This window comes from Trichomycterus rosablanca, unplaced genomic scaffold (assembly GCF_030014385.1).
Source record: "Trichomycterus rosablanca isolate fTriRos1 unplaced genomic scaffold, fTriRos1.hap1 scaffold_134, whole genome shotgun sequence".
Lineage (NCBI taxonomy): Eukaryota > Metazoa > Chordata > Actinopteri > Siluriformes > Trichomycteridae > Trichomycterus > Trichomycterus rosablanca.
In genome coordinates this window covers 66,219-138,307 of record NW_026946963.1, presented here as the reverse complement: position 1 = coordinate 138,307, position 72,089 = coordinate 66,219, and the positions used below count along the sequence as shown (strand labels likewise).

At 38.0% G+C, this 72,089-nt stretch overlaps 5 protein-coding genes, 3 non-coding genes and 2 pseudogenes across 10 annotated transcripts; 5 read left to right on the top strand and 5 right to left on the bottom strand.

Moving 5' to 3' along the window:
* Positions 1-9,157: 9,157 nt before the first annotated feature.
* Positions 9,158-9,266, top strand: LOC134305242 (5S ribosomal RNA; annotated as a pseudogene).
* Positions 9,267-17,654: 8,388 nt separating this feature from the next.
* On the top strand, positions 17,655-17,773 carry LOC134305241 (5S ribosomal RNA; annotated as a pseudogene).
* A 902-nt stretch (positions 17,774-18,675) lies between these two features.
* trnan-guu (transfer RNA asparagine (anticodon GUU)) lies at positions 18,676-18,749 on the top strand. Its single transcript has one exon. It is a non-coding gene; the product is annotated as a tRNA-Asn (tRNA).
* Positions 18,750-18,944: 195 nt separating this feature from the next.
* On the bottom strand, positions 18,945-19,017 carry trnak-cuu (transfer RNA lysine (anticodon CUU)). The gene has a single exon. It is a non-coding gene; the product is annotated as a tRNA-Lys (tRNA).
* A 679-nt stretch (positions 19,018-19,696) lies between these two features.
* On the top strand, positions 19,697-19,770 carry trnai-aau (transfer RNA isoleucine (anticodon AAU)). The gene has a single exon. It is a non-coding gene; the product is annotated as a tRNA-Ile (tRNA).
* A 4,899-nt stretch (positions 19,771-24,669) lies between these two features.
* On the bottom strand, positions 24,670-25,096 carry LOC134305238 (histone H3). The gene has a single exon (XM_062990117.1). The coding sequence runs from the start codon at positions 25,078-25,080 to the stop codon at positions 24,670-24,672; it is 411 nt and encodes a 136-aa protein (XP_062846187.1). The 5' UTR covers positions 25,081-25,096.
* Positions 25,097-30,560: 5,464 nt separating this feature from the next.
* On the bottom strand, positions 30,561-44,338 carry LOC134305237 (serine/threonine-protein kinase pim-2-like). Of its 3 annotated transcripts, none has more exons than XM_062990114.1 (13): positions 44,296-44,336; positions 34,274-34,613; positions 33,959-34,010; positions 33,329-33,429; positions 33,098-33,206; positions 32,859-32,934; positions 32,514-32,729; positions 32,205-32,299; positions 31,977-32,027; positions 31,400-31,772; positions 31,134-31,310; positions 30,843-30,951; positions 30,561-30,645 (listed from the first exon to the last, which is right to left on the bottom strand). In XM_062990114.1, the coding sequence occupies exons 2-13, from the start codon at positions 34,486-34,488 to the stop codon at positions 30,630-30,632; spliced, it is 1,590 nt and encodes a 529-aa protein (XP_062846184.1). In that variant the 5' UTR covers positions 34,489-34,613; positions 44,296-44,336; the 3' UTR covers positions 30,561-30,629. The 3 variants fall into 3 exon arrangements, with proteins under 3 accessions (XP_062846184.1, XP_062846185.1, XP_062846186.1); XM_062990115.1 differs by having other exon boundaries at positions 30,849-30,951; XM_062990116.1 differs by lacking the exon at positions 30,843-30,951 and having other exon boundaries at positions 44,296-44,338.
* A 13,266-nt stretch (positions 44,339-57,604) lies between these two features.
* Positions 57,605-58,041, top strand: LOC134305233 (histone H3). Its single transcript, XM_062990111.1, has one exon. The coding sequence runs from the start codon at positions 57,611-57,613 to the stop codon at positions 58,019-58,021; it is 411 nt and encodes a 136-aa protein (XP_062846181.1). The 5' UTR covers positions 57,605-57,610; the 3' UTR covers positions 58,022-58,041.
* Positions 58,042-59,657: 1,616 nt separating this feature from the next.
* Positions 59,658-60,082, bottom strand: LOC134305240 (histone H4). Its single transcript, XM_062990120.1, has one exon. The coding sequence runs from the start codon at positions 60,064-60,066 to the stop codon at positions 59,755-59,757; it is 312 nt and encodes a 103-aa protein (XP_062846190.1). The 5' UTR covers positions 60,067-60,082; the 3' UTR covers positions 59,658-59,754.
* A 10,473-nt stretch (positions 60,083-70,555) lies between these two features.
* LOC134305230 (histone H1-like) lies at positions 70,556-70,996 on the bottom strand (the record flags this gene model as incomplete). The annotated part of the gene is made up of 1 exon (XM_062990108.1): positions 70,556-70,996. A coding segment is annotated over one exon (441 nt), but the record flags the coding sequence as incomplete, so codon positions are not given.
* Positions 70,997-72,089: the final 1,093 nt, after the last annotated feature.

The window sequence follows — 72,089 nt, the reverse complement described above, 5'->3', positions numbered from 1 at the left end:
AGGGTGTTCAGTCTAGTAAATACAGGTCCTTCTCAAAAAATTAGCATATTGTGATAAAGTTCATTATTTTCCATAATGTAATGATAAAAAATAAACTTTCATATATTTTAGATTAATTGCACACCAACTGAAATATTTCAGGTCTTTTATTGTTTTAATACTGATGATTTTGGCATACAGCTCATGAAAACCCAAAATTCCTATCTCAAAAAATTAGCATATCATGAAAAGGTTCTCTAAACGAGCTATTAACCTAATCATCTGAATCAACGAATTAACTCTAAACACCTGCAAAAGATTCCTGAGGCTTTTAAAAACTCCCAGCCTGGTTCATTACTCAAAACTGCAATCATGGGTAAGACTGCCGACCTGACTGCTGTCCAGAAGGCCATCATTGACACCCTCAAGCAAGAGGGTAAGACACAGAAAGAAATTTCTGAACGAATAGGCTGTTCCCAGAGTGCTGTATCAAGGCACCTCAGTGGGAAGTCTGTGGGAAGGAAAAAGTGTGGCAGAAAACGCTGCACAACGAGAAGAGGTGACCGGACCCTGAGGAAGATTGTGGAGAAGGGCCGATTCCAGACCTTGGGGGACCTGCGGAAGCAGTGGACTGAGTCTGGAGTAGAAACATCCAGAGCCACCGTGCACAGGCGTGTGCAGGAAATGGGCTACAGGTGCCGCATTCCCCAGGTCAAGCCACTTTTGAACCAGAAACAGCGGCAGAAGCGCCTGACCTGGGCTACAGAGAAGCAGCACTGGACTGTTGCTCAGTGGTCCAAAGTACTGTTTTCGGAAATCAAGGTGCCAGAGTCTGGAGGAAGACTGGGGAGAAGGAAATGCCAAAATGCCTGAAGTCCAGTGTCAAGTACCCACAGTCAGTGATGGTCTGGGGTGCCATGTCAGCTGCTGGTGTTGGTCCACTGTGTTTTATCAAGGGCAGGGTCAATGCAGCTAGCTATCAGGAGATTTTGGAGCACTTCATGCTTCCATCTGCTGAAAAGCTTTATGGAGATGAAGATTTCATTTTTCAGCACGACCTGGCACCTGCTCACAGTGCCAAAACCACTGGTGAATGGTTTACTGACCATGGTATTACTGTGCTCAATTGGCCTGCCAACTCTCCTGACCTGAACCCCATAGAGAATCTGTGGGATATTGTGAAGAGAAAGTTGAGAGACACAAGACCCAACACTCTGGATGAGCTTAAGGCCGCTATCGAAGCATCCTGGGCCTCCATAACACCTCAGCAGTGCCACAGGCTGATTGCCTCCATGCCACGCCGCATTGAAGCAGTCATTTCTGCAAAAGGATTCCCGACCAAGTATTGAGTGCATAACTGAACATAATTATTTGAAGGTTGACTTTTTTTGTATTAAAAACACTTTTCTTTTATTGGTCGGATGAAATATGCTAATTTTTTGAGATAGGAATTTTGGGTTTTCATGAGCTGTATGCCAAAATCATCAGTATTAAAACAATAAAAGACCTGAAATATTTCAGTTGGTGTGCAATGAATCTAAAATATATGAAAGTTTAATTTTTATCATTACATTATGGAAAATAATGAACTTTATCACAATATGCTAATTTTTTTAGAAGGACCTGTACTGGGAGAGAAGAGCGGACTGATCACACATGCTGCACAATTTGTAGCAGCTTGTCACAATCTGAGGGACAACCAGTGAGGCTGATCACAAATTATTATTGATTATTATTGATATTACAGTGCGTTTTTTATTTTTATTTTTTTTTTATTTTACCATATAATGTTATTTTTTTACAGTTCTCCAAAAGTGCCACAAGAAGGCAACATCTAAAAAATTTTTTACCACGGTCACAAGAAAACAGGCCACAAATAAACACAAGGCCAAAATTACAGTGGTCTGTCTACCTGCATGTGCTCTTAACATAACCATGTAGCTGTATTTACTTAGACAGAATAAGAGAACAACCAAACACAAAAACACGTGTCCCTCAGGCACGTAACAATATCATATCACTATTTTTTTTTTAATTCTCCAAAGGTGCCACAACAGGGCGACATTACAAATATTTTTTTTTTTACCATGATCACAAGATCTCATATTACCACATAATATTACTTTTTTTTGCAATTCTTTAAAAGTGCCAAAAGAGGGCTACATTAAAAGATTTTTTTTAACCCATTTGGTCACATGAACTCATTTGACCATATCATGTTAATTTTTTTTACAGTTTTCCAAAACTGCCACAAGACAGCGACATTACAAGACTTTTTTTTTTTTACCATGGTCAAAAGACCTCATATTACCACATCACAGCGCTTTTTTTTGCAATTCTCCAAAAGTGCCACAAGAGGGCGACATTACATTTTTTTTTTACCATGGTCACAAGAAAACTGGCCACAAATAATCAATTAATTAAAAAATAAAATTATACACTCTAGCTTTGTCTTTACATTTTCATTTTCAGCATTTAGCAGACGCTTTTATCCAAAGCGACTTACATTTTCCAGTCAAAGCAATTGAAGGTTAAGGGCCTTGCTCAAGAGCCCAACGGTGGCAGCCTGGCAGTGATGAGGTTTGAACCAGCAACCTTCTGCTTACTAGTCCAGTAGCTTAACCGCTAGGCTACAACTGCCCTTGAAATTCTTTTCTTTTTTTTTTATATCGAAAGTCCCGCCCCCAGTCACTCCACCATGTCTCTAATTGGTTGCAGTAGTGAACAGGCTCGTAACAATATCATATCACTATTTTTTTTTTACAATTCTTCAAAAGTGCCACAACAAGGCGACATTACAAAGATTTTTGTTTATTATGGTCACAAGATATTATTTTATTGCATTTCTCCAAAACTGCCACTAGAGGGCGACATTACAAGGATTTTTTTTTTTGTACCATGGTCGACACACCTCATATTACCATAATTAGTTTTTATAACAAATCTCTAAAAGTGCCACAAGAGGACGACATTTCAATTTTTTTTTTTATTATGGTCATAAGAAAATTGGCCACAAATAAGCACAAGGCTAAAATTACAGTGGTCTGTCTACCTGCATGTGCTCATAACATAGCCTTGTAGCTGTATTTACTTAACCAGTGCTTTGGAAGTATTCACTCTATCTTTGTCTTGACATTCTTTTCGTTACTTTTGTTATTCGTGCCGGTCTCTTGCTGTTTTTTTTTTTTACTGGAAGCCCCGCCCCCAGTTACTCCACCATTTCCCTAATTGGTTGCAGTAAAGAACAGGCTGCAACCAATCAGCAGCCACTTGTACTGCTTATCTCCAGTCATTCCACAATGCCTCTCATTGGTTGCAGTGGAGAAAACGCTGCAACCAATCAGCAGACACTTGTACTGCAATAAAACAGAAAAAGAAAACAACCAAACACAAATACATGAAAACAGAAAAAAAAAAACGTGTCTCTCAGGCACGTAACAATATCATATCACTGTTTTTTTTTGCAGTTCTTCAAAAGTGCCACAACAGGGCGACATTACAAAGATTTTTGTTTACCAACATGGTCACATGATCTCATTTGACCACATCATATTACTTTTTAAAACAATTTTCCAAAAGTGCAACAGAAGAGTGACATTTCAATTTCTTTTTACCATAGTCACAACAAAACTGGCCACAAATAATCAATTAATCAAATAATAAAAGTACACACTCTTGCTTTATCTTTAAATTTTCATTTTTAGCATTTAGCAGATGCTTTTATATAAAGTGACTTACATTTTGCACTCTAAGCAATTGAGGGTTAAGGGCCTTGCTCAAGAGCCCAACGGTGGCAGCCTGGCAGTGATGAGGTTTTAACCATCAACCTTCTGCTTACTAGTCCAGTATCTTAACCGTTAGGCTACAACTGCCCTTGACATTCTTTTCTTTTTTTTTTTTTCATATTGAAAGTCCCGCCCCCAGTCACTCCACCATGTCTCTAATTGGTTGCAGTAAAGAACAGGCTCATAACAATATCATATCACTATTTTTTTTTTTTGCAATTCTTCAAAAGTGCCTTAAGAGGGTGACATTAAAATATTATTTTTACCAATTTGGTCACATGAACTCATTTTACCATGTCATGTAAATTTTTTTTACAGTTTTCCAAAACTGCCACAAGAGGGCGACATTACAAAGATTTTTTTGTACCGCGGTCACAAGAAAACTGGCCACAAATAATCACAAGGTTAAAATTACAGTGGTCTGTCTACCTTCATGTGCTCATAACATAACCTTGTAGCTGTATTTACTGAACCAGTGCTTTAGAAGTACAGTGTATCACAAAAGTGAGTACACCCCTCACATTTCTGCAAATATTTCATTATATCTTTTCATGGGACAACACTATAGACATGAAACTTGGATATAACTTAGAGTAGTCAGTGTACAACTTGTATAGCAGTGTAGATTTACTGTCTTCTGAAAATAACTCAACACACAGCCATTAATGTCTAAATGGCTGGCAACATAAGTGAGTACACCCCACAGTGAACATGTCCAAATTGTTCCCAAAGTGTCAATATTTTGTGTGACCACCATTATTATCCAGCACTGCCTTAACCCTCCTGGGCATGGAATTCACCAGAGCTGCACAGGTTGCTACTGGAATCCTCTTCCACTCCTCCATGATGACATCACGGAGCTGGTGGATGTTAGACACCTTGAACTCCTCCACCTTCCACTTGAGGATGCGCCACAGGTGCTCAATTGGGTTTAGTCCATCACCTTTACCTTCAGCTTCCTCAGCAAGGCAGTTGTCATCTTGGAGGTTGTGTTTGGGCTCGTTATCCTGTTGGAAAACTGCCATGAGGCCCAGTTTTCGAAGGGAGGGGATCATGCTCTGTTTCAGAATGTCACAGTACATGTTGGAATTCATGTTTCCCTCAATGAACTGCAGCTCCCCAGTGCCAGCAACACTCATGCAGCCCAAGACCATGATGCTACCACCACCATGCATGACTGTAGGCAAGATACAGTTGTCTTGGTACTTCTCACCAGGGCGCCGCCACACATGCTGGACACCATCTGAGCCAAACAAGTTTATCTTGGTCTCGTCAGACCACAGGGCATTCCAGTAATCCATGTTCTTGGACTGCTTATCTTCAGCAAACTGTTTGCGGGCTTTCTTGTGCGTCAGCTTCCTTCTGGGATGACGACCATGCAGACCGAGTTGATGCAGTGTGCGGCGTATGGTCTGAGCACTGACAGGCTGACCTCTCACGTCTTCAACCTCTGCAGCAATGCTGGCAGCACTCATGTGTCTATTTTTTAAAACCAACCTCTGGATATGACGCCGAACACGTGGACTCAACTTCTTTGGTCGACCCTGGCGAAGCCTGTTCCGAGTGGAACCTGTCCTGGAAAACCGCTGTATGACCTTGGCCACCATGCTGTAGCTCAGTTTCAGGGTGTTAGCAATCTTCTTATAGCCCAGGCCATCTTTGTGGAGAGCAACAATTCTATTTCTCACATTCTCAGAGAGTTCTTTGCCATGAGGTGCCATGTTGAATATCCAGTGGCCAGTATGAGAGAATTGTATCCAAAACACCAAATTTAACAGCCCTGCTCCCCATTTACACCTGGGACCTTGACACATGACACCATGGAGGGACAACGACACATTTGGGCACAATTTGGACATGTTCACTGTGGGGTGTACTCACTTATGTTGCAGCTATTTAGACATTAATGGCTGTGTGTTGAGTTATTTTCAGAAGACAGTAAATCTACACTGCTATACAAGTTGTACACTGACTACTCTAAGTTATATCCAAGTTTCATGTCTATAGTGTTGTCCCATGAAAAGATATAATGAAATATTTGCAGAAATGTGAGGGGTGTACTCATTTTTGTGATACACTGTATACACTCTATCTTTGTCTTGACATTCTATCCTTTTCTTTTTTTTAATCATGCCAGTCTCTTGCTGTTTTTTTTACTGGAAGCCCCGCCCCCAGTCACTCCACCATATCTCTCATTGGATGCAGTGGAGAAAACACTGCATCCAATCAGCAGCCACTTGTACTGCAAAAGGGCAGAAAGACAAAAAAAGGGAGAACAACCAAACACAAATACATGAAAACAGAAAAAAGGCACGTAACAATATCAAATCAATATTATTTTTTTTACAATTCCCCAAGTGCCACAACAGGGCGACATTACAAAGATTTTTTTTACCATGGTCACAAGATCTCATATTACCACATCATATTACTTTTTTGCAATTCTCCAAAAGTGCCACAAGAGGGCGACATTACAAGGATTTTTTTACCAACATGGTCACAAGATCTCATTTTACCAGATCATGTTAATTTTTTTAAAATTCCCCAAAAGTGCCACAACAGGGCGACATTACAAAGATTTCTTTTACCATGGTCAACAGACTTCATATTACCATATCATATTAGTTTTCATAACAATTCTCTAAAAACGCCACAAGAGAGCGACATCTCAATTTTGTTTTACCACGCTCACAAGAAAACTGGTGTCCACAAATAAACACAAGGCCAAAATTACAGTGCTCTGTCTACCTGCATGTGCTTATAACATAGCCCTGTAGCTTTATTTACTTAACCAGTGCTTTAGAAGTATACACTCTATCTTTGTCTTGACTTTGTTTTCTTGTTTTTTATTGGAGAAAATGCTGCAACCAATCAGCAGCCACTTGTTTTTTTTTCTGTTTTCATGTATTTGTGTTTGGTTGTTCTCTCTTTCTGTCTTTCTGCCCTTTTTCAGTACGTGTCTCTCAGACATGTAACAATATTTTTTGCAGTTAGCCTACATCAGCAAATAAAACTTACCTTCACAGTGGTGTCTTTTAGTGGTGCTTTTTTCATTTCCTTTTAAAATCCGGAAATTGTGGAATGACTCCACTACACTGTTTCCAGTGCTTCCTGCTTCAGAGTCTAATCAAATATCATCAAGAGAGTACATGTCTGTTCAGACATCCAGTATTCCAAACTATATTTATGCAGTGCAGTACAGTCTCAGTCTAATTTAAAAACACAAGTAATCTTTGAAACGTTACCTTCACTCATGCCACGCTTATCAGCATGGCACAAGAATTGGATGTCCTTGTCACATGAACTGCAGAACGTTGTTTGAGAATACAGGCTGAATCCACAAAATGGACAATACATTGCTCTGTAGGACAACAAATAAAGCATTATTAAGCAGGTACCCACTGTGGTTGGACATTTTAACAGAGGTCTAGTTAACAGACAATAGCCACTTAACATGAATTGTACAGCATGTTGTTCAACACCTCTGTTGACTGAACATAATCGATTATCTGTTTTACTAACGTTAAAAGTGATGTCGGTTACGACGTAGCTAGCTTCACAATAACAATAACGTTCGATGACAGTCTACATAACTATGTCGATATAAACACAGTGAACAACGTTGATCATTTGTAACAACATTTAACGACATTAATCACAGAATCATCATTAATCACATAGCGACAAAGTTATCACCTACTTTTCAAACTTGACTGCTGCTAGCTTCCGTTGTGGCTTAACTTTCATTGTGACTTAGCTTCCGTTGTGATCTATAGATCTATAGATCTATCTATCTATCTTTTTAGCAATTCTCAAAATGTGCCACAAGAGGGCGACATTGCAATATTTTTTTGTACCATGCTCTCAAGAAAACACAAGGCCAAAATTTCAGTGGTCTGTCTACCTGCATGTGCTCTTAACATAGCCTGTAGCCAGGGATGGACTGGCCATCGGGAGGGTCGGGAGTTTTCCCGGTGGGCCGCTCTGTATGTGGGCCGCTGAGGGAGTGAAAAATAAATTCTGTTTTAAATATTCCTGAATAATAATCCTGAAGTGTGCATTGGCCCACCACAGTATCCTCACTGCATGTCCATTGGCCAATCACAGAAATGTCCCTCCCCCAGGATAAACCGTAATCACAAGCACCGGTACAAAAACTATGAATGAGTGCGAGATGGAGAAAGGGTCGAAAATGCGTTAAGGAGGTGCAGAAAAAGCCCGTGATAAAAAGCTGCAAGCAGATGCAGAAAAGTGCAGGAAACTGGACAACCTGTCTGGCAGTGAGGAACTACAGCATAGCCAAAGAGCAGAAAAGGAAAAGTTAGTGTTCAGTGACTCTGCTTCGTTAGTAACGCCGTTTAAGAAGAGACTGTGGGCCCATCTCAAATGTCGCCTATGCCCTACTTAGGGTACTTCCTAACAGTACAAAACATTTCTTTTAACAGTCACTGAATGATTAATAAGTAGTTATCTAAGCTACTGTTGGATATCAGGGGCTTTAAACCAGCCGTTTTAAGGACGATTTTTGTAAAAGTTCTATGATATCATGTCCAACATAGTGCACTACATAGGGCGGTGGATATAATTTGAGATGGTACCATTAGTCTCTGCTGTTCAGAAAAAGTAAACACTATCTTGTCCTCTATAATACAGAAAGGAAAATGCAGTTGTTCAGGACTTTTAGAGTGATTATGTTCATAGCGCACATGGTTAATTTCCCTTGTCAACATATAAAGTATTTATTTCTTTGCTCATCGGAGCAATGCACTAATTTGGAACAAACGTGAATCACGTGTGAATAAAAGTGCGAAAAAAGCATATTTACCAGTGTTAAAGGTTTAATGAAAGGACAGGATGGGGAAATCCAATAGAACCATTTAAGAAATTGTAAATTTTATGTGTGTGATAGATGGATAGAACTATTAATTTTAGTGTTAAAAATATATATATTTGTTTGTAGTTATTTTTTTATTATTTTAATTTTTATTATAGTGAGTTATTAACTTTAGTGGTAAGATAGATGAAAACTATTAATATCAATCATCTAACATTTGATTAGGGGGTGATATGTGTGGCGCAATGTGCTTGTAGTGGGCTGGTCAAGAAAAAAGTCCAGGGCTGAATTTTGTTCCCAGTCCAGCCCTGCCTGTAGCTGTAGCATTAAGGCGCTGTTTACTTAAACAAAAGTATCAAGTGAAGGACCAAAGCAATTCATTCATTTATAGACGGTGGTGTTTATGCTGTTACGCTTTAACCTATAAACAGTTTTACAGGAAAAGAAATGATGTCTAAAATAACAAAAAACACGACAACAAATAATCTAAACATACTGAAGTGAAAGGCTGATATTCAGATGGACGTCTTTAAAAGGGAAACTATTAGTAGCATTTTTCACTTATGGCCACACCACCCTGAGAACGCCCGATCTCGGAAGCTAAGCAGGGTCGGGCCTGGTTAGTACTTGGATGGGAGACCGCCTGGGAATACCAGGTGCTGGAAGCTTTTCCTCACACATCTTTACTTCAACCTCCTGCTAAAGGAGCCGAACATTTTCTTTTTTTCTTCATCATCAAAGCAATACGAGAAGAAAAAGGCCAGCTGTCACTTTCATTCTGAGTAAAACACTTATCCATCCTGGCTGTACGAAAGGAAATTATTTTGTCAATATAACTTTAAAAAAATTAACGAATAACTTTGTTTTCCTGCTTTTAAAATGTAAACGAAAAACCAAATTAGGATTTTTAGCATTTTAGTGACTTTAAAAATGAAGTTCAAAATTATGTCCAGACATCATCCCCATCTAGTGGTGCTAGAAATAAGTTACATCTTGTAGATGTGGTATAGATTTGTGACATTATTGTTATTATTTATTTATTTATTTATTTATTATTACTGTCTTTTTAATTATTTGTTGTTGTGTCTGTTTACATAAAAGTCTCAAGTGGAGGACCAAAGCACTTCATTCATTTATAGACGGTGGTGTTTATGCTGTTACGCTTTAACCTGTAAACAGTTTTCAAAAAAGAAATGATTTAAATATCAACAAACACGACAACAAATAATCAAAAATATAACAACAACAATAAAAAATAAGTGAATAATACACTGCTCACAAAAATTAGGGGATATTTCAAAATGAATATGAAGCAATAAAAAAAAAGAATCATTCGATTTTTTTTTTAAACAAGAACATCAGAAAAGCAAACGACGATTTGGACACGATGATTGTCAGGCTGCAGACTGAACCGTGACTCATCAGAGAAGAGGACAGTTGACCACTCATCACAGGTCCAATGACGATGCTCATCAGCCCACCTTCTACGTGTTCTACGGTGTTCATTCAGCAGATAACTGAATGCATACCATTGGTCACCGGACATGCAGTCCAACATGATGGAGCCGATTTTGTATGGTCTGGGTGCATATCCATCGTCTAGTGGCAGCAAGAAACTGTCCCTGCAGCTCTGTTTCATTGCTGCGCCTGTTCCTTCTTGCCAATAAGGTCAAGTAGTGGTCATCTCTTGCTGTTGTGTGTGTCTGTCGCCTGTGTTTGACCACCTTCAAGACGTCCTATGGCTCTCCAGGCTTCGCAGTTGGGCAAATCGTGTTGCAGGGGCATTGCAAGGGCTGGGAAATTGCAGGATGTGCACTTTTAAGATCAGGGAACGTGCAGATACTCCAGTACTTCCAGCCTTTTTTATAGTGCATTTTCACCAATGAAATAAAAGTTGGTTTGCATGATCGAACAACTTTCTTTGACTTTTTGACTCGTTTGCTTTTCTGATTTTCTTGTTTAATAAAAAAAAATCAAATGCTTCTTTTTTTTATTGCTTCATATTCATTTTGAAATATCCCCTAATTTTTGTGAGCAGTATATAGATAGATAGATAGATAGATAGATAGATAGATAGATAGATAGATAGATAGATAGATAGATAGATAGATAGATACGTACGTACGTACGTACGTACGTCTCCAGTAGTTTAACAAAGAAGAGAAACTAATACAAATAAAGTAAGTAAATAAGGTGCATTTATACAGCATATGGTATGCAACAAAAAAAAGTATGTGCAAATTGTGCATCTTGCAGTATTGTATCTATTCTTATGAACAATATTTAAAAATATATCAGAATAAATTTAGAGATAAGGATATTGCTATAGTTTTAAATATATACAATGTAACGGTTATTGGTATATATATATATATATAATACAGTGTATCACAAAAGTGAGTACACCCCTCACATTTCAGCAGATATTTAAGTATATCTTTTCATGGGACAACACTGACAAAATGACACTTTGACACAATGAAAAGTAGTCTGTGTGCAGCTTATATAACAGTGTAAATTTATTCTTCCCTCAAAATAACTCAATATACAGCCATTAATGTCTAAACCACCGGCAACAAAAGTGAGTACACCCCTTAGTGAAAGTTCCTGAAGTGTCAATATTTTGTGTGGCCACCATTATTTCCCAGAACTGCCTTAACTCTCCTGGGCATGGAGTTTACCAGAGCTTCACAGGTTGCCACTGGAATGCTTTTCCACTCCTCCGTGACGACATCACGGAGCTGGCGGATATTCGAGACTTTGCGCTCCTCCACCTTCTGCTTGAGGATGCCCCAAAGATGTTCTATTGGGTTTAGGTCTGGAGACATGCTTGGCCAGTCCATCACCTTTACCCTCAGCCTCTTCAATAAAGCAGTGGTCGTCTTAGAGGTGTGTTTGGGGTCATTATCATGCTGGAACACTGCCCTGCGACCCAGTTTCCGGAGGGAGGGGATCATGCTCTGCTTCAGTATTTCACAGTACATATTGGAGTTCATGTGTCCCTCAATGAAATGTAACTCCCCAACACCTGCTGCACTCATGCAGCCCCAGACCATGGCATTCCCACCACCATGCTTGACTGTAGGCATGACACACTTATCTTTGTACTCCTCACCTGATTGCTGCCACACATGCTTGACACCATCTGAACCAAACAAATTAAACAAATTAATCTTGGTCTCATCAGACCATAGGACATGGTTCCAGTAATCCATGTCCTTTGTTGACATGTCTTCAGCAAACTGTTTGCGGGCTTTCTTGTGTAGAGACTTCAGAAGAGGCTTCCTTCTGAGGTGACAGCCAGGCAGACCAATTTGATGTAGTGTGCGGCGTATGGTCTGAGCACTGACAGGCTGACCCCCCACCTTTTCAATCTCTGCAGCAATGCTGACAGCACTCCTGTGCCTATCTTTCAAAGACAGCAGTTGGATGTGACACTGAGCACGTGCACTCAGCTTCTTTGGACGACCAACGCGAGGTCTGTTCTGAGTGGACCCTGCTCTTTTAAAACGCTGGATGATCTTGGCCACTGTGCTGCAGCTCAGTTTCAGGGTGTTGGCAATCTTCTTGTAGCCTTGGCCATCTTCATGTAGCGCAACAATTCGTCTTTTAAGATCCTCAGAGGGTTCTTTGCCATGAGGTGCCATGTTGGAACTTTCAGTGACCAGTATGAGAGAGTGTGAGAGCTGTACTACTAAATTGAACACACCTGCTCCCTATGCACACCTGAGACCTAGTAACACTAACGAGTCACATGACATTTTGGAGGGAAAATGACAAGCAGTGCTCAATTTGTACATTTAGGGGTGTAGTCTCTTAGGGGTGTACTCACTTTTGTTGCCGGTGGTTTAGACATTAATGGCTGTATATTGAGTTATTTTGAGGGAAGAATAAATTTACACTGTTATATAAGCTGCTTATACTACTTATACTGCACAGACTACTTTTCATTGTGTCAAAGTGTCATTTTGTCAGTGTTGTCCCATGAAAAGATATACTTAAATATCTGCAGAAATGTGAGGGGTGTACTAACTTTTGTGATACACTGTATATATATAATATCTCTCTCTCTTCTCTCTCTCTCTCTCTCTCTCTCTCTCTCTCTCTCTCTCTCTCTCTCTCTCTCTCTATATGGGGTCAGAAAGTATTTAGTCAGCCACTGATTGTGCAGGTTCTCCTACTTAGAAAGATGAGAGAGGTCTGTAATTTTCATCATAGGTACACTTCAACTATGAGAGACAAAATGAGAAAAAATGTAGGATTTTTAAAGAATTTTTTTGTAAATTATGGTGGAAAATAAGTATTTGGTCAACTGTCAAGTCAGCAGTCTTCCCCATGATTGTGTAGCCTACAGAACTTGACTGAGAGACCATTTAAAGGCGTTTGCAGGTGTTTTGAGTTAATGAGCTGATTAGAGTGTGGCACCAGGTGTCTTCAATATTGTACCTTGTCACAATATTCTAATTTTCTGAGATACTGAATTTGGGGTTTTCATTAGTTGTCAGTTATAATCATCAACATTAAAAGAAATAAACATTTGAAATATATCAGTCTGTGTGCAATGAATGAATATAATATACAAGTTTCACTTTTTGAATGGAATTACTGAAATAAATCAACTTTTTCATGATATGCTAATTTTATGTCCAGCACCTGTATATATACTGTATATACAGTATATATGAAATTTCATGATGGGGACCCCTGCCCTAGAGCAACTCACTCAATTTTAGAAAGTGAATCCTACATTTAATAAAATGTTCAATAAACAGATTAAGTAGTTTTTTTAATCAAATTCTATTTATAGTTCACATGAAAAGAATACATGTCAAAATAAATACATACCATGTTGTCCTCTTGTTTATCCTCTTGTTTATCCTCTTGTTTATCCTCTTGTTTATCCTCTTGTTTATCCTCTTGTTTGTCCATTCTCTGTAAAGTTTAGTACACATTTGAAATATCAGTAAAATTATTTTGCTTCAGGTCAACAAACAAACATAAAAAAAAAACCCAGATGAACCTAAATGTAAGTGCGTGTTATCACAGAGCTCATGGTGCACTTTACCCTCCCCCACCCCACTTAGTTACACGCGGGAATCTAAATTTTAGGAACACCTGAATTTAAAGGTATCCAGTACAAAACCATCACTGACTGTAGACTCAAACTGCTAAAACACATGATTACATTCACACCTGTGTGTGTTTTATCTACATTTAAACCCTCATTTGTTTAAATACCAAGTCATGCACACAGCAAAATCGCCAGTGTTGAATTTCCAGAGTTACAGACTTCAGAGTTGTGTAGTGTTGATTTCAGAGTTGATGTACAACCCCTGGCAAAAATTATGGAATCACCACTCTTGAAAGATGTTCTTTCAATTGTTTAATTTTGTAGAAAAAAAATAAATCACAGACATGCCACAAAACTATCATTTCTCAAACTGTCAACCCTCTGGCATTAAGAAACAATACAAAAAGAAACAAATATAATAGTTGTGGTCAGTCACAATTGCTTTTTTTTAGATCAAGTAGAGGAAAAAAATATGGAATAACTCAAATCTGAGGAAAAAATTATGGAATCATTAGAAAACACTGCACCATTATTACTTTGTTGCACCACCTCTGGCTTTTATAATGGTTTAAACTCTCTGAGGCATGGAGTTGACTAATGACAAACAGTATTCTTCATCAATCTGCCTTCAACTGTCTCTTGCTGTTGCCAGATCAGCTTTGCAGGTTGGAACCTTGTCATTGACCATTTTCTTCAATTTCCACCAGAGATTTTCAAATGGATGGAGATCCGGACTATTTGCAGGCCATGCCATTGACATTATATGTTTTCTTGAAGGAAAGTTTTCACGTCCTTTGCCCTATGGCAAGATGCATTATCATCTTGAAAAATGAAGTCATCATCACCAAACATCCTTTCAACTGATGGAATAAGAAAAGGGTCCAAAATTTCAATGTGGACTTTGGCATTTATTGAAGACCATCTCCCCTGTGCCTTTACCCGACATGCAGGCCCATATCATCAACAACTGTGGAAATTAACATGTTTTCTTTAGGCAGTTATCTTCATAAATTTCATTGGACAGACACCAAACAAAAGTTCCAGCATCATCACCTTGCCCAATGCAGATTTGCGATTCATCACTGAAGATCACTTTTATCCAGTCACCCACAGTCCACGATTGCTTTTCTTTAGCCTACTTTAACCTTGTTCTTTTCTTTTTAGGTGTTAATGATGGCTTTTGTTTGGCTTTTCTGTATGTAAATCCCATTTCTTTTAGGTGATTTCTTACAGTTCAGTCACAGACATTGACTCCACTTTCCGGCCACTTGTTTCTCATTTGTTTTGTTGTGCATTTTCTGTTTTCAAGACATATTGCTTTAAGTTTTCTATCTTGATGCTTTGATGTCTTACTTGGTCTACCAGTATGCTTCCCTTTTACAACCTTCCCATTTTGTTTGTACTTGGTCCAGATTTTAAACACAGCTTACTGGGAACAACCAACATCTTTTGCGACATTCCACAATGATTTATCTTCTTGAAGGAGTTTTATAATCCTCTCATTTGTTTCAACTGACATATCTTGTGTTGGAACCATGATTCATGACAATCTGCTTTGTGCAACAGCTCTCCGAGGTGTAAGCACTCTTTTTAAACTGAAGAATAATTAGCAAATCTAATCTGCTGCAGATGTTTTGCTGCAAATTACAGAGTGATTCCATAATTTTTTCCTCAGATTTGAGTGATTCCATATTTTTTTCCTCTACTTGATCTAAAAAAAGCAATTGTGACTGACCACAACTATTATATTTGTTTCTTTTTTTTATTGTTTCTTAATGCCAGAAGGTTGACATTTTGAAAAATGATAGTTTTGTGGCATGTCTGTGATTTATTTTTTTTCTACAAAATTAAACAATTGACAGAACATCTTCCAAGAGTGGTGATTCCATAATTTTTGCCAGAGGTTGTAGATGTAAAGTCAGAGACGATCGCTCATCTATTGCTGCTTTTTTTAGTTGGTCATCTTCTAGACCTTCATCAGTGGTCACAGGACACTGCCCACGGGGCGCTGTTGGTTGGATATTTTTGGTTGGTGGACGATTCTCAGTCCAGCACTGATTGAGGTGTTTAAAAACTCCAGCAGCACTGCTGTGTCTGATCCACTCATACCAGCACAACACACACTAACACACCACCACCATGTCAGTGTCACTGCAGTGCTGAGAATGATCCACCACCTAAATAATACCTGCTCTGTGGAGGTCCTGATCATTGAAGAACAGGGTGAAAGGGGCTAACAAAGCATGTAGAGAACCAGATAGACTACAGTCAGTAATTGTTGAACTACAAAGTGCTTCTACATTGAGTGTGTAAAACAGTTTTTGCTGTTTCTCACGTTTTGTGAATCTGGCAGTTGTTTAACATTCATTTCATGATGAATAGACCACTTGAATGGTGTTAAAAAGACTTGAAATAAAATCTTTTTACATTTAACTTAAAATGGATTTTTTTTTAACTTTCTTTTGTAACGTGATTTGAACTGAACAGCATATATATTTGCTACCCCATTGCTGCCAGCTTGACACTGATAAATTCTGTAATGACTTTAAGTCTTGATAACCTGCTATAATAAACATACGAATAAAAAAAAATTAAAGTTCCTCCTCGCATTTACAACAAATATGTTTTTTTGGAGAAAGACATGTTAATACTGTAACATCAAATTAATCAATTGACAGGAAAATTTATGATGGTCTGACATAACATTTGATAATGAATAAAAGATAACTTATTGATATATTGGCAAACAAAACTTTTTTACACTTTATCAAAAGATTGAGGGTAAATTGCTAATATATTCAGTCAGATATGTTAAGTTTGTTTTGTGTTTTATTAGGATTTTAACATCATGTTTTACACTTTGGTTACATTCACGACAGAAACGCTAGTTACTCATTACACAAGATTCATCAGTTCAAGTTTTAATATCAAACAGTCATGGACAATTTAGTATCTCCAATTCACCTCACTTGCACATCTATGGACTGTGGGAGGAAACCGAAGCATCCGGAGGAAATCCACACAGATACAGGGAGAACATGCAAACTCCACATAGAAAGAACCCCGACCGCTCCACCTGGGAATTGAACACACACACATACATTATATATATATACTGGCTGGTTAGCTCAGTTGGTTAGAGTGTGGTGCTAATGACGCCAATGTTGTGGGTTTGATCCCCGTATGGGCCACACACCCCTTAATGATTAATGGTAGCATGGCTGAGAGAGAGTCAGGTGAGCATGTTCTGTGTTTCAGGACTTTCTAACCTGAGTAATTTGATCTCTGAAAGTGAGAATATCACCCTGTTTTTCTGGCTTCATTTCACCTAATGAACGTGGCATGACCTTTATAAATGCTTACAATCAATTTTGAAAATGGCAAAAATAAATAAATAAATAAATAAAAAGAGAACTGCTGTGTAATTTAGTGAATTATTGCACTGCACATGGCAGAAGACTAAAAGAAATGTAGACCGTGTAGAATAAAAGTATTAGGAAAGTATGAGGTTAAAAGCATCAGCTTTTATTTATTCTTAAATCATAACAGTTGACCAGATAAAACATGAAATATCTTGAGTTCATAGGAATAAGAATCAGTGTAAATGTAAGAAACTCTGTGTCTGTTTTATTGGCATTTTATTGAGCAAAACTCATGAGAGTTTAACAAGACGTGGTGCTTTTAAAGATGTGAATTTTCCTAGATTTCCCTAAACACCATAAATCTTTCCTTCTGACTTATTATTATTTCATTATTATTTATTATTTTTTTTAATTAATATTAACATAAAGAGTAAAACCCTAACAAGACCACTATTTATCAATAAACACAATTCATTAGCCATCCTTTTAAGATGTGTGTTTACATAAACAACACCTGACATTTAATGAACCTAAACAATGTTAAGGTTTTAATTACTTATTTATTTATTTATAAGGCTGAACGACGGACGTCTATAAGAAGCAGCTTGTTTACAGAGTCTCTCGCTTACAGTCACACCACCCTGAGAACACGTGATCTCGTCCGATCTCGGAAGCTAAGCAGGGTCGGGCCTGGTTAGTAGTTGGATGGGAGACCGCCTGGGAATACCAGGAGCTGGAAGCTTTTATCCACACACACCCACCTTCACTCCAAACCTCCTGTTACACACTGACCCAGCGGCTTTTTCTTCATCAAAGCTACACAATGACACAAAGATCAGCTCAAACTTTCATTCTTACTACAGTAAAACACATTCAACTGACTTTTAAAGTGAAGTTGAACATGTTGTACAGAAGTCGTCTCCATCTAGTGGTGCTAGAAATAATTTACAGCTTGTTGCTTGGGTACAGATTTTATAATATATAAAAATTAAAGAGTGTTTATGGCTCTTTTGTCCCAAGTGTTTTTGTAACGTGTTGTAGACCTGCAATGGCGACTGTTTTTGGTATACAGGAAAGAAAAGGCCGAATGCATGTGATAAAGTGCTATATGGCAACAAAGCACTGTATAAATATTGGACAGAACACATGATGGGTTATTTTACCTTGTTGGGTTGTGCAGTTTAACCATTGTGCTGAGCTGTGAGGTTCTTTTTACCATGGGTCAACTATGTAACTTTACTTTTTTTTAAATGAAAGGTTTACATTGCTGTGTTCAGGATTTCCACTTTAGTGATATTTAATGTTAATAGCTGTTCTGATCTAAATGCTGCTGCCTTTGACCTTTAAAACTGAGTAATTTCTGAGATCATTAAAATAAGTGAAATGTTTATTTTGTAATTTGGTTTTATATTATTTGTACAAACATTTGTTTTATGCAACTTTAAACCTGTAATAATAGATGAAAAATTTAAATGTGTCTTTATTTGCTTTAATTAAGCTAAAGTTTTTAACAGGGACAAAAATGACAGTTTGTGTAGCAGGGCTGGACACGTAAGTAAAATGTTATACTGTTTATTAGCATGAAGTAAACATTAGCAAGTCATGTGACTCATGTGTACCGTCATGTGAAAGAGCTATGCGCGTGTCTCTGTGGCGCAATCGGTTAGCGCGTTCGGCTGTTAACCGAAAGGTTGGTGGTTCGAGTCCACCCAGGGACGAGTGTCTTTTATTGCACAACCTGCCTGTTGATCAAACGGATATGAGACACAACAACAATGTGTAGTCCCACAGAATAGTGGAAATAAGTAACTGAAAACATCCAGTAAACAACAGTCCTACAAGCACAAATATCCACCTGATAAGTCACTGGAGACCGGCTGTTTTGGTTTCTGTAGATGTTAAATGAAGATACTCGCCCAACGTGGGGCTCGAACCCACGACCCTGAGATTAAGAGTCTCATGCTCTACCGACTGAGCTAGCCGGGCTTAAGCAGTAGGTCAGAACAGACAGCTCATCGGTCAGACCATCAGAGAGATGTAGGTTTAATCCACTAACATCACGACCAGATTAAGAACTAATTCACAGTTTACAAACAAACACAATTCAGAATAAGCAACAGAAACAGACACAGATTTACTGTCACTTTTAAACTACACAATTACTGAACCCGCTCCACTATGCTTTACACCTCAGTGTATATTATCTGGAAACTGATGCTCTTCATATAGAAATATACTTTACATTTGCTTGTAAATTAAAATATCAATTCAGGTTGTTTTTAGTTCAATTGAAAAAATATTAACAGTAGCTCAACTTCCTAAAACCCAGAATCTACATGTATAAATCCTACATTCAATCCACAAAGTTCACAAACTACATGATTTTATGAGTGAAAACTTGATGTTTGGAGCCCCTCTGGTGTGCAGGCTGGTACTGTGTATCAGCACTACTTACTGTGTGCAGGACCTGAGTCGTATCTGCTCCACTCACTGGTTGGTGACATTAAACTCAGTCAAGAACTTTAAGAAATATATAGTTTAGATGGTTCACACATATAAGAACCAACAAAACCTCTTAGATGTGTATTAAGAAAGTCTGTTTCAGCTGTTGATTTGGGTCAGTGTAGAATTATGTACAAGGATCTAAAGAGAGAACAGATGTACTGGCCGGTTAGCTCAGTTGGTTAGAACGTGGTGCTAATAACGCCAAGGTCGCGGGTTCGATCCCCGTACGGGCCACACCCACTTCTGGACTTACACTAACAAACAAGTGATCCTTCTCTAACTAGCAGGTCCTATTAACCTGGACTTCAAACATTGTCTCTGACAGTGTGAGATTTTTTTTACTGCCCCTCTCATTCAGGTCAGAAACATGCCATTATCTCAATTTACCAAACTTAATGACCCTTCTGTAAATGGTTTAATGTGCACACTGCTGCTACTGGCTTGTTTTTCTTTTCTACAATGTAAGTTCAGACCTTCAGGTTCATGTTATTTGAGATCTCTACATAGATTTCTTCCTCATGTACAGAAAGACGCAGTTCAGTTTGAGAAGCTCGCAGTGTGAGAGCGAGTGAGTCTGCGCGTTCAAATGAATCAAACGAGTCGATTCCTTAATGAATTCTTTAAGTCAAACGACAGGAATAGACTCGAAAGAGTCGATTCACTAATTTGATTGTACTCAGCAATGAGCAGTTGGAAGCTGAGGGAGTCGATTCTTTTTGATGAAGTCAACATTTGATATGTTATACACAATACTTAAAAGAGTCGGATCACTATCGTTAGCTGTCATTTAAAAATACAAAGACATTGCTGTCAATCAACTAGAATTACCGTGTCGGATTTATTTGTAAATAAATCCTAATACAGGACATGCTCTTATTCACACACTTGTTTGTTCTTCTCGTTTTGTCACGCAAGAAAAAGTTTTGGTGCACGTACAAATAAACTATATCGCACAGGACAATAGTCTGTGTTATTATTTAAGGTTACTCATCTCAGCTGCACTACCATTTACTTTAAAGAATAGTTTCATTCATGGTGATCTCTCGTTAATTTAAACTTTACAAACTGCAGCCATGTGATTTTAAAATTAACAAACAGTATGTAGAACAAGTTTAACCTATAGATCAGTCCATTACACTAACAACACATTGGGGGAACAGATTTACCTGGAGAATATGGTTCCCCACATGTATATCACTGTATGTGTAATTATAAAACACTACAGTGATGCTGGTGATGTATTTAACTGTTGTCATTATGTAGAACAAGTTTAACCTATAGATCAGTCCATTACACTAGCAACACAGGGGGGAACACATTTACCTGGAGACCTGGGGAATATGGTTCCCCACATGTATATCACTGTGTGTGTAATTATAAAACACTACAGTGATGCTGGTGATGTATTTAACTGTTGTCATTATGTAGAACAAGTTTAACCTATGAAACAGTCCATTAAACTAACAACACAGGGGGGGAACACATTTACGAGACCTGGGGAATATGGTTCCCCACATGTATATCACTGTGTGTGTAATTATAAAACACTACAGTGATGCTGGTGATGTATTTAACTGTTGTCATTATGTAGAACAAGTTTAACCTATAGATCAGTCCATTATACTAGCAACACAGGGGGGAACACATTTACCTGGAGGCCTGGGGAATATGGTTCCCCACATGTATATCACTGTGTGTGTATTCATTAAATGGTGGAGAAGGTACACAAACCATGTAGTTAAAGTAGAGATATCCAAGGTAAAATATTACTCCAGTAATAGTAAAAATACTCTTTACCTCCACTTGAGTAAAAGTACTTAAGTATTTACCTTCAAATGTACTTAAGTATAAAAGTAAAAGTAGCATGATTTATTATGGCTCTAATGTTTTATGATCATTTCTGTAACAAGACTCTTGATTAATCAACTTTTAGGTGAAAAGACTTGTGTCATTTATTAATCTGACACTAATGTTTATTAAAATTATCATAAGAACAAAACACTGATTGGTGTGATCGCTTCACGCTTCCTTTATTTTGACAATGTTATATTTTTATTCACACATAAACCAAAAGGAACCACAGATTGTTCAGAATGTAGTGGAGAAAAAAGTAAAACATTTGACTACCAAATGTGGTGAAGTTAAAGTAAAAACTCACCCAACTAGTTACATTTACTTAGTTACTGTCCACCACTGCTAATGTATGCCTTAATGCAGGAGCAATATATTAATTATTTTAGTAATTAAGGTACAAGTGTCATCAGTTATTCATGAGATTCATACAGGTCATCAGGATGACCATCACAAATATTACCTCATGTCATGTTTGTGGTGCTTAAACTGAAAAGTGGTGCTTAAATATTCCTTCTTTAATTTTATGTTCTGTTGTGGATTAAATAACTAAAGATTTGTTATGAAATCACTGAAAATACTTGCTAAGTAGTTGAAAATGTACAACGGTTCCCTATGAGTGTCGCCACTCTGTTCTCTCTACTGCTCTGGATACACTTAAAACATCGTCCTGTTATTATTGTTAGGATTTAAGTTTTGATTAAGCTGACAGTGTAATGGTCAACTATTATCATTAAACAGCATTAAGTGGCTCCATTTATATGCATTCTGAGCAAGCGTTGTTCAATTGTTTTATTTAGACACAATGCTGCGCAGCTTGTACTGATGGCTTTTAGGCTTTACGTATCATTTGCAGATATTAAATTATCTGTTTTTTTGTGCCTCATGTGTGACATTCTCATTGGACTATATGTCCATGTTTAGTGATGATGCTGATGATGATGATGATGTCATAATGTCATAATTACAGAAGAAGAAGAGCAAGAATAAAAAATCACAGGATTGATGGCCTAAAACAAGAACTAATACAACAGAAAAAAAAGCCCTACTACTACTACTGCTAGTGCTTATGATTATTATTCCACATATGGTGTGGTGCTTGGAAAAGTAAAAAAAAATAAATACATAACCATACAATAATAATAATAATAATTTAACCCTTGTATTGTGTTAGAAAGCTGCCCACATCTTTAGTGTTAGCGGGTCAAATTTGACCCGATTTAAAACAGCCTCAAAAAATACTCAAAAACAATAGTTATCATCCAATGTTGTTTCTCACCTGATAGATAACTTAGTTTGTATTTAAATCCATGTAAACACTGTTTTTAATTTTATTTTTTTGGCTCCATAAACTTTTCATCTCACAATATACCTCATTTTCAATAAAAAAAGCTGTTTAAATACATTGTAGTGAATTTCCTATAGTGAAGAAACAATGTAAGGATATTATCTGAGTCTAACAGACTAATATCAGAGCACACTGAGCAAATATTGTTTGTATTTTTTTTTTTTTATCTAAACATTATTATCTACTGTATAGTGACATCAGTGCTGCTATGGGTCAATTTTGACCCGTATAGATTTTTTCCCTTTTTCATAAAACCAACTTTATTTTACTCAGAACAGCAGGTGTAAATTGAAAATTAAACTATAAATTGAACATAAAAACAATATTTTGTGTGTGTGCATGTGTGTGTGTGCATGTGTGTGTTGTTTACATGCATATATCACAGTATGTGATTGTTTTAGTGTGCTCCTTGCAGATGTGTTTCTTACATGTGTGGCAAGTGGTGCTAGTTTTTCTGTCCTTTTCTGTCAAGAAACGTAGAGATCTTTTTTGTATGTTTATATTCGGCCTATTTCTGCCCTGCAGGCGATGGTCTGTGTTTTCCTTTGGACTTATAAAATCATTCTACAGAAATCAACATGCAGGGTTTCTGTTGGATGTTTGTCCCATTTAATAGAACTGGGAAAATTGAGTGGACTCCATACTTCACTCCCGTACAGTGCAACAGGCTGTATCACACTAACAAATAATTTACTCCATTGAGGTGGGAATGTCAATGTTATAAATCTCCTTCTGATTGTGTACAGGCCTCTGCCAGCTTTTTCCTTTAGTGCATTCACTGCCATGCTGAAACTCCCTGATGCAGTAATGAGTACAGCTGTGGTCTAGTGGTTAGGGTACTGGACTAGTAATCAGAAGGTTGCTGGTTCAAGCCCCACCACTGCCAGGTTGCTGCTGTTGGGCCCTTGAGCAAGGTCCTTAACCCTCAATTGCTCAGATTGTATACTGTAACTGTACGTCGCTTTGGATAAAGGCGTCTGCTAAATGCTGAAAATGTAAATGTAATGATGAGACCAAGGTAAGTGTACTGCATTGTGTGCTCCAGGGCAGTGCTGACCATGGTAAACTGGTGCCATGTATTCCTGGGTTATCTTAATTTGGGTTAGATACATGTTTAGGTTTTCCTAATTAGGGTTAAAAACCTGTTGGGGTTATCATAGTTTAGGTTAGAAATAACTTGGGGTTATCCTAATTAGGGTTAGAAGGAAGTTGGGCTTAAATTGGACTCAACAGATATCATCTGTGCTGCCTAGGAACACAAGGCGCACCTGGAGGTGAAGAACCACACCTGGGTCCTCATGCCTTCAGATCAGGTAGCGAGCACAATGAGTGCCAGCCTGAGTGTGAGTGCCAGCCGGAGAACCTGCAAACGGAGACAAAACCCCGTCAGAAATGGGAGTTGGTGCTGCGGGACTCAGAGGACAAAGGTTAGGGTTACACACACACACAGTGGCGGCTCAAACACATGAATTACCAAATTAGAAAAAGCATCATTGTGAATACGGTTGTTTTATTACCATTATTACAATAACCAGTCTTATGGTAAACATTCAATATTCTGCTTATGCCTTATGCGTTACTCTACTACTCATAACGACTATATTACTCTTATTAACTCAATGCTTTATAGAACCCCATAAACATACACCACTATAAACATTATTAATCATGTGTTATAAGACACCACCTGCCAATCTTTAATCTGCTGTACTTATGTAACCGTGTTAACCATCTCTACACACACAAAAAAACACTTTAAACAGTTTTTCCTAATATTTATAACTGATAAATATAACTAAATTATAACTCGGAACACGCACACACAATGGAATAATTAATAAATAAAAAAAGTTATGAAAAGTGCCCATTTCAGTGGAAGCATGTAAGTGGCTCTTAAAAGAGCCTTTGGGGATAATTGGATGGAGTGGGTTCGTTTAAGCACGCTCTCCGCGAATACGGCGGGCCAGCTGGATGTCCTTAGGCATGATGGTCACCCTCTTGGCATGGATGGCGCACAGGTTAGTGTCCTCGAACAGGCCGACCAGGTAAGCCTCACTGGCCTCCTGCAGAGCCATGACGGCAGAACTCTGGAAGCGCAGATCGGTCTTAAAGTCCTGAGCGATCTCTCTAACCAGGCGCTGGAAGGGCAGCTTGCGGATGAGCAGCTCAGTGGACTTCTGATAACGGCGGATTTCACGCAGAGCCACGGTACCTGGCCTGTAACGGTGAGGTTTCTTCACACCGCCAGTAGCCGGGGCGCTCTTGCGGGCAGCCTTAGTGGCGAGCTGCTTCCTCGGCGCCTTACCACCGGTGGATTTACGAGCGGTCTGCTTGGTTCTTGCCATCGCGTCTGGAACTCTGCACTTCACCAACTGTAGGACAGAATATGTTAGCCCGCCCAACACGCTCTTGAGCCGATCCGCGCTCATTGGGCGTCTTGATGAAGCACTTTTCTCATTGGACGAACGTGCTTACATCAAATGTCGCTTACTGGTCGGCGTTCTGCTGCTGCCTCGTTTCAGAAAACACAGTATTTCCTCCATGCTGTTGGCGGGATTTATAATACTTTCCTTTGTTTCTTTGTGCTTTTAAAACACAGCCTACAATCGCATTTAAAGTATATACCTTTCTAAAAAAATATTCTTGATTAGTTCGTTAATTTTGCTTATTATTGTTATTATTAGTATTATTGTAATTTTTGTTCCATGTGTTCTACACAAACACGTTTGTTGCACCACTTTTAATCGTCTAAATTGTTGGTTTTGCTACTGCAAGTGATATATACTGTATAAATATATATATGTAAAGATAAATAGAAAGGGAAAAAATAAATCGTACAAATTACCTCCTTCCAATGAACAATGCACACTGAACTTTGACCTGTGAAGAGAAAGAGAAACAAAGAACATATACACAAACACAGGGGTTGAGGAAAGATGAGAGGGACTGACAGTAGAAGACAGAAGCCCTGTGTAGGTCTAACTGCGAAACTCATCTCCTTCGCTAGAATGCCAAGACTGAAAACAGTTTCGATTGCCAACTAAACAAAATCTTCTACCTTGGCACTCAGGAGCCATGCATGCAATCTTTGTTTTATTTTCTTTTTTGAATTTTTTGTAGCAAAGCCAGCAATTTCTTGATACTTGCTCTATCTGAGGAATGTGGGTGACGTAAAACGATGAGGCTGCCTTCTTGGGGCTCTTGGTGGCTTTTTTAGAGGCAGCAGCGGGTTTCTTGGCCTTCTTGGGGGACTTCTTAGCTGCGGGCTTCTTGGCTGTTACCTTCTTGGGTTTCTTTGCGGCCTTTTTCACTTTAGGAGCGGCGGCTTTTTTGGCCGCGGGTTTCTTCGCCTCGGTCTGCTTCTTGTTGAGCTTGAAAGATCCTGAGGCGCCGGTGCCCTTGGTCTGCACCAGGATGTCCTTGGTCACCAGGCTTTTGACGGCGAGTTTGACGCGGGAGTTGTTCTTCTCCACGTCGTATCCACCTGCAGACAGAGCTTTCTTCAGGGCGGCCAGGGACACGCCGCTCCTCTCCTTGGAAGCGGAAACAGCTTTGACGATCAGCTCGCCGACGCTGGGACCCGCTTTCTTGGGTTTGGCCGCGGTCTTCTTTTTAGGAGCCTTGGCGGGGGCCGAGCTGGCCGGTGCTGGAGCTTCTTCTACCATCGTTGTTGGAGCTAAAACGGCGCTAAGAAAGAGCGAGTGAAGCGCTGTGCTCTGTTGTACAGAGACTCCTCCCTCTTACGAGAGGGGGCGGGGCTTTATAGCACACATGAGAACTGTGTAGACTCAACTCGGCCAGCGCAGCGTCTGTGTGCTTCCGTGACACATGCGCACTTGTGTTTTCTCATGGCAAATAATGATTAAAATACAAGTCCTGATATAAAATGCGAGGTAATAAAGTGCACGTCGGCCGAACATAAGTTCTCTCGTTCATGTAAAAGCCCGCAAAGGGAACCTAACGATGCTCTGTTTCCTTGTGTTCTGCTAAAACAGCACACCGCTCCTGATGCGTAAAGCGACGCAGCGCACATTTCACATCTTATTACACGTAAAAATATGCTGAGGAAACCCGATCTTCTTGTAGACACAGGCTGAAAAGAGCAAACCAGACCTTGGTGTTTTCCACATGCATTTATAAGCGGATGTGAGCTTCATTTTCTACTAGAAAAATAGGCTGTTTAGTGCGAAGTAAAACACAGCTACCAAGCAGGACTAGGTCGAGTCCAGGGTGCTTAACTGTCATAGCTGAAAGAACAAATGGAAAAAATAATAATAAACATAATAATTTAGAATAATGATGAAGATAATAAGAAGAATATTACAATACACTGACATTTATTTCTGTTAGTTCTACTCATTTGTGCTGTAAGTTCTACAGAACATCCCCGTGTCAGCTTTAAGTTCACATATACTGACTCACATTTTTAAAACAACACATGGATCTCTATCTCTCTCACACACACGCACACACACACACCTGTAAAAGCTAGCAACAAACACAAGCATTGTCCATGTATATATTACACATTTTTAAACACTATTTAACCCACAGGTTTTATTTACCTTCAATAAAAACTCCTACACCGCTGCAGGTGTTTTAGTTGTACATTTTTTCCCCTAACATGTCTCTAATGCTACTTTCACAAGCACTGAAAGGTTTCTAAAGCATTTTGTTTGTTTTATTCCAATTTAACTTAAATTTTATCATACACTGCTCTATTCTCCCACTCTGTCTTATATCCTAGTATGGGTTATTTTTTGGGCTACATTGTCATGTTTCTTTGTCCCACCTAATTGTACAATACATTTTACATGTTTAAAACTGCAAAATTATTAAAATTACACTTTAGTTGCAGAAAAAAATCATGTGTAATACATCAAATCGATTGTGGACCAATTTACTGAGGAAAAGCTACAGTGGCCAAGAAGTGCAAAACAATTTAACATTTTAGAAAACAAATTTACAAGAGCTGAAACACTTTTACCAATGCCGAAACAAATTTACAAACGGCCGATCTGACGGAAAGGGTAGGTACAATACACAGGAAGTGCTCATTGCTTACCTGTTGCCAATCAAACTGTTTTGCAGGGATGAAGTGAACGGAGTTTGTGATGGTAACGCTAAACAATAGTGATGTGCAGATGAAGCCACATTAAAGCTTTTGAAGTTTTTCCTGATTGTGCTGAAAATAGCTGAGTGGGGGAGGAGGGGGGTGGTTATAGGGTTGCACCTATACAAAATATAACGTGTCTTACACCGTCATGAGAACATTATCAATATGTTTTATTTAGGGTGTTTAACAAATATTATTGTCATTCTTTATAATAATAAGTCAGATCCATATTTTAGGCAAAACAAGGCACTCTGCCCACTGCGCTACTCATACAGCGGTGTATTAAACAGGTTGTTATGCTGATAAACCTGCTCACACACACCGTTACTAAGAATTAAAGCGAATACTTAATATAATAACCAAACGCTTTCTAATTTCCACGGTAGCAGCAGTATCCTTCTGTTTCATACAAAGCTCATCCTGTATCAGTTCAATACGGAACGTGGCGTTTAGTCTCCAAATAAAGAACGATTCTGTATTTTACGGGGTGGTTGGTAACCCTACACTCTAAAAAGAAATGTGTTAAAAACGACACACACTATGTGGAATTTCAACACGTGAGGAGTGTGCTCAGGGACGACACATACTGTATGTTGTGTATATATATACAGTGTATCACAAAAGTGAGTACACCCCTCACATTTCTGCAAATATTTCATTATATCTTTTCATGGGACAACACTATAGACATGAAACTTGGATATAACTTAGAGTAGTCAGTGTACAGCTTGTATAGCAGTGTAGATTTACTGTCTTCTGAAAATAACTCAACACACAGCCATTAATGTCTAAATAGCTGGCAACATAAGTGAGTACACCCCACAGTGAACATGTCCAAATTGTGCCCAAAGTGTCAATAGTAGGTGGTATAGGTGGTTTAGACATTAATGGCTGTATATTGAGTTATTTTGAGGGAAGAATAAATTTACACTGTTATATAAGCTGCACACAGACTACTTTTCATTGTGTCAAAGTGTCATTTTGTCAGTGTTGTCCCATGAAAAGATATACTTAAATATCTGCAGAAATGTGAGGGGTGTACTCACTTTTGTGATACACTGTATATATATATATATATATATATATATTAAAGCAATAAGCCACGAGAGGCCGTGCGTTACTGCAATTTTATCACGGGGATGACGTTTTCGGCACGACGCGTAGCGAAGTGTGTGTGTGTGTGTGTGTGTGTGTGTGTGAATGAATGACGCCCCAGCTCGTTAGCTGCATTAAACTCATGGTTAATTGTAATGCAGTCACCATTTTGTGAATCCACATGTGCATGTTAATAAATGTATTTGCAAATTATTTGTACATTGACATGTAGTAAGTCATGTCAGTTTAATGAGAGTTAACTCAGTTTTAGTTTCACATTTCTTACCAGTGTTGGAAGTGATAAATATCTCAGGAAAACATTGTTCATGAGTTGTATATTATAATATATATATGATGTTATGATTTTGGAACATTATAATAGACATGTAGTCTATTGTACAGTATATTATATGAGTGCTATGTATAATAGACATGTATCATAGACATCCTTTAAAAGGGTATTGTATTTTTTGTTTCTTTGTTATATAAGTGTAACAAATATACTTTTGCATCTGACGTTGAGAATTGTAGCTAAAATGTTTGAGTACTGTAGCTAAGATGTGAGTAAATGGTTTATGTATTTGTTCATTCATTCCAGTAAAAGTTCTAACTGAGAAAACATCAGGGGTAAAACACATGTGTATTTGTGTAAGCGTAATTGTGTGTCAGAATCTAAGTGTGGATGTATATATGAGTGTGTGTGCATGTGAGTTTGTTGGTGTGCATGTCTATGTATACGTGTGTGAGCGTGTCTATGTATACGTGTGTGAGCATGTGTATGTGTGCATGTCTATGTATACGTGTGTCTATTGTGTGTGTGTTTGTGTATGAGTGTGCAGTTGCAGAGAGAGGTGTTCAGGCCCAGTGAGCTCAGCTGTCCAATCAGATGCTGAGGAATGATGGTGTTGAATGCTGAGCTGAAGTTAAACAGCATCCTAACATACAGATGTGTCATTTCTGTCCACATGTGTTAGAGCCAGATGAGGTGTGGTGGCTATGGCATCATCTGTTGAGCGGTTGGTATGATACATGAACTGCAGTGGGTCCATTGAGGGGGACAGCGGGGTCTTAACATGCTTAATGACGAGTTTCTCAAAGCACTTCATGACAAGAGGTGTGAGAGCTACAGGACGATAGTGGTTGAGGCAGGACACTGACCACTTCTTTAACAAAGGCACGATGATGGTTTGTGGCACTATTCTGTATTCATTCATTCATAGTCTGTTTTACCAAAGCTTTATCTTGGTCAGGGTTGCAGTGGGTCTGGTAACCATTGGAGAATGAGCTGAGTGAGATTGTGTAGTTAATTGTTTATTATTTGTGTTTTTGCTGTTTTTGGTTCGACCTAAATCTATTTTAAGTGATTGTTTAAATCTAGTGTGTGGTGCAGAGGTCTGGGAACAATTTGTGGTTCCAGAAACTTTTTACTTATAAATTCTCACACTAACAGATATTTGATCAATTATAAACTAGCTGAACTAACAAAATATTTGTGTCGTGGCTCTGTAGCTCTTTCAGTTCATGTGATTTGTTAATCATTTTGTCTCTGAGAACTTGAGGAATCTTCTTCACATTCACAGTGATTGTTACATGAAACTACATTGAAACCAGGTGTTATTTACACAATAACCTTTATTTTTATTTAAGGTCTTTCACACACACACAGTCTTCTTTCTATAATCTTCATCCACGCAGATGCCTGTAGAATAAACACACAAGAAATTACATTACAGAAACACAAAATACAATCAATATTTTAATAGTTTCATGTTATTACTTCTACTTATCCTAATTATATTAGCTTTACAATCTTTGTTAGTATTCTCTGTGATCTAGACCATATTACAAGATCTTTTAGATCTTTTAACTTATTAAGTCTGTTTCATTCTTACTAACCCTAACCTCATACTGTTCTCTGTAAACCACTCATGCTGAAGGATTTCTTTAAGGCTGAGACGTTTTTCAGGCTGTTTCTCCAGACACCTACTTATCAGATGGTAGCATGCTGTGTGCAGTGATAAAATGATATTAAAATGTTGTTGTATTTAAAACTAGATTTCTTATTTACACTTTCTATCATCGTAATGACAATATAAACTTGATCAAACTTTTTAAATCATGTTTTCATGCAGGTTTTACAGACTGTGTGTTTCTAGATCTTAATGTGAGCTGCTTCCATTTTCTTACTGTCAGAAAGTTCAGGTAAAAAGTCCAGGCCCCCATCAACAATCTCCACTTCATCCCCGAACGGCATCTCTCCACAAACTATGGTGTGCAGGAGTACGCCCAGACTCCACACAGTAGCAGGGCAGTCATACATTTCCTTCTCAACTATCCACTCAGGTGGAGCGTATGACTTAGTGCCTGAGTGAAAGGGAGAAATGCTTTAGAGAAATACTTCTCCACTCAAATCCATTTCATTCTGTAACTAAGTACTTCTGAGGGGAACTTACCTGAAAATGAGGTGTACGCTGTTTCCTTGTGTAAGTCCCCACAGCCAAAGTCGATCAGCTTGACCTCCAGTGTCTCTGTGTTCACCAGAAGATTTTCTGGCTTGATGTCCCGGTGAAAAACTCCACAATCATGGCAGTGAATTGCAGCCAGAACCACCTGCCACATGATGAGCTGAGCCACAGCTTCATTCATTGGGAACTGCTGAATGAAGTCAAAGAGGTCCATACAGGGGACGGGTCGCTCCAGGATTAGGATGTAGTGCTCGGGCGTGTCAAACCAATCCAGTAGTTTCAGCACAGAATTACAGTGAGGTGGCTTGGATACCATCTTCATTAACTCCACCTCCGCAGGAAGTGGGTACTTCTCTCCAGGCTAATAGAACAACAGACAAGGTTTGGAATCAGTAGTAGGTCTAAACTATGATGAGCAGGTCTGTTAGTAAAGATCTGGGCTGGTCTAAGGCAGTAAGTGGACCAACAGTTTTGGTCTAGATCTGGTCTATGAAGGTTTTTATCTTGTCTAAACCTTGTTGAGTCTTTGTGATACTTTATTAGTAAAAGAAAAAGATGAACTTACAATAGTGATGAATCTGTCGCGGGGGTCCTTCAGCACATATTTCACAGCAACCTGTTCACAAATACAAACACAATTAGTGGATTTAGTTGTACAGAAGTAATAATAATAAACATTAGGGTTTAGTTAAAGAATCTCATCATCCAAATAGAACATTTCTCCTTCTGATTGTATCTTATTAATGTGTAATGCTCTACACTTCCTGTCTTGTGTTTATGTGCTGATGTTCACCTGTTTCCCATCTGCATTACAAACACCAGCATAAACCGCACCACAGCCTCCTTCTCCCAGCAGCTCTCCCACAGTGTAGCAACAATCAAAACTCTCTGTAAAAGTGATTTTTATTCCATTTAAGTCAAATTCACATAGAAAATGTACATCATATCAGCAGTACTAAATATCTGTTATATAAAGGCTGTCAGTGGTGTTTGGCTGTATTCTGTATTTCTGCAGGTGTAATATAATCTCTATTGGTTGATGTAGCAGGTAACAGATGTACAACAATATATTATTACAGGAATTAGTGGAGATTAAACTGACCTTCATGGTTCAGGATGTTGAAGAAATGAACGCTGGTGGTTGGATCCTCTGGGCTTTCTTCATTGCTCAGGATTTCTTCTTCTGCACCTACAGAACAAACCCCTGAAAAGCTGTATGTACTATACTTACCACCGCTCTCAACAGAGGCATCAGAGTCATTCAACTCAGCAGCACATTCAAAGATCACTTCACCAAGGCTGATCTCAGCTACAGAGGCTAAAGGTCAAAGGTAGGAAGGTGTCGAGGGAAGAAGGTGAAACAGAAACAGTCAAACAGAAACAGTTCAGCTATTTTGAAGCTAAAGTCTGCAGGTAAGGTTTGATTCAGCTGTAATCTCAATATTACCTGAAGCTTCAGATGCTTTTTGATGCTGATCTGAGTCTGAACTAACTGCAGACAATGACGACTTCCTGTCTAGTGTCTATCAAACAGATCATACTGGTGTTACACAGATGCAAATAAAATATCATACAGGGAACAACATCACAATTCACACTTAATGTTTTTAAATGAGAGACTTTGTGTTGCTGTATTATTACATCATTAGATATATACACGTCTCAGTGATTCTCAGAAGGTGTTACCTCCCAGCTGTCTGATCTGCCAGCATCATCAGGCTTGGTAATGATGTTCTGTATTACTTTCATCCAAGCCTGTCCAATCTCTTCTGAATCAGCTTTCAAAAAACACCTCCTTCACACACACACACACACACACAATACACATTTTAATAATATAATTTATGTATTTTGTGTGAGAAAGGTGTTTACAAATGTAATATATATAAATGAGTATTATTATTGAACAGCACTCACTTAGTGGGTGAAACCAGCTGGAAGTGAAAGCTGTGTCTGATGTTCTCACAGTGTTCAATCCTACACAATCTCACATCTTCTATCAGCACAGTCGCCTCACGCTGGTTACAAACAAACAAAATTTACACCAAAAATAACACATGATCCTAAAAGCACATTTTAACAGTTCATGCTGTATAATGTTTAGTTTTACTGAATGTAAAGTGTTCTTGTGTCTATATGAGGTTCCTCCAGGTACTTTGGTTACCTTACACAACCCCAAAGCATGCAGAAGGTGGAGTGGCTACCCTGAAATGCCTTTGTGTGTACGTGGGTAGTTAAATGGGTGAGTGAGTGGTGCTCTGCATGAGCAGGGACAGAGTAGTGTGTTTAGGACAGGACAAGATTGAGACGAATGATCTGCTGTGGTGACCCCTAACTGATTTAAATCCCAGCAGTGCTATTGACCAGCCAGACATCGACACAGACGTCATGGGCCATGTCTCAGGATTGGTGGCTGAAGCCCCTGTGATGATTGGCACTTTGTTCAGGTGATTCCTGCCTTGTGTCCAGTGTTTCCCTGTGTAACCAGACCCCCGAGACCCTGACCAAGGAAAATGAAATCAGGTTGGAAAAGGTCATGTGACTCACCTTAGACTTGCTCTTGTAAATGAGCTGATTGTCCTTAATCATAAACCAGCGCCTGCAGAGAAAAACACAGAAACAGCTGCAGCTACTGAATATTACTGACAATATTACTGCAGGAATGAAACTGTTCAGTACATCAGGGTTTGTTCAGTGCTTTATTTCATGTCAACAAGTTTTGTGTATCACTTTTTATCTAATATAATATTTTATCTGAGGATTTATTTATTTTGATCAGTTAATTAAGTAAATAAGTGAATAAAAAATACTGATATTTAATGAAAATAAAACGTTTTGAATCCACTTGAGCTTTCTACAAACCTGTTCCATGTCTTAAACACATTGCTGGCCCTCTTGAACAGAAATCCCTCCATAACGATTCTGTTCTCTCTGTCCACATCGTATTTCTGTCTGCTGTCCTCATTCAGGTCGTCCTGAGAAGACGTCCGAGGACGGGTCAGACAAACCGGCCAACAAAAGAATCTCTGCATTAAAGAAGCACGTTGGTTCTCACGTCTCTTCTGTTTCTCAGCCATGATGAGTGAAGAGGTGAAAACAGAGCAGCTTCACCAAACCCGAACTTTTATTCCATCAGGATTTAATAGAGGAGCTCAGAACAGCGACTGTGACGTCACCCAGTTCTACAGTGGAGCTGAAACAACTTCAACTCCATTTACAGCCAATCACACACACACACACATACACATATTACACACACACACACACACACACACACAATTACATATTACACACACACACACACACACACAATTACATATTACATGTGGTTACTGTGTGTGTATTGTACACTCAGTATCATTAAACACACACACACACACACACAATTACATATTACATGTGGTTACTGTGTGTGTATTGTACACTCAGTATCATTAAACACACACACACACACACACACACAATTACATATTACATGTGATTACTGTGTGTGCATTGTACACTCAGTATCATTAACACACACACACACACACACACACACACACACACACACACACACACACACACACACACACACACACGTCTTCCAAAAAATAGGACTTAAACATATCATGAATAATAAACTGCGTTTATACTTTAATAAAGCCTCTATAGAGCAGTAAAGAACATGTTGCACTATAGATTAGTTATTTATTACATTAATGTGTTATCTTTGTGTTTTAATAATCTTTATATTAATAATTAATAAGCTTTAGGACTGTTTGTTTGTTTTTTCCTTTTTTTTTTGTAATGGCAATATTTTCTGTAATGTAAAATTGATATGCTTTTGTGTGAAGTCATTATTTACTCAGTAATTAAACTTTAGTATTTTAATAGTTAATAAAAGACTAATATAGTTATTAAAATAGTGTTTTAAATCGTTAATAATTATCAGTGCGACCATTTTGTGTTTAAATTGTGTATAAACTTTATTATTCATTATTTTATTACTATGAATAACACAGTTGATGCTTTTGTATGAAACTGGTGATGTGGGTGTAGGTTTGGTTTTGTGTCACTAGGTGGATCCACTAACACAGTTCATTTAAACTTTCATGTAAATTATATAAACCCAAACCCAACAAAATAAACCCAAAATAAACAAGCACTAACATGTTTTACCAAATCTACTTCATTTCTTCCAAAAGATCTGAAATACTAATTTGTCTGACCACAATAAACGTTTCCACTGTGTGATGGTCCATCCCAGATACTGCTGAGCACAGAGAACCTGACACCACTTTTGGACATGGCTAACAAAAGACAGGCATGTCCAAAGTCCGGCCTGCAGGACAATCATGACCCGAGGTCGGATTTTATATGACCCACGTCTTCTGTCTTAAGTTGCATTAGTTGTGGCCCGCCAGCACAGTCAAATAGAAAAAAAATTAATTATACAATAGATGCAATTCTCCTTTTACTAATTGGTGGCAGCAACACTGTAAGTACGCATTCATGAGAAGTGACAAAACCGTCAATGAGACTCGTTGAGGTGATAAAAGCGACACAGGTTGTACAAACAACGATTAACGGAAACAAAATGTAACGTGACGTATTGTACTAAAACAACGACCTAAGAATTTGAGTGGTGGAGAGAACTTATGCCCAGTAATAATTTAGAGAAACTCAGAGTTCATGTGTCATTCTTTTAGTACATAAAGCCATGATAAGTTTTATTTTTGTAAATGTATCCCGTCTTATTTTACAGAGTTTCTGAAAGTTTTAAAATTCAGTTAGAAATTCAGATAGCTTTTTCTGTATGTTCTGATTTGTTCACCTGAATGCGTACATTTGGTTGTTATTCGCTGTGTAAAATGATTAAATAACAGCGTATTTATATGCATATTTTATTATTTTAAATAATGTCATCAGGGACTGTTGTCTCCCGGGTACTTTCACATTATCAAATTTGGCCCTCCTAGAAAAAAGTTTGGACACCACTGACATAAGGCTTCTTTTACACAGTAAAGTTTTAAATTGCATTTGTGCATGTAACTCTGTATTCTTGTGCTTTACAAAGGTTTACCAGTATAATCCCTCACCCATGTGGTTATATCAGCTACTGATGAATAATGATTGTAGATACAGTTTTATCTGAGGGATTAGAGATCACTGGTGTTCAGTTTAGGCTTGTGCTCTTGACAATGACCCGAAGCACACACCCAAAGAGAACAAAGGAGTGGCTTTAGAGAAAGTCTGTTCGTGTCCTTGAGAGTCCACACCTGAATCCAGTGGAGCATCTGTGGAAGGAGATGAAAATGGCTGTGTACAAATGCTCCCCATCCAACCTGATGGAGTTTGCAAGGATATGCCAAGAGGAATGTCCAGAAACAAGTGTGCCAAGCTCGTAGCTTCTTTCCCAAGATGCACTGAAGCCGTAATTGCTGCCAAGCGTGCATCATCCAAGCTTTAAGCTAAGGGTGTGTACAGATATGTAACCCCTAAATAAAGGATTTATGTCTGTAAAATAAAATTACATATTTTCTAAACCCTGTTTTCACTTTGTATTTATTGGTGATTGTGTGTTAATGTCTGAAGAAAAAATTATAGAATGAGTCTGTAACATAATTAAACATGGAGAAGGTAAAAGGGGTGTGCAGACTTTCCAGCTTGACTGTATATACCCTTCCAATATGCTGTTAAAACACAGAACACATAAGTGAAAAACAATATGATATACACAAGTGCAGATAAAATAAAAACAGTATAATAAATACAAAGACCTACAACAAATACACAAGAAATTTCTAATCTGGGGAGTCACGTGACGCCGTACATGGATTCGGCAGCGGTCGGTTAGAGCTCCCAACACGACACCCCCATTCCATCCCTTTTTTGAGAGTTTGGTCCTGTATTATTTTTACTGACAGATGATAATTCTGTTACTGATGTCCACGAGTAGAAAAAAGTTGGACCTTACCCCAAATGCGTCTCCGGTAAAGAAAAAGGTGAAGTGGACCAACTCTCAGGTTGGTGAGGTGGACCAACTCTCAGCTGCCTCAGACCAACATGGCGGATCCTCTCGCTCGTTTAGAGCAAACGATATTAGCTGAAATTTCGGTAATGAGGGGGGAATTCGCAACACACATGTCTACGATCCAGAACATGTGTTCGAAGCTCGACTACCTTACAGGTGAGCAAAGAAAACAGAAGAAACTTCTTTTAGAGCATTCGTCTCGTTTGGAGGCCCTAGAACAGAAAGTGGTCGACATGCAAGACCGGAGCAGGCGTAACAACTTGCGCATGGTTGGTATACCGGAGGGTGCTGAAAAAGATGACCCGATCGGCTTCATCAAAAGGCAGCTCCCGATTTGGCTACCGGCGCTGGTTAACCAAGAGCTGGAAGTGGAGCGAGCTCATCGCGTTCATTCCAGAGCATCGGCGGATTACGGCAGACCTCGCGCTTTCATTTTCAAGTTGCTATGCTGCAAGGATCGGGATCTCATCCTCAAAGAGTGCCATCGCTCCGGCCAGCTGACATGGAACAGCTCGAATCTGAGTTTCTTCCCCGATTTCTCTCCAACCACGGCCAAGAAACGCAGTGCTTTCAGCGCGGTGAAAAAAGCAATGAGAGAAGCAGGTGTTCAGTCTTTTCTCCTATATTCAGCGGTCCTCAAAGTGATTCAAAACGCTCGGCGGTTTCTGGACCCTGATGCAACGTCTTTATGAGCGCTGACCGGTAACTAGATATGAGCAACTATACGCACTGTTCCGATTATTATAATTTGTTTATTTTTCTCATTAATACTATGCGTGCTACTCTTTATGGGACCATACTCCCCCTTTTTTGCGCTCTTTAATGGTAGGAGGTGTGGGGATGTCGTGGTATTGGGATGTGGCTGCTGGCTAGGTCGATGTCGTTGCCACGGGCCTGGATAAGGGTGGGTTGTGGACGTGGACATGGACCTGTTTGTGGACATGGACCAACTGTGTTGATTAAATCATCTAAGTCATCATCGTGTATACTCGATCCTGTTCCAACTCGTTTACTTAAAGATTTACTCCCAGCTATTGTAGAGCCCCTGCTTACATTAATCAATGCATCCCTTAGCCTTGGGTATGTACCTAAATTGTTTAAAAGTGCTGTTATTAAACCCCTGATTAAAAAACCTAATCTTGATCCACATGTACTAGCTAATTATAGGCCAATTTCAAACCTTCCTTTTGTTTCTAAAATATTAGGAAAAAGTCGTTTCCAAACAATTATGTTCTTATTTGAATGAAAATTGTATTCATGAAAAATTTCAATCAGGATTTAGACCCAATCATAGTACCGAAACCGCATTAATTAGAGTAGTTAACGAGTTGTTAATGTCTTCTGATAATGGATGTGTCTCTTTTCTTGTTCTATTAGATCTTAGTGCAGCGTTTGATACGGTCGATCATAACATTTTACTGGAGAGGCTAGAAAATACAGTAGGTGTTAAAGGACTCGCACTCTCTTGGTTTCAATCATATCTGACTGACCACTCGCAATTTGTTTATGTAAATAATAAATGCTCGGAAACTACAAAAGTAAAGTGTGGTGTTCCACAGGGGTCGGTACTTGGACCGCTATTATTTACACTCTATATGCTTGCACTAGGTGAAATTATTCATAAACATGGCATAAAATTTCACAAAATGATACTGACACAATCAGTAAGATTGAAGATTGTGTAAACGACATAAAAAACGGGATGTCGTGTAATTTTCTTTTACTTAATTCAGATAAAACTGAGGTTTTACTTGTTGGCTCTAAAGCTACAAGAGACAAGTTGTCTAACCTGGTGCTAAACCTAAACACTTTCTCTGTTACTCCTAGCCCAGATGTAAAAAACTTGGGTGTCACAATAGATTCAGATCTTTCCTTTGATACACACATTAATAATATTACTAGAGTTGCTTTCTATCATTTGCGTAATATCTCTAAAATAAGAAATATACTATCCGTTAATGACACTGAAAAACTGATCCATGCGTTTATAACTTCTCGGTTAGATTATTGTAATGCTCTTCTAACTGGATGCTCTGGTAGATCCATAAACAAACTCCAGTTAGTTCAAAATGCAGCAGCTCGAGTGCTAACTAGAACTAAAAAATTTGATCATATTAGTCCTGTTCTATCATCTCTACACTGGCTGCCAATTAAATTCCGCATTGATTACAAAATACTTTTACTAACCTATAAAGCGCTACATGGTCTGGCTCCACAGTATCTGAGTGAACTTATTAATCACTACAACCCAGCGTGTCCACTTCGTTCACAAGATGCAGGGTTACTTATAGTTCCTAAAATTAAAAAGACCACAGCTGGTGGAAGAGCATTTTCTTACAAAGCTCCACAACTTTGGAATAATCTTCCTGCCTCTATTTGGGATTCGGACACAGTCTCAATGTTTAAGTCTAGACTGAAAACATATTTATTTTCTCAGGCTTTTGATTAATATAGACAAAGGCGCAGAGCTTGGGGGTTCTTGGTCATAGAAACTTGTGGTGATCAGGGATGTTGGGTTGCTGTCGTTCTGCCTCTCTTATCCGATCACTCAGGTTTGATGACGGTGGGGAGATGGGCGCTGATGTCCTGTGAAAGCCTTCATGACCTTGTTACCTGCTCGCTCTCCCTTTTAGTTATGCTGTAATAATTAGGGCTGCCGGAGCCTAAAACTCTCTGTAAAACTGTTTTACTCAACTAGCATTGTACATTATTAACTACATTCTCTGTTGTTTTACTCCAAGGGCATTCTGGTGGGAACCTGTTTACACGCCAAGGTTAAGGATTAAAGTCGAGACTGCCGTGGCGACGACACTGTTCCTGCCGGATGTGATGGGTCTGGAGTAATTTCCACCAAGATTGACAAGAAGTCACTACAGACTTTATTGAAGATTATTTATCTATTCATTACCAGTTATAACTTTTAGTTCATTTAATTCTGTGTTTATATGCTTTGTGTAAATTATGTATTTATTTAAAGTTTCCTCCAGACCACCCAAGAAGGATGGGCCCTGCTGAGTCTGGTTCCTCTCAAGGTTTCTTCCTGTAATTTTTAGGGAGTTTTTCCTTGCCACAGTCGCCCTCGGCTTGCTCAACAGGGGTTTTTGTATCTGTTGGTCATGGATTTTGTAAAGTTGCTTTGTGACAATGTCTATTGTAAAAAGCGCTATATAAATAAAGTTGACTTGACTTGACTTGACATAGCCTGTAGCTGTATTTACTTAACCAGTGCTTTAAAAGTATACATTGTAATTGGTTGCAGTAGAGAACAGGCTGCAACCAATCAGCAGCCACTTGTACTGCTTATGTTTAGTCACTTCATCATCGGCCTTTCCCAAACCGTTCTCTCCTCACTAACACTCCACTACAGAGTCACACTCCATATGAAGTCACACTGTGCTGTGAAGGGAGCTTCCAATTAAGGGGAGGGTCTAAATTCAGGAGTCAACTCTGGGACGCCCTCTTTGCTTTCGAGCGTAATAAGGAAGCTGCCGTCACCATGGCTACAGATAGATGCCTTTCTCGCCTTACCGTCATGTCTTGCGCTCCGTTATCATTTCAGCATCTCCAAGCGGAAATACGAGCTTAGGAGACGCAAGAACCTGCTACTTTATAACTAGTATAAATGTATAGTTATGTTTTAATTCTCCAAAAAATGGTGTTACAGTTTTTCTCAATTGCTTTGGTGCATTTCTCTGATCAGAATTAAAATTCTCATAACTGTTAGTTCAGCCTCCACAAGATTTAGTCATTTGTGCACATCATAGTAGCAGTTTCTCATTCCTTCCAACAAATTACAAATGCTTTTGGACATGCATCAATTGCTTCCATACAATTCTCTGCTGTTTTATAACATTATCATTTGCTTATGTCATGTCTGTCAAAATGAACTATACTTATGAATGCTGAATAGTCATTCCCAATAAAACTAATAGTCCTCATTTCATTGCTTAAATCATTACATACAAAAATGTTGAACTATTTCTCAAGATCAGTCAAGCAAATCTTACCAAAACATTTGCTGACTTTTTTTAGACACTCTTTACTGGGACATAATACCTGAGAATGAGAGGGGTCTAAATGGAGACCATCTGAACAAGTATGTTGTAATATGGGATAATGTGAGTTTTTACCACTCAGATTTGGTCAGACAGTGGTTTGCAGCACATGAAAGGATGCTGGTGGAATATCTCCCTCCCTACTCCTCATTCCTTAATCCAATAGAGGAGTTTTTCTCTGCCTGGAGGTGGAAGGTATATGACCGGCATCCACATACCCAAATGGCCCTGCTAGTGGCCATGGATGCAGCATGTGATGACATCACAGCAGAGTCCTGCAGAGGGTGGATTTGCTACTTAAGGAGATACTTTCCTTACTGCATTGCCAGGGATGATATTCGCTGTAATGTCTATGAAAATATGTGGCCAGACAGACAGGAATGTCTGGATGTGCAAGAATGATTTACAGTACTGTGTATGTTGTATGTTCCAATTCAGTTCCAATATGTACTGCAATATTGTTTACAGTTGTGCACAGCTCTACCCAAAGGGTGTTTCTTATGTTTGTTGTAAATAAGTTTGTACTTTGCTATAGCACAATGCTGTGAACAAATTAGAATTGCAAAGAGCATATGCAGTAAAAATGTGAAACATACAGTGTATCACAAAAGTGAGTACACCCCTCACATTTCTGCAGATATTTAAGTATATCTTTTCATGGGACAACACTGACAAAATGACACTTTGACACAATGAAAAGTAGTCTGTGTGCAGCTTATATAACAGTGTCAATTTATTCTTCCCTCAAAATAACTCAATATACAGCCATTAATGTCTAAACCACCGGCAACAAAAGTGAGTACGCCCCTAAGAGACTACACCCCTAAATGTCCAAATTGAGCACTGCTTGTCATTTTCCCTCCAAAATGTCATGCGACTTGTTAGTGTTACTAGGTCTCAGGTGTGCATAGGGAGCAGGTGTGTTCAATTTAGTAGTACAGCTCTCACACTCTCTCATACTGGTCACTGAAAGTTCCAACACTGCACCTCATGGCAAAGAACTCTCTGAGGATCTTAAAAGACTAATTGTTGCGCTACATGAAGATGGCCAAGGCTACAAGAAGATTGCCAACACCCTGAAACTGAGCTGCAGCACAGTGGCCAAGATCATCCAGCGTTTTAAAAGAGCAGGGTCCACTCAGAACAGACCTCGCGTTGGTCGTCCAAAGAAGCTGAGTGCACGTGCTCAGCGTCACATCCAACTGCTGTCTTTGAAAGATAGGCGCAGGAGTGCTGTCAGCATTGCTGCAGAGATTGAAAAGGTGGGGGGTCAGCCTGTCAGTGCTCAGACCATACGCCGCACACTACATCAAATTGGTCTGCATGGCTGTCACCCCAGAAGGAAGCCTCTTCTGAAGTCTCTACACAAGAAAGCCCGCAAACAGTTTGCTGAAGACATGTCAACAAAGGACATGGATTACTGGAACCATGTCCTATGGTCTGATGAGACCAAGATTAATTTGTTTGGTTCAGATGGTCTCAAGCATGTGTGGCGGCAATCAGGTGAGGAGTACAAAGATAAGTGTGTCATGCCTACAGTCAAGCATGGTGGTGGGAATGCCATGGTCTGGGGCTGCATGAGTGCAGCAGGTGTTGGGGAGTTACATTTCATTGAGGGACACATGAACTCCAATATGTACTGTGAAATACTGAAGCAGAGCATGATCCCCTCCCTCCGGAAACTGGGTCGCAGGGCAGTGTTCCAGCATGATAATGACCCCAAACACACCTCTAAGACGACCACTGCTTTATTGAAGAGGCTGAGGGTAAAGGTGATGGACTGGCCAAGCATGTCTCCAGACCTAAACCTAATAGAACATCTTTGGGGCATCCTCAAGCGAAAGGTGGAGGAGCGCAAAGTCTCGAATATCCGCCAGCTCCGTGATGTCGTCATGGAGGAGTGGAAAAGCATTCCAGTGGCAACCTGTGAAGCTCTGGTAAACTCCATGCCCAGGAGAGTTAAGGCAGTTCTGGGAAATAATGGTGGCCACACAAAATATTGACACTTCAGGAACTTTCACTAAGGGGTGTACTCACTTTTGTTGCCGGTGGTTTAGACATTAATGGCTGTATATTGAGTTATTTTGAGGGAAGAATAAATTGACACTGTTATATAAGCTGCACACAGACTACTTTTCATTGTGTCAAAGTGTCATTTTGTCAGTGTTGTCCCATGAAAAGATATACTTAAATATCTGCAGAAATGTGAGGGGTGTACTCACTTTTGTGATACACTGTACATATTGAGTGTCTTGTACTCATTTACCTCACTAAATACAGTAATGTGTAACTTAACTGTAGATTTCAGATGGGTGTGCTAATAGTGTATAGTGCTGTCTTGAGCATTTTTAGGTAGTGTCACCATGATCTGACTTTTTTGTATTGGAAAACACTTACAGAGTGAACTGTCATAATGAAAACATGACAAAGCCATTTGACTATTTTGTTCATAAACAATGGAGTCAGGACTTTTTATTTTGATGACACTGACACTTTCATTGACATGAATACTTGCTTTTGAGGAATGAACTTTCCATTTGGAGCAAGTGACACGCTTTTGCAAGTTATCAACTAGGTTTTGCAGTTTGTACTAATTGTTTTGAGAAATGCACTTACTGTTGTGCAAATGTTAATAGTGATGTGAGAAATGCACCAAAGCCACTGAGAAATTTATGAAGTTTAAGTTCACCGATCACAGATTTCATTACTTTCTTTAAAAAGACTGAAGAAGACTGTGCCTACATTTTCCCTAACACCTTATGAGGATAATTTAATATAATATTTTACATTTGTAAGGTGTTTCCTCCATTCACCTTTCCTAGCTGCACTTCTGTGGAGTGTGGTGGTTGAGTGTGCTCTTGTGTTCACTCGCTGTTGAAGGGTTTTACAGTTCACTTCCCCTCCGTCCTAATTACTTTGGAACAGCCCTTAATGTGGCGAGCACTCCACGTGAACGCTCAAACGGAGGTGGAGTGGAGAGGCGGATTGGGATTGGGGACATATCTGTTATTGGTTGCAGTGGAAAACAGGCTGCAACCAATCAGCAGCCACTTGTACTGCAAAATGACAGAAAGAGAGAACAACCAAACACGACATTACAATAATTTTTTACCAACATGGTCACATGTTTTCATTTTACCATTTCATGTTATTTTTTTTTACAATTCTCCAAAAGTGTTCTAAGAGGGCGACATTACAAAGATTTTTTCTATTATGGTCACAAGACATACATTATATTGCCTTAAGTATTCACTCACCTGCCTTCACACCTATATGAACTTGAGTGATGCATTATTCTTAATTCATAGGGTTTAAAATGATGTACCCTTAGCAGCTATAACAGCTTCAACTCTTCAAGGAAGGCTTTCCACAAGGTTTAGGAATGTGTTTATGGGAATTTTGACCATTCTTTCAGAAGCGCATTTGTGAGGTCAGATACTGATGTTGGACGAGAAGGCCTGGCTCACCGTCTCAGCTCTAATTCATCCCAAAGGTGTTCTATCGAGTTGAGGTCAGGACTCTGTGAAGACCAGTCGAGTTATTGCACACCAAACTCGCTCGTCTAAGTCTTTATGCATTATCTCTGGTGCACAGTCATGTTGGAACAGGAAGGGACCATCACCAAACTGGGAACACAAAGTTGGGAGCATGAAATTGTCCACAATCTCTTGGTCTGCTGAAGCATTAAGGTTTCCTTTCACTGGAACTAAGGGGCCGAGACCAACTCCTGAAAAACAACCCCACACCATGACCCCCCCCCTCCACCACACTTTACACTCGGCACAATGCAGTCAGACGAGTACCGTTCTCCTGGCAACTGCCAAACCCAGACTCGTTCATCGGGTTGCCAGACAGAGAAGCGTGATTCATCACTCTAGAGAACACGTCTCCACTGCTCTAGAGTCCAGTGGCGGTGTGCTCTACACCACTGCATCCGACGTGTTGCATTATGCTTGGTGTTGTAAGGCTTGGATGCATTCCATGAAGCTCTCTACACACTGTTCTTGAGCTAATCTGAAGGCCACAAGAAGTTTGGAGGTCTGTATTGATTGGCTCTGCAGAAAGTTGGCGACCTCTGCGCACTGTGCCTCAGCATCCGCTCTCTGTCATTTTACATGGACTAGCACTTTGTGGCTGAGTTGCTGTCATCCCCAATCGCTTCCACTTTGTTTTAATACCACCGACAGTCGATTGTGGAATATTTAGTAGCGAGGACATTTCACGACTGGACTTGTTGCACAGGTGGCATCTTATTACAGTACCATGCTGGAATCCACTGGGCTCCTGAGACCCATTCTTTCACTAATGTTTGTAGAAGCAGTCTGCATGCCTAGGTGCTTGATTTTATACACCTGTGGCCATGGAAGTGATTGGAACACCTGAATTCAATTATTTGGATGGGTGAGTGAATACGTTTGGCAATATAGTGTATTAACATTTCAGATTACTTTTTTTTACAATTCTCCAAAAGTGCCAAAAGAGGGCAACATCACAAGATTTTTTTTACCCTTGTTAACAAGATCTCATATTGCCATATCATAACTCATTTTTAACAGTTCTTTAAAAGTGCCACAAGAAGGCAACATCAGATTTTTTTCAACATGATCACAAGATCTCGTATTATATCATATTACTTTTTTTTTTACAATTCTCCAAAAGTTCCACAAGAGGAGGTTTGCATGTTCTCCCTTTGTCTGCATGGTTTTCCTCCAGATGCTAAGTTTTTTTTCCCACAGTCCAAAGACATAAAAGTGCCACAAGAGGGCAACATCTCAAATATATATATTTTTTTTACCATGGTCACATGATCTCATATTACCATATCTGTTACATGTACATGGTTAGTCATGGTTTAAAGGTACAGTAATTGCTGGTACATAACTCAGTGAAGAGGTGTAAAAATAAGCAGAAAACCAGATTCATACCCAGCTAAATCAACTTCACTTAGCAGGTCTTTAAATGTTACAGGTTTTTACAAACAAAGTGTATTAATTAGAGAACACAAATGTACACACTGGAACTTAAAATCCAACAAAGCTCCCACTCACAAAGTGAACTGTAGACGGTGCCAAATAAAACAAATAAGAAAAACAGCTAAACTGCCTAATCAGGCCTAAACTAACTAACAAAGAAAAAAAATACAAGGGGAAGCACCCACTTTTTACCTAATAGGCTAAACATAATAATACCTACATGTATGAATGTATGGCTGCCTTCTTTCCTGTTCACAATGGGGAAAGTGGGTAAGGAAGAAGGAGAAAAATGAACAATCTTTACAAAACTGATGGCAAAACAAACACAAAGCCAAAATTACAGTGGATTGTTTGTTTGTTTATTAGGATTTTAATGTCTTGTTTTACACTTTTGTTACATTCATGACAGGAACGGTAGTTACTCATTACACAAGGTTCATCATTTCACAAGGTTATATTAAACACAGTCTTGGACAATTTAGTGTCTTTAATTCTCCTCACTTGCACGTCTTCGAACTGTGGGAGGAAACCGGAGCATCCGGTGGAAACCAACACGGACACGGGGAGAACATGCAAACTCCACACAGAAAGGACCCTAACATCCCTACCTGGGAATCAAACACAGGACCTTCTTGCTATGAGACGAAAGTGCTACCCACTTAGCCACCTGACTATCTGCTGGGCTCTTAACATAGCCTTGTAGCGGTCTATACTTAACCAGAGCTTTTAAAGTTTACAGGCAACAGTTTACAGTCTGTCTCTGTCTTGGCATCTTTGATGTGCTACATGACCACCTTCCCATTGGAAAAACTTGCCCTTGATCCAATATGGGGGCTTTCAAGATGGCAGCCATGTTCCAGACATAGCCTAAAAGCAGAGGTGGAAAGAGTACTAAAATATTGTACTCAAGTAAAAGTACTATTACTTTAATGATTTTTTACTTAAGTACGAGTAAAATTACTAGTCTAAAAATCTACTCAAGTAAAAAGATTACTCAGTAATTTAAAATGTACTCAGAGTAAACGTTACCATGCAGCATATCAGCAGTTCATGTGTGGATTTAACCTCTACACACCTAACACACTGCAACTGCTGTTGTCAATTCAAAACCGCATTATTTCTGTTTATCCTCAATAGAAGGGTTAGGTGGTTACGGTTGCACCTATAAAAAATATAACGGGTCTTACACCGTCATAGGAACATGATCAAAATCCAAAACAAACCAGCATAATCTCACAATCACATTTATGCTTAAATAAATACTCAAAAATAATGAACATAAAAAATCACAATATTTCATAATGCTTTACTATCGTAGCCAACCGTAAGCAGCAGCAGAACCGCGACCCAGATCAGTCACACAGCAACAGAAAATCATAACCACTTATCTTCTTACCTGATCTACATATCCATGTATAGTTCCATTAAGGATATAATCCACTTTATATAAAACCATCTTGTATGTTTCCAGAATATATAAATCCATACCCAACTGTCTTATCCACCTAACTAATGAAAACTAGATTTGTTCTCTCGGATTTCCCGGTAAAAAGCTTAAATTGGTGATTCGTTCACTAAACTGTCATTTATAGAACAACCAATGAAGAAAGAGATTGAAATTCCACCCAGAATGTGAAGCTCTGATTGCTTTATACATCTGAATCTCTTCACTAAATGAACCGATTCATGGAGTTGTTTATGCACAACATCATAATGAAACAGAGTGAGTCGTTTCTGACTAGTTAACTCAGTGATTCAGTTCTCAAGCCCGACTCTAAAGAACACAAATGTGTAAATGCTCAGCGGGCCGGATCAAACAGTTTAATGTCGAGTTTTTTTTTATTGTTTTCTTTTTCTTTCTTTTTTTTACTCAGTAACGGATGTTATTTAAAATGAAGCGAATTACAATTCTTAATACAAAACATACTTAAGTAAAAGTAAAATTACAGGTTGTAAAATCTACTTTAAAAAGTACAAGTACACAACAAAACTACTCAATTACAGTAACGCGAGTAAATGTAATTCGTTACTTTCCACCTCTGGAAATGAACTATAAACTTGTTTAATGATGTTAAATCTGATTGGGTCATGGCACGTATGTTTTAAAGAAGAAACAAACACAGGCACATCTACACAAGAGAGGATTTTTCTGACACTTAATGCAATGCAACCACAGTACGTCTCTTCCCTGTAGTGTTTTTATGTGTTAGCAGTCCAGGACAGGTGACCTTTTTATGGCCCAAATCCCCACATTCAAAGCACTTCATGTTACCAGTGCTTGCGTATAACATGAAAGATTTCTCTTCATGGTGTACCCTAAAAGAGACATCTAAATAAGGTTCCTTTAGAAACATGAGCACTGTTCTCCTAAAGGAAGCTACATGCTGTAATGCAGGATTTTTGCAGTTTAAAAGAACAATTCTCATACTGCTCACTATTTTACCAAACCGAGTCAGTTCCCTTTCTATCACCTCGTCTGGTATAAACGAGGGAACATTAGAGATGGTAACTTTTTTAGTTGTTCCTCCCAGCGGAGTAACAGAAAAGAAACTATCTCCTACCTTGATTCCTGATGCTATTAGCTGGTGTACGAGTTCCTGTTCCCTCAGAAACGCCACCACCGCTTTGTTCATGCGAGACGCCGACACGATGTTCTCACAGCCGACACACTCGCCCACCGCTAACAACACCTGCTCCACCGGTACCTCAGCACCCACCTCACACCGCGCCCCGTGACGGAGGGAGAGAGGACGGGCTTCACCGCTCAGGTGAGCCGCGGCCATTCTGGACCCCGCCACCGGCTTAACAATAATCACGTTAAACTCGCTATTATGCGCGCTAACCGATACCACGGTTTTATTTATGTGTTTTTATAGGTGTAACGACGCTCCAGATCAGAAAAAAAACAGATCGGGAAAGTCAGAAAATAAGTTTTTTTAGTTTAAGAGACTCATTCGCTCTCACACGCGCACGCTACTCACACCCACCAACTCCCATCATGCAACGAGAGAGAGAGAGAGAGAGAGAGAGAAAAAAAATTGTGTAAAACAGTGTTCAGATTCTTCGGTGCTGAACAATACTGACGCAAGTCTTTATAAGTGACATCTGTGATATTTCAAAGTCAGACACATCTTAGTTGTAGTGAAAGTGATCTTAGCTGTGTATCAATAAAAGCCAAATAAGTGAAATAAGACATTGTATGTGTCGGATGTGTTAAAGGCATTTCTGAGTTAAACATTAAAAAGTGCATCTTTATAAAAGAGCTGTATCAGATAAATAACTAAAATAGACTTGAATCTGTTTTGTGAGTGTTAGAAAGATCAGTAGAATGTGAATGTTGGAGCCATGTGTTGTTTTAGAAATGTGTCAGTATATGTGAACTTAAAGCTGACACGGGGATGTTCTGTGGATCTTACAGCACAAATATGTAGGAATGACTGAAATGAATGTTAGTGTATTAAAATATTCTTCTCATTATCATGATTATTATTCTAAATTGTTATATTTACTTTTTTCTTACATTTGTTCTTTCAGCTACATGACAGTTAAGCACCCTGGACTCGACCTAGTCCTGCTTGGTAGCTGTGTTTTACTTCGCACTAAACAGTCTATTTTTCTAGTAGAAAATGAAGCTCACATCCGCTTAAAAATACATGTGGAAAACACCAAGGTCTGGTTTGCTCTTTTCAGCTTGTGTCTACAAGAAGATCGAGTTTCCTCAGCATATTTTTACGTGTAATAAGATGTGAAATGTGCGCTGCGTCGCTTTACGCATCAGGAGCGGTGTGCTGTTTTAGCAGAACACAAGGAAACAGAGCATCGTTAGGTTCCCTTTGCGGGCTTTTACATGAACGAGAGAGCTTATGTTCGGCCGACGTGCACTTTATTATCTCGTATTTTATATCAGGACTTGTATTTTAATCATTATTTGCCATGAGAAAACACAAGTGCGCATGTGTCACGGAAGCACACAGACGCTGCGCTGGCCGAGTTGAGTCTACACAGTTCTCATGTGTGCTATAAAGCCCCGCCCCCTCTCGTAAGTGGGAGGAATCTCTGTACAACAGAGCACAGCGCTTCACTCGCTCTTTCTTAGCGCCGTTTTAGCTCCAACAACGATGGTAGAAGAAGCTCCAGCACCGGCCAGCTCGGCCCCCGCCAAGGCTCCTAAAAAGAAGACCGCGGCCAAACCCAAGAAAGCGGGTCCCAGCGTCGGCGAGCTGATCGTCAAAGCTGTTTCCGCTTCCAAGGAGAGGAGCGGCGTGTCCCTGGCCGCCCTGAAGAAAGCTCTGTCTGCAGGTGGATACGACGTGGAGAAGAACAACTCCCGCGTCAAACTCGCCGTCAAAAGCCTGGTGACCAAGGGCATCCTGGTGCAGACCAAGGGCACCGGCGCCTCAGGCTCTTTCAAGCTCAACAAGAAGCAGACCGAGGCGAAGAAGCCCGCGGCCAAAAAAGCCGCCGCTCCTAAAGTGAAAAAGGCCGCAAAGAAACCCGCCGCTGCAAAGAAGCCCAAGAAGGTAACAGCCAAGAAACCCGCCGCTAAGAAGTCCCTCAAGAAGGTCAAGAAACCCGCTGCTGCCGCTAAGAAAGCCACCAAGAGCCCCAGGAAGGCTAAGAAGCCGGTGACCCCCAAGAAGGCAGCCAAGAGTCCTAAAAAAGCCAAGGCAGCCAAACCCAAGACCGCTAAACCCAAAGCGGCCAAGGCCAAAAAAGCTGCACCCAAGAAGAAGTAAACATGTTTATGTTTTATTATTTTTATTTTCTTAAAACGGCTCTTTTAAGAGCCACCTATTTCCTCCCATAAAGAGTCGTTTCCTAAACACATACATATAAGCATGCATGCAAACATACAACTATTCATACATGCAACCATCCATCCATACATATTTTGTGGAGAGAGTGTAATAAGCAAGGAGTTAACACTAAGTATGACTGGTCCTGTTTTATGTGTAATAATGATTTTGTCACACATCCTCATAAATGTGTATATGTATGTGCACTCACGTATATGAGCTCTTTACATAATGTAAATGTTATTGTGACATAATATAATATAATTGTTGTTTAAGAGAAGCTTTTCTGTATCATACATTACACGGGCGGGAGAACGGAGGAGAAGAGAGGGGAGGAGTGGGGCAGTATGTGAGGGGGCGTGTATGTGTTTCCCTGAGACATGACGGCGCGTTTAGGATTGGCTCAGCTGAGCCTTCGCTCTAAGCCAATAGGAGAGAGGCCAGTTTGCCTATATAACACCGCTTCGAGCTCTCTCACGGTTTAGTTCAGTTTTGTTCCGCTAACGCATCTGATCATCAAAATGAGTGGCCGAGGTTTTGTTCCGCTAACGCATCTGATCATCAAAATTTTGTTCCACGAACACATCTGATTATCAAAATGAGTGGACGAGGGAAGACCGGTGGTACCTGGTAACTGAGTTATTAAACAACTTGCCCTATGTCTCCCAGTGTTGCCTCCTCACCTCCGGTGGGGAGGCACTGGGCTCGGCTTAGATATGTGGGCGACGAGGAAGCTCTAAACCGCTCGGAAGTGGGTTTTCACCTTCTCCAAAGCGAATGGATTAACGCCACAGACATCTACTCCTTTATTGCTCTCCCAAACAGAAAGGACTTTGAAATATGTTTTTTCCGCTCACAGACTTTGGCAAAATTCACCAATATATTTAGTAATGGTGCAGGAAGTGGTTTCTGGAAACACTGGGAACTGGTTTCTTCAATTCCAAATGACGTAAAGTTCATCGTTGTAAAGTTCTGGACTGGAAGAGTTGCGGATGAGGATGTCGATCAGTACATTATGAGGTTTGCACATATACTACAACCTGTTCAAAAACCAGTAGACCAGTTTGGAATATGGTATGGTGTACGGAGGTACAAAATAAAAGTCAAGAGGGACGATGGTGGAAACCTAATGCAAATCCCAAACTCTATCTCGATGGGGCCGTACAACGGGAACATCACCTTTCCTGGACAACAACAACGGTGCTACATTTGTACATCTTCAAGTCATCAAGCTAAAGAATGCGACACGATTAAATGCTGGAAATGCGGTCAACTGGGACACAAAGCCAAACTATGTGACAATTCTGAGATCTGCAATTTATGCAGACAAGAAGGACATTCATACTTTTCCTGCCCACAATCGTATAGTAATAGAACTAAAATTCTGCAAAGTCCTTGTACAGTATCCGTCGTAAATGTTGCAAACACGCAGCTGCCTGCACAGACGCCTTCAACTCAACAGCAAATAGAAGAGGTACTTCCGACTCAAGAGCAAAAGAAAGATCAACAAGAAGAGAGTTCAGATTCTGATGGATCCACCACTACCTCCTCCGATACAGACAGCGACACCGAGGACTCAACATCTTCAAACGCTACATCTGATGAAGAACCTCCCCCGATACCCAAAGTTGATTCAGGTGAAAGACAAACTGACACCACAACAATGAATGATGAAAATTCTGTTCAAACAGTAATAAAAAAAGCTAACTCACCTAACACAGTTAACATAGTGGCTGAAAAAAAAGGCATCTCAAAGAGACGTAAAAAAATTTCATCTATAGCGGACACGAGTAAACGAGTAAAAGATGCAGACTAAATATTGTTAGTTGACATCTTACCTGAATGATCTCATTAGGTATTAAACGTAACACTTAAATTATTTTAAAATGACATTGAATATAATATCAATAAATGTAAGAGGGATGAAATCTGATAAAAATATGAATATAAAAATAGCTAAATTTATGAATAAACGCTGTGATATAATATGTTCCCAAGAATTAAGATTGACAACTTTAGAAGATGTAAAAAAAATGTCTTCACTATGGACAATAGGTGAATGTATTATATCAATAGGTAAAGATAGAGCCGACGGAATTGGAATCTTTTTAAAAAAAAAAACAGTAAGAATAATTAAGACTAGACATCTTGTGCCGGGTCGTCTACTTTTGGTCGACTGTTTTTTTAATAATAAAAAAATAAGAATCATAAATGTTTATGCACCCACAGATCGTTCAGGTAAGATGAAAATACTACATAAACTTCTCGAGATACTATATGTTGGTTTCCCCGTAATAATGTGTGGAGATTTTAATATAATTTCTGACTTAAAAGATAGAATACCGTATAGGGATATACCTTTATCTAGGGATGGTAAATTTTTAAACAAAATATGTGAAATGTCAGAGCTAAAAGACGCGTTTAGACAGATTTACCCGATCGATATTGGCTTTACTAGAATGGACAAATCAGTTAAAACAAGGATTGATAAAATATATGTATCACAAAATATACATGTCAAATCGTATAAAACTGAGCTGTTAGTTGATTCTGATCACCTAGCTTTAAATGTAAAACTATTATTATATAGATATGAACAAAAAGGTTATTGGAAATTAAATACTCGTTGTTTAAAAGAAGAAATAATTATCTCAGACACTAAAAATGAAATTAATAGGATAAAACAACTAAAAGTATTAACAAGATCAAATATTGAATTATGGCAAGTTTTAAAAGAACAAATTAGAATGTTTTTTAAACGAAAATGTAGGGAATTGCATCAACAAAATAACGACATTTATGATAAACTGTTGGATGAATATATTGAATTATTTACAAAATCTGGGTTGACCTCTGAAGAAGAGAATAGATTAAATGACATTAAAATAAAATTAACTGAAATTAATGATGAACTAACTATAAGCCCTCAAATGCAAGCAGGTCATGACATAAATCAACCAGCAAATATTACAAATATAATTAAACAATTAAGAGAAGGAAAATCAAATAAATATATTGCCGGGATACGAAATGATAAGGGAAAAATAATTGAGGATGAAAGTGAAAAATGTATATTAATAAGAAATATCTGTGAAAAGATGTATAAAAAAAATAGAAGTAGACATTACAAAAGTGCGGTCCTTTTTGAGTACATGCACAAAAGATACTGTTTATTGTTCAGAAGACCTAGGAAGACCTATATCATGTGATGAAACTCTTATTGCCATTAAACAACTAAATAAAGGTAAATCTCCCGGCACAGATGGCATACCCACCGAATTCTATCAGTTATTTAAACAAGATGTGGGGGAATTATTGGCATCCGCTTTTAATGATGGAATAAATAACTGCAAAATGCATGAATCTTTTTATCAAAGTGTAATTAACTTAATTTTTAAAAAAGGAGATTCACATGATTTTGATAATTGGCGACAAATTACAATAATGAACGTAGATTATAAAATATTTGCTAAGATTTTAATGAATAGAATAAATGAACATTTAGACAATTTGATAGAATTGGAACAGACATGTGCAATAAAAGGCAGATATATGTGGGACAACTTGAATTCTTTAAGAGAGATAATGACAAATAAAAACATTAACGATTATTTTATTATTGCTCTTGACCAAAAGAAGGCTTTTGATTTAATATCTAGAGAGTATCTTTGGTTGGTGTTGGAACACTATGGGTTTCCTCCTGAATTTATACATATGGTTAAGCTATTATATAAAACATCTGTGACACAAGTAAAAGTAAACAGTGTTTTGACAGATTCCTTCTTAGTGGAACGGGGAGTTAAACAAGGCTGCCCCTTAAGTGCAGCCCTTTATGTACTAGCTATTAGCCCTCTTCTAAATAAAATCAAGAATGACCCAAGAATACAAGGTATAAAACTTTCTAAGAACAACATAATTAAAATCTCAGCTTACGCTGATGATATAACAGTTTTTATTAAAAACCAATTTGAATACAATATATTAAAAGACTATTTTAATGAATATGAAATAATAGCAGGTGCAAAACTTAACCAAATGAAAACAGAAGGTATTTGGATAGGAGGAAATACACAACCCTATCTAGAAGTTAATATAAAAGAAGAAATAAAAGTACTGGGTATATATGTATCTAAAGATAGAGCACGTGAACTAAACTGGGAAAAGAAAGAAGAGTCAGTGAAACATGAACTGGACAAATTCAAAGGCTCTAACTATAAAACTCGCATACATATTATTAAAACCTTTATTTTATCTAAATTATTATTTCTTGCTACTGTTTTTCCACCAGATGAAAAATGTATTAATCGCCTGAACAAATTGTGTATTAAATTTATATGGAATACAAATAGGGAGGTAACAAAACGAACCCTTCTGTTTAAACCAAAGTTACAAGGAGGGTTAGGAGTAATCGACTTAGGCATTAAATTAAAAATTGCATTTTGTAAAAACATAGCACAAGCAATGGAAAGGAAGGCTAAGTGGATACTAAAGGAATCTGAATGGTTGAAACAAAAAGGAAAGAAAAGAAAAGATGTATTTTATTATAAACTTATTTATGGTGATTTCACATTTAAGCATACAAACTTAAATATTGACTGGATTAACTTATCAAATAAAGAAATTTATAAATTAATTAATACATTTTATCATGGAGAAACCTTACAGTATAGACAGACAGATTTAAATGAAAGTAAGATAATAATAAAGAACATACTCTCTAAAAATATTTCTGAAAATATAAGAGACACAATGTGGCTAATAATAAATTATAGACTACCTGTTAGAACAATTGTGAAATGGAGTTGTTATGTCACCACCACTAAATGTCCTATACATGGTTGTCTGGAAGAAGAAACAATTGAACATCTTTTGTTGAACTGTACAAGAACCACCAACATTTGGAATAAAGTAAAAACATTAAATTTGGATTTTGATATAAATATGAGAACAATAATGTATGGTATTTTTGATAATGTACATACAAATATTGAAGAATTTTACTGGCTAATTATTTGTGTGGTGAATACAAAGATTTGGAAAACAAGATGCAAAATAATTATAGACCAAATTAATATAAGTGCTGACATTGTTTTTAAACAGATTGTTTGTCACTTAAGACGGTTGCGAACTGAAGATCTTAAAGCTAAGAAAAAATTTCCATGGTCGATACTTAAGTTGTAAAAATTTGTATGTAATAGATTTTATGTTTTGTATGTGTTATTGCTGTGTTCTTTATCTGGTTCGGATTGTAATGTAATGATAATAACTTTGTTCTGAAAATCATGTCTTAATAAAGATCATATTTAAAAAGGAAGACCAGTGGTAAGACTAGGGCTAAGGCCAAGACTCGTTCATCTCGTGCCGGTCTTCAGTTCCCCGTGGGCCGTGTTCACAGACTGCTACGTAAGGGTAATTACGCCCACCGTGTGGGAGCTGGTGCTCCTGTCTACTTGGCTGCCGTGCTGGAGTATCTGACCGCTGAGATCCTCGAGTTGGCTGGTAACGCCGCCAGAGATAACAAGAAGTCTCGTATCATCCCTCGTCATCTGCAGTTGGCCGTGCGTAACGACGAGGAGCTGAACAGACTGCTTGGAGGTGTAACCATCGCTCAGGGCGGTGTGCTGCCTAACATCCAGGCTGTTCTGTTACCCAAGAAGACCGAGAAAGGAGCCAAGGCCAAGTAAACTCGCTCTCGTGTTCTAACCAAAAGGCTCTTTTAAGAGCCACCCATTTCCACAGAAAAAGTGCAATTTCCCCAGATAATGTAAAAAAAAAAAGATATAATATCGTTTCATAGGCTCACACGGCATAAAACTCACATGATTTATGACATAGTAAAATTAACAAATCAATATGTACGATTTGTTTTTTCTCTATCTTTACATATATCTCTATATACATACATAAGTGAAGTTTTATATCACTTGCAGAAGCAAAACCAACAATACAGACAATTTAAAGTGGTGCAACAAACGTGTTTGTGTAATACACATGGAACAAAAATAATAATAATGCTAATAATAACTAATAATAAGCAAAATGAACGAAATAATATATTTTTTAAAAAGGTATATACTTTAAATGCGATTGTAGGCTGTGTTTTAAAAGCACAAAGAAACAAAGGAAAGTATTATAAATCCCGCCAACAGCATGGAGGAAATATTATGTTTTCCGAAACGAGGCAGCGGCAGAACGCCGACCAGTAAGCGACATTTGATGTAAGCACGATCGTCCAATGAGAAAAGTGCATCATCAAGACGCCCAATGAGCGCAGAGCGGCTCTGGTACTTAAATAGAGCGTGTTGGGCGGGCTAACATATTCTGTTCTACAGTTCGTGAAGTGCAGAGTTCCAGACGCGATGGCAAGAACCAAGCAGACCGCTCGTAAATCCACCGGTGGTAAAGCGCCGAGGAAGCAGCTCGCCACTAAGGCTGCCCGCAAGAGCGCCCCGGCTACCGGTGGTGTGAAGAAACCTCACCGTTACAGGCCAGGTACCGTGGCTCTGCGTGAAATCCGTCGTTATCAGAAGTCCACTGAGCTGCTCATCCGCAAGCTGCCCTTCCAGCGCCTGGTTAGAGAGATCGCTCAGGACTTTAAGACCGATCTGCGCTTCCAGAGTTCTGCCGTCATGGCTCTGCAGGAGGCCAGTGAGGCTTACCTGGTCGGTCTGTTCGAGGACACCAACCTGTGCGCCATCCATGCCAAGAGGGTGACCATCATGCCTAAGGACATCCAGCTGGCCCGCCGTATTCGCGGAGAGCGTGCTTAAACGATCCCACTCCATTCAGTTATCCACAAAGGCTCTTTTAAGAGCCACTTACATGCTTCCACTGGAATGGGCACTTTTCATAAGTTTATTATTTATTTATTATTCCATTGTGTGTGTGTGTGTGTGTGTTCTGAGTTATAATTTAGTTTTATTTATCAGTTATAAATGTTTGGAAAAACTTGTTAATGTGTTTGTGTGTGTGTGTAGAGATGTACTTTACATGTTCTTACATGTTCTTACATGTATTACATGTTCTAAAAAAACATGCCAGTAAAGAAGAGGGAGCCATAAATTGCAGCGGTGGTAAAAAATATCAGGCTACTAATGCAAAAAAAAAAGAAGATTAATAATCAATAATTATTATTCAGAATAATAGATCAATAATAAAATACTATTCTAGGTACTCAACACAGGGTAATTAGAGAAATTTTAGAACAGACATACTGTAAAATATTAAGTGTAAATAATCATAATTACTCATAATAATGATTTTATTTCTATTATAGTTGTTGTAATAATAGTATTAATGGTGATGGTAGTAGTAGTAACTGTAATTATAATGTTATGGAGAACCAATAGACGGTTAGTGGAGCGTTTCTTACATTTACATTTACATTTTTGGCATTTAGCAGACGCTTTTATCCAAAGCGACTTACAGTACTGAGACAGTATATACTATCTAAGCAATTGAGGGTTAAGGGTCTTGCTCAAGGACCCAACAGTGGCAACCTGGCAGTGGTGGGGCTTGAACCTGCAACCTTTGGATTACTAGTCCAGTACCTTACCACTAGGCTACAACTGCCCTTCTTCCATCTCGTGACCAAAATGTGAAAACACGAACTAAATCTGTGTGTTTATGTGTGTATGTGTGTGTTTTCTTTTACGTATGTATATCTTTATGTATTTTTATGTAATATAAAAAATTGTTAGGAGGATTTAGTGGCGTTGGTGTTGCACGGTGTACACAGTCTGTATTTTACACAGAGATCGTATTAACTGATTGTAGTGTAATCTACAGTATGGCTGTACATTGGTAGAATGTAAACACGCTGGATGAAGGCATAAGGAATGAGCAGAATATTGAATGTTCACCATAAGACTGATTATTGTAATAATGGTAATAAAACAACCGTATTCACAATGATGCCTTTTCTAATTTGGTAATTCATGTGTTTGAGCCGCCACTGTGTGTGTGTGTGTGTGTGTGTGTGTGTGTAACTTTAACCTTTGCCCTCTGAGTCCCGCAGCACCGACTCCCATTTCTGACGGGTTTTTGTCACCGTTTGCAGGTTCTCTGGCTGGTACTCACACTCAGGCTGGAACTCATTGTTCTCGCTACCTGATCTGAAGGCATGAGGACCCAGGTGTGGTTCGTCACCTCCAGGTGCGCCTTGTGTTCCTAGGCAGCACAGATGATATCTGTTGAGTCCAATTTAAGCCAAACTTCCTTCTAACCCTAATTACAATAACCCCAAGTTATTTCTAACCTAAACTAATATAACCCCAACATATATCTAACCCAAATTAGGTAATTTAATTTACTTTCACGAAGACAGGTGTGCATAAAAAGTGTAGGTTTTCACATTAACAATACACAAAATCTTTTTTCTATAACTTTTGGAACTTAAATAATTAATTTGCTGTTTTTCAATTCTTTGAAGCAGTCAAGACCAGCTTTGTGATATCCAAAAAGTACATAAAGCGCTATAAAAAGACCGTGGAGGTCTGAACGTTTAACCCCCGAATCCGTACAGGGTGCGTCCCTGGCGTTTCAGAGCGTACACCACGTCCATTGCGGTGACGGTCTTTCTCTTGGCGTGCTCGGTGTAGGTGACGGCATCACGGATGACGTTCTCAAGGAAAACCTTGAGCACACCGCGGGTCTCCTCGTAGATCAAGCCGGAAATACGCTTCACACCGCCACGGCGAGCCAAACGGCGGATGGCGGGTTTAGTAATACCCTGGATGTTATCACGGAGAACTTTGCGGTGACGCTTAGCGCCTCCTTTTCCAAGACCTTTGCCGCCTTTTCCTCTTCCGGACATCGTTACTGCTCTCGTCGAGATGAAGCGAGTCAATGCAGGACGAACGTTCACAGAAAGCCTGTTATTTCTCTCTACCGGACCTAGTTGAAGACAATGGGGCGGAGTTAAGCAGCGACCGCCCACTGTGACCGCAGCTGCTCGGAGTAGATCTTATGTAAAGCGCGTAACTTAGAACCTCCACTGTTTTTACCCCACAGTAAATCGGTCCACAATCGATGTGATGTATTCCACATGACATATTTTTCTGTAACTAATGTTTAATGTTAAGAATTTTTTTCTAAACATGTTGTGCCAAAAGAAAGAAATACAAACAAAGAAACAACCCTAAACCCTATGCAACCTTAAACCTTATTACAATGTACTATAATCGCCATGTTTGTCGCATGTTTTAATATTGTTCAATTAAGTGGGACAAACAGCCATTAGATGCATGACAATGTAGCCAAAAAATAATAAATAAAACATACTAGTAATACGGAAAGACAGTGTGGGAGAATACAGCAGTGTATAATCAAAAATGTATATTAGTTCATATCAGTACAGTTGTAGTGAATATTGAATTTGAAACAAACAAATAGCTTTAGAAACCTTTCAGTGCTTGTGAAAGTAGCCTCATGCCTTCAGATCAGGTAGCGAGCACAATGAGTTCCAGCCTGAGTGTGAGTGCCACCAAAAACTTTAATTCCTCAGCTGTGCTGTGGGGCTTCGGTCAGGCCTCTGTGCAGGACACTGGAGTTTCTTGAAGCCGAGCTTCTCTTTATGTTTGTGGATTTTGCTTTGTGCACAGAGGTTTAGTCCTGCTGGAACAGGACAGGGTCTTCCCCTTTAATCTAATTCAGTCATGGTCTTTATCTCACTCGCTTATGACACTTGTTAACACTTGTTAGCTAAGGTGGCGGCTGAAACACATGAATTTCCTAATTAGAAAAGGCATCATTGTGAATTCCGTTGTTTTATTACCATTATTACAATAACCAGTCTTATGGTTAACATTCAATATTCTGCTCATTCCTCATGCCTTCATCCAGCGTGTTTACATTCTACCAATGTACAGCCATACTGTAGATTACACTACAATCAGTTAATACGATCTCTGTGTAAAATACAGACTGTGTACACCGTGCAACACCAACGCCACTAAATCCTCCTAACAATTTTTTATATTACATAAAAATACACATACATAAAAGAAAACACACACATACACACATAAACACACAGATTTAGTTCGTGTTTTCACATTTTGGTCACGAGATGGAAGAAACGCTCCACTAACCGTCTATTGGTTCTCCATAACATTATAATTACAGTTACTACTACTACCATCACCAATAATACTATTATTACAACAACTATAATAGAAATAAAATCATTATTATGAGTAATTATGATAATTTACACTTAATAAATTATTGCGCTCATTGGGCGTCTTGATTACGCTCTTTTCTCATTGGACGATCGTGCTTACATCAAATGTCGCTGATTGGTCGGCGTTCTGCCGCTGCCTCGTTTCAAAAAACAAAGTATTTCCTCCATGCTGTTGGCGGGATTTATAATACTTTCCTGTTTCTTTGTGCTTTTAGAACACAGCTTACAATCGCATTTAAAGTATATACCTTTAAAAAAATATATTATTGAATATTTCGTTCATTTTCCTTATTATTATTAGCATTATTATTATTTTTGTTCCATGTGTATTACACAAACACGTTTGCTGCACCACTTTTAATCGTCTATATTGTTGGTTTTGCTACTGCAAGTGATCTATAACTTGGCTAATGTATACATATATAGGGACATACATAAAGATAGATAAATGGGGGAAAAATTAAGTCATACATATTGATTTGTTAATTTTTTACCATGTCATAAATCATATGGTTTATGACATGTGAGTCTATGAAACGATATTACATTTATTTACACATTATCTGGGGAAATTGCACTTCTTCTGTGGAAATGGGGGGCTCTTAAAAGAGCCTTTTGGTTAGAACACGAGAGCGACTTTATTTGGACTTGGCTGCTTTCTCGGTCTTCTTGGGTAACAGAACAGCCTGGATGTTAGGCAGCACACCGCCCTGAGCGATGGTTACACCTCCAAGCAGTCTGTTCAACTCCTCGTCGTTACGCACAGCCAACTGCAGATGACGAGGGATGATACGAGACTTCTTGTTATCTCTGGCGGCGTTACCAGCCAACTCGAGGATCTCAGCGGTCAGATACTCCAGCACAGCAGCCAAGTAGACAGGAGCTCCAGCTCCCACACGGTGGGCGTAATTACCCTTACGTAGCAGTCTGTGAACACGGCCCACAGGGAACTGAAGGCCGGCACGGGATGAGCGAGTCTTGGCCTTAGCTCTAGCCTTACCACTGGTCTTCCTTTTTTAAATAGTTTTATTTAATAAAATTCAATCACATTACAAATATATACAGATCAATACATCATCAAAATAATTACATCAGTTCAAAATGTTCATTACAAATCCAGTATAGAATAATACACAAAAAATATATATATTCAGAGCTTGTTCTTTTTATTTTCCCTTTTTATACATTATTTTTTTTAAGTGAAAAAAAATAATAATAATAATAATAAATTACAATCTTAATATTGACCAAGGAAGTGGAGTTGTTTTTGTGCGCAAGTCTTCATTTTTTAGTCTTCTAAGATGGCATACAATTTGTTTAAAAACAATATCTGGGGGTATGTTGCATTGCTCGAAAATCATTTTACACCTAGTTTTCCAGATTTTTGTATTAACAATACAGACAACTAACCAATAAAGGTCATTTATTCTTTGAGAAGTATTTTCGAAGATTCCAAACATAATTGTTTTTTTATTTATTTCGAAATCTAAGTTTAAAGTTTTAATTTTGTTCCAAATATCAACTGATCTACTACAATTTATTAGTAGATGCTCGATGGTTTCATCTTGTAAACAGCCCTGTATCGGGCATAATTTTGTTGTTACAAAGCAACTCCATTTAACGATAACTCTTACAGGAAGTCTTCCAACCGTTATTAACCATATTGTATCGCGTATGTTTTCAGAGATGTTTTTAGAGGAGACATTTTTTCTTACTTTTGTCGATTCCTCTTCGGTTAGTTGACTGTATTGTATCTTTTCACCATAATAATGATTATTAATTATATTATAAATATCTTTATTGGTTTGATTTAGCCAGTCTATATTTAAATGATCATGTTTAAACATAAAATCTCCGTAAAGGAGTTGGTAGTATGGTATATTTAATCTCTTTTTACCTTTTTGTTTTGACCAATATTCTTTTTTTCCAACCCAAATTGCACCTCTATTCAAGGCTTGTGTTACATTTTTACAAAATGCTATTTTTAATTTATTACCCATATCAACAGCTCCCAAGCCCCCATGTTTTTTTGGTTTGTATAATAATGCTCTTTTTGTTACTTCTCTATTAGTTCCCCATATATATTTTACACATTGCTTGTTTAATCTTGTAATATATTTATCATCGGGTGGTATAACTGTAGCTAGAAATAATAATTTAGACAAGATAAAAGTTTTTATAATTTGAATTCGTGTCATATAATTGGTAGCTTTATATTTTTCTAGTTCCTCTTTTATTAATTGTTCCTTTTTCTCCCAATTTAGTTCTCTAGTTTTACTATTAGTTATATATATACCTAAAATTTTTATTTTATCTTTCAGATTTAGATTGATATGGGGTTGAATATCATCATCTCCTATCCAAACTCCTTCGGTTTTGTTTTGATTTAGTCTGGCTCCCGAAACTAACTCGTATGTTTTAAAATGTTCTTTTAAAATATCAAGCTCTTGTTGATCTTTTATTATTACGGTGATATCATCTGCATATGCTGAAATTTTAACTAAGTTATTGGGATCTAGTTGAATACCTTTGATTTTTTTATTATTTTTAATTAATTTTAAAAGTGGACTAATTGCCAAAATGTATAGGGCAGAACTCAGGGGACAACCTTGTTTTACTCCTCTATGACAGCTAAAATTATGTGTTAAAACACCGTTAACATTTATTTGTACTTCCGACTTTGCATAAAGCAGCTTTATCATTTGGATGAAATTTTCTGGAAAGCCATAGTTTTCTAATACATGCCAGAGATATTCTCTTGAGACGTAGTCAAAAGCTTTTTTCTGATCTAATGCTACTATGAAATAATTTTTATTTTTTTCATTTGTTAGTATATCTCTTATAGTACTTAGGTTATCCCACATGAATCGCCCTTTTATAGCGCACGTTTGTTCTTGTTCTACAATTTTATTTAAAAATTCGTTCATTCTATTAATTAAAATTTTTGCTAATATTTTATAATCTACATTAGTTACACTGATTTGTCTCCAATTATCTAAATTGTATTGATCACCCTTTTTGAATATTAAATTTATTATGGTATGATAAAAGGAATCATGCATTTTTCTTAATTGGAAACCTTCATTATATACTTTCTCCAAAAGATCTATCAAGTCATTACAAAATATTTGATAGAGTTCAGCAGGGAGGCCATCTGACCCTGGTGTTTTCTCTTTATTTAGTTGTCTTATGGCTAATTCTATTTCTTCCTTTGTAAATGGTTTTTCTAAGTGTTCTAAATTTTCTATATTATTTTTAGGAAAAAGTTTCAAGAATTTTATAATTTGAGCTTCATCAATATGTTCTTTTTTATATGCAGTTTCACATTTTTCCTGTATTAAATTACGTATTTCATTATTGGTTTTTATAATTTTGCCATCTTTATTTCGAATACCCGTTATATATTTATTTTCTTTTCTTTCTTTGAAGTGTTTTATTACAGTATTTACATTTCCCATGTAGCTGGAGTCAAAACCAGCTTGTATTTGAGTACTTAGAAAAATGTCATTATTTATTTTTGCGATTTCCAATTTTACCTCTTAATTTATTTTCTTCTTCATAATTTCGTTTCAGATATAGTTTGCAAACTTACGTAGTCAAGGGTTAACTGCTTATAATATTCGTTTCTGCGGAAAGTTAAATTCTTTACATTTACGCTTAAAAAAGGTTCTTATTTGACTTTTTAAAACACTCCATAGTTCTATATTTGACTTAGTTAAAACATTTAATTGCTTAATTCGATTAATTTCTTCCTTCACTTCTATTATTAAATTTGGGTTTTTTAGGCATGATGTATTTAATTTCCAATATCCTTTATTCTCGTATTTCCCTATATTTATTTTAACGTTCACTGCTAAATGGTCAGAGTCTACTAAATATTCTGTTGTATAGTTAATAATTTGTATATTTTTTGATGTATATATTCTATCAATTCGTGTGTTAACTATCTTATCAAAACGTGTAAAACCCATTCGATTTGGATGTAATTGTTTAAAGACATCGTTTAGTTCGGATGATTCACAGATCTTTTTTAATAGATTTCCCTCCCTACTTATTGGAGTATCCTTAAACGGAATTCTATCTTTTAAATCAGTAATTGTATTGAAGTCCCCACATAAGATTACGGGAAACCCAATATTTAATAATTCTGACATTTTGTGAAAAATTCTTATTTTACCGGCGCGATCTGACGGCGTGTATATATTAATTACTCTGATTTTTTGATTTTGAAAAAAGCAGTCAACTAAAAGAATTCTACCTGGAATTATTTGTCTAACTTTAATAATTTCAACAGGTTGTTTAAAAAATATTCCCACTCCATCAGCTTTATTCTCTCCAATGGACAAGAAACATTTACTCGGTGACCATAATTTTTGTACTTTATTCATGTCGTTTAAGCTAACTAGTCTTAATTCCTGTGCACATATTATATCACAACGTTTAAGCTTTAACTGATTAATTTTTTGTATTTGATTTTTTTCCGATTGAATCCCTCTTACATTAATTGAAATTACGTTAAGTGACATTCTAATAACCAAAATCCATATATTTATTTTAGGGTAAAGGACCTTTTTTTATTTATTTATTATTTGTTAATCATGTGTTTTCTTTTGTCCTTTTACCTAAATTACTGTCAGGGGGAGAATTTCTTTTACGTCTTTTATTTTTTATTAATTTAGGTGAGAGAGTGGAGCTTTGTACAACATTTTCTGTTGAGATATCTATATTACCTTGAACATTATCATTAGATGGAGGCTTTAAAGTCGAAGGTTTAATCGAAGTCTTCTTGGTTGGAGCAGGAGGGCTCGTGAGTTCATCACTTGCTGTGGTGGTGGAGGAGGAAGAGTCTGTTTCATCAGAGCTGGTCGATGTGTTAGAAGTGTCGGAGTCCGATGTTTTGTTTCCCTCGGGTTCGATGTTCTTTTCTTGTTGCTTCTTATCTTCATTGTTGGTTTCTATTGTAGTTATTAAAGGCTCTTGTGTGCAGACTTCCTGTAGCGGATTTGTTTCTAGAGAAGACGGAGGGTTGATCACTTGCACAGATTGATTTTGTTGGCTTTGAAAACCTTTAATTTTGTTACTGTAGGAGTAAGGGCAATTAAAAAAAGTATGACCTTCTTTGTTGCATAGATTACAGATTTCTGTGCTTTTGCAGTCTTTTCCTTTATGACCATGCTGTCCGCACTTCCAGCACTTAAGTATGTCACAGTCTTTAACATGATGTAATGTTGAGGAGCAGATGTAGCAACTCTTGCTTTGCCCAGGGTAAGTTATGCTGCCATTGTAAGGCCCCATTGAGATGGTATTTGGAATAGTCATTGTGTTGCCATCAGGAGTTTTTTTTATCCTAATTTTGAATTTGCGAACGCCATACCATATTCCAAATTGATCAACGGGCTTGTAAACTTGTAAGATTTCTCCAAACCTCTTTATATATTGTTCCACATCGCCATCAGCAACACGTCCAGTCCAGAATTTAACAACTATGAATTTAATATCATTAGGGACAGAAGAAATCAGTTCCCAGTTCTTCCAGAAACCCGTGCCAGTGGCACTGTTAAATATCTGCGTGAAACGTTGTAAAGTCTGTAATTGATGGAAACATATTTCGAAGTCTCTGCGGTTTGGAGATGCAATGAAAGAATAAACATCTGCAGCATTAATCCAGTCGCTAAGTAGTAGCTGAGCTCCCACCTCCGTGCGGTTAGGAGCATCGCTTTCACCAACGTATCTCAGTCGAACCCAGTGCCTCCCCACCTCAGGTGGGGAGGACACACGCGGGAGCATGTGTTAGCGTCCTTTGTTCTTTTAATGTCCGTTTGTTGGTCGCTGTTTCACAGGAAAGCTTTCGTCGTCAGATGTTTAACATATGAAAGAGTTGTTAGCTTAACCACCGGTTTTCCTTTTTAAATATGATCTTTATTAAGACATGATTTTCAGAACAAAGTTATTATCATTACATTACAATCCGAACCAGATAAAGAACACAGCAATAACACATACAAAACATAAAATCTATTACATACAAATTTTTACAACTTAAGTATCGACCATGGAAATTTTTTCTTAGCTTTAAGATCTTCAGTTCGCAACCGTCTTAAGTGACAAACAATCTGTTTACAAATAATGTCAGCACTTATATTAATTTGGTCTATAATTATTTTGCATCTTGTTTTCCAAATCTTTGTATTCACCACACAAATAATTAGCCAGTAAAATTCTTCAATATTTGTATGTACATTATCAAAAATACCATACATTATTGTTCTCATATTTATATCAAAATCCAAATTTAATGTTTTTACTTTATTCCAAATGTTGGTGGTTCTTGTACAGTTCAACAAAAGATGTTCAATTGTTTCTTCTTCCAGACAACCATGTATAGGACATTTAGTGGTGGTGACATAACAACTCCATTTCACAATTGTTCTAACAGGTAGTCTATAATTTATTATTAGCCACATTGTGTCTCTTATATTTTCAGAAATATTTTTAGAGAGTATGTTCTTTATTATTATCTTACTTTCATTTAAATCTGTCTGTCTATACTGTAAGGTTTCTCCATGATAAAATGTATTAATTAATTTATAAATTTCTTTATTTGATAAGTTAATCCAGTCAATATTTAAGTTTGTATGCTTAAATGTGAAATCACCATAAATAAGTTTATAATAAAATACATCTTTTCTTTTCTTTCCTTTTTGTTTCAACCATTCAGATTCCTTTAGTATCCACTTAGCCTTCCTTTCCATTGCTTGTGCTATGTTTTTACAAAATGCAATTTTTAATTTAATGCCTAAGTCGATTGCTCCTAACCCTCCTTGTAACTTTGGTTTAAACAAAAGGGTTCGTTTTGTTACCTCCCTATTTGTATTCCATATAAATTTAATACACAATTTGTTCAGGCGATTAATACATTTTTCATCTGGTGGAAAAACAGTAGCAAGAAATAATAATTTAGATAAAATAAAGGTTTTAATAATATGTATGCGAGTTTTATAGTTAGAGCCTTTGAATTTGTCCAGTTCATGTTTCACTGACTCTTCTTTCTTTTCCCAGTTTAGTTCACGTGCTCTGTCTTTAGATACATATATACCCAGTACTTTTATTTCTTCTTTTATATTAACTTCTAGATAGGGTTGTGTATTTCCTCCTATCCAAATACCTTCTGTTTTCATTTGGTTAAGTTTTGCACCTGCTATTATTTCATATTCATTAAAATAGTCTTTTAATATATTGTATTCAAATTGGTTTTTAATAAAGACTGTTATATCATCAGCATAAGCTGAGATTTTAATTATGTTGTTCTTAGAAAGTTTTATACCTTGTATTCTTGGGTCATGCTTGATTTTATTTAGAAGAGGGCTAATAGCTAGTACATAAAGGGCTGCACTTAAGGGGCAGCCTTGTTTAACTCCCCGTTCCACTAAGAAGGAATCTGTCAAAACACTGTTTACTTTTACTTGTGTCACAGATGTTTTATATAATAGCTTAACCATATGTATAAATTCAGGAGGAAACCCATAGTGTTCCAACACCAACCAAAGATATTCTCTAGATATTAAATCAAAAGCCTTCTTTTGGTCAAGAGCAATAATAAAATAATCGTTAATGTTTTTATTTGTCATTATCTCTCTTAAAGAATTCAAGTTGTCCCACATATATCTGCCTTTTATTGCACATGTCTGTTCCAATTCTATCAAATTGTCTAAATGTTCATTTATTCTATTCATTAAAATCTTAGCAAATATTTTATAATCTACGTTCATTATTGTAATTTGTCGCCAATTATCAAAATCATGTGGATCTCCTTTTTTAAAAATTAAGTTAATTACACTTTGATAAAAAGATTCATGCATTTTGCAGTTATTTATTCCATCATTAAAAGCGGATGCCAATAATTCCCCCACATCTTGTTTAAATAACTGATAGAATTCGGTGGGTATGCCATCTGTGCCGGGAGATTTACCTTTATTTAGTTGTTTAATGGCAATAAGAGTTTCATCACATGATATAGGTCTTCCTAGGTCTTCTGAACAATAAACAGTATCTTTTGTGCATGTACTCAAAAAGGACCGCACTTTTGTAATGTCTACTTCTATTTTTTTATACATCTTTTCACAGATATTTCTTATTAATATACATTTTTCACTTTCATCCTCAATTATTTTTCCCTTATCATTTCGTATCCCGGCAATATATTTATTTGATTTTCCTTCTCTTAATTGTTTAATTATATTTGTAATATTTGCTGGTTGATTTATGTCATGACCTGCTTGCATTTGAGGGCTTATAGTTAGTTCATCATTAATTTCAGTTAATTTTTTTTTAATGTCATTTAATCTATTCTCTTCTTCAGAGGTCAACCCAGATTTTGTAAATAATTCAATATATTCATCCAACAGTTTATCATAAATGTCGTTATTTTGTTGATGCAATTCCCTACATTTTCGTTTAAAAAACATTCTAATTTGTTCTTTTAAAACTTGCCATAATTCAATATTTGATCTTTTCCCTCGTCCACTCATTTTGATGATCAGATGTGTTCGTCGAACAAAACTGAAGTAAACTGACAAAGAGCTCGAAACGGTGAAATATAGGCAAACTGGCCTCTCTCCTATTGGCTTAGAGCGAAGGCTCAGCTGAGCCAATCCTAAACGCGCCGTCATGTCTCAGGGAAACACATACACGCCCCCTCACATGTGGCCCCGCCCCTCCTCCCCTCTCTTCTCCTCCGTTCTCCCGCCCATGTAATGTATGATACAGAAAAGCTTCTCTTAAGCAACAATTACTTTATATTATGTCACAATAACATTTACACTAACAATTACATTATGTAAGGAGCTCATATACGTAAATTCACATACATATACACATTTATACGGACAGTTTTATGGGGATGTGTGACAAAATCATTATTACACATAAAACAGGACCAGACATACTTAGTGTTTTTAACTCCTTGCTTATCACTCTCTCCACAAAATATGTATGTATGGATGGATGGTTGCATGTTTGCATGCATGTATGTGTTTAGGAAACGCGACTCTTTATGGGAGGAAATAGGTGGCTCTTAAAAGAGCCGTTTTAAGAAAACGAAGGTAATAAAACATGAACATGTTTACTTCTTCTTGGGTGCAGCTCTTTTGGCCTTGGCCACTTTGGGCTTAGCGGTCTTGGGTTTGGCTGCCTTGGCTTTTTTAGGACTCTTGGCTGCCTTCTTGGGGCTCTTGGTGGCTTTCTTAGCAGCAGCAGCGGGTTTCTTGACCTTCTTGGGGGACTTCTTAGCGGCGGGCTTCTTGGCTGTTACCTTCTTGGGCTTCTTTGCAGCGGCGGGTTTCTTTGCGGCCTTTTTCACTTTAGGAGCGGCGGCTTGTTTGGCCGCGGGCTTCTTCGCCTCGGTTTGCTTCTTGTTGAGCTTGAAAGATCCTGAGGCGCCGGTGCCCTTGGTTTGCACCAGGGTGCCCTTGGTCACCAGGCTTTTGACGGCGAGTTTGACGCGGGAGTTGTTCTTCTCCACGTCGTATCCACCTGCAGACAGAGCTTTCTTCAGGGCGGCCAGGGACACTTTTACCAATGCCGAAACAAATTTACAAACGGTCGATCTGACAGAAAGGGTAGGTACAATACACAGGAAGTGCTCGTTGCTTACCTGCTGCCAATCAAACTGTTTTGCAGGGATGAAGTGAACAGAGTTTGTGACGGTAACGCTAAACAATAGTGATGTGCAGATGAAGCCTCATTAAAGCTTTTGAAGTTTTTCCTGATTGTGCTGAAAATACCTGAGTGGGGGAGGAGGGGGGTGGTTAGGGTTGCACCTATAAAAAATATAACGTGTCTTACACCGTCATGAGAACATTATTAAATTGTTTTATTTAGGGTGTTTAACAAATATTATTTTCATTCTTTATAATAATAAGTCAGAACCATATTTTAGGCAAAACAACGCACTCAGCCCACTGCGCTACTCATACAGCGGTGTATTAAACAGGTTGTTATGCTGATAAACCTGCTCACACACACCGTTACTAAGAATTAAAGCGAATACTTAATATAATAACCAAACACTTTCTAATTCGCACGGTAGCAGCAGTATCCTTCTGTTTCATACAAAGCTCGTCCTGTACCAGTTCAATACGGAACGTGGCGTTTAGTCTCCAAATAAAGAACGATTCTGTATTTTACGGGGCGGTTGGTAACCCTACACTAAAAAGAAATGTGTTAAAAACGACACACACGGTGTGGAATTTCAACACATGTGAGGAGTGTGCTCAGGGACGACACATACTATATGTTGATTTAAACACAGTAAATGTGTCATCCTGTTTTGCACACCCACCGTGTTAGGATAATTAACACACACAATGTTCTTACACAATGTGTGTTGATTATGTGTAATCAAGAAAATGGGTAAAATAAAGACTAATACAAATGTAGCCATTTTATTTTACTGTATAATATTACAAATGTTTAAATAACATTCTTTTTTGTGACAAGTAATAAATTAAAACAAGATTACAAACAGTTTAACGGTAAATGTACAAAATATATCTTTCTTGAACTTTTCTTTTTCATTCTTAAAGATGGTTGCAAGATCTCATAAAACGTCTGTTTCTCTGTCCTAAAAGAAAGACAAAAATATCATTACAAGGTGC

What these genes read in the sequence shown, in the direction of transcription:
- LOC134305238 (XM_062990117.1), bottom strand. Translation starts at nt 25,080, where the DNA reads ATGGCAAGAACCAAGCAGACCGCTCGTAAATCCACCGGTGGTAAGGCG.
- LOC134305237 (XM_062990114.1), bottom strand. Translation starts at nt 34,488, where the DNA reads ATGGCTGAGAAACAGAAGAGACGTGAGAACCAACGTGCTTCTTTAATG. An exon ending in CAACATCCTGAACCATGAAG is followed by an intron (nt 32,300 to 32,513) that starts GTCAGTTTAATC and finishes TCACTTTTACAG; the next exon opens with AGAGTTTTGATTGTTGCTAC. An exon ending in GTAATGCAGATGGGAAACAG is followed by an intron (nt 32,028 to 32,204) that starts GTGAACATCAGC and finishes ATTTGTGAACAG; the next exon opens with GTTGCTGTGAAATATGTGCT.
- LOC134305233 (XM_062990111.1), top strand. Translation starts at nt 57,611, where the DNA reads ATGGCAAGAACCAAGCAGACCGCTCGTAAATCCACCGGTGGTAAAGCG.
- LOC134305240 (XM_062990120.1), bottom strand. Translation starts at nt 60,066, where the DNA reads ATGTCCGGAAGAGGAAAAGGCGGCAAAGGTCTTGGAAAAGGAGGCGCT.